Here is a 72,089-nt window from a genome sequence, read left to right as displayed (position 1 = left end):
ATGAACCACGTCTGCATGGCTCGCCTCTTCAAGTAGCTCCACCCTTAACAGCGGCACAGCGGGGGATGTGAGACAGTGAATCCCTTTCACTGTATGCGGGCGGGCGCAGCGGCATCCTCCTCAGCGTGGCTGGCACTCCATTCAGCAGCAGCAGCAGCATCCCTGAGCCTGCCCCTTCCTGCTTAGGGCCGGCCAGCCCCGTCCTCAACTCCACCTCCTCCTCCCCTAGTTTAGTAGCAGCCGGGCCTCTGACGTGCTGCTACTACACTGCCAGTATGTGTGTCCTGTCTCTCGGCTGGTGCTAGTAGCAGCATGTCATAAACAGCGCTGCAGGTTCTCCCCAGGGACAGTTTTTGGGGGGCCCGGCCTGGTCACTGCCGGGCCCTAGGCGGCCGCTTAGGTTTGCCGGGCCCGGCAAATCCGGCCCTGCCTCCTGGAGTGGGCTGGCAGAATGTCGGCAAGCATGAGTAAGATGTAGGCTTTTCTAAGTGGCAACTGTGCAAAAGTGCCTCTGCTGAAGAATGTACAGCAGTGCAGTTGCATGTGAATTTAAGAAGACTGTATCAGTACTGCACATTTGCTCTGTAGTAAATACTGCTCTCTTTGCACGCATCTTCGAGGGCACCAGCACTCGATATCCATCTCTCCCCGCTCGATATTGCGGCCCTCCGAACGTCCTTGGCTTCATGCAATGGTGCCGGTCATCATAGTATAGGAAGAATACAGAAAGAATACAGGCATTTTTTCTTGGTTTATTAAAATTTCCATACTAGTGTAGCACAGATTTATATGTATAGCAGATAAAATAAATCTTTTGATTCAAGTATTCTTGCATTGTTATTAAAGGGTTTCCCTCCTAAAATGTGTTATGCTAGTACAAAATGGGAGGGATCTGTAAGAGTTGCACTTTGAGTGGTATACCAGCAGACTGGTGAAAATATACTAATTACTTAGCTACCTGGGTCTCACATCCGCTGCTTAACTAAACATTGGAAACATCAGTTTCACATCGAACATCAGTGCAACGCTATGCTGTCTCAGAATGTCCATCTAATCTAAGATGCCGGGGCCTCTCCAGCTGCGTACAAATTCACAGTGTCTCACTAGAGCATGCCCAGAAAACTGTACTGACACTCAAACACTGACTACCTGTCACTCACTTTGCAAATCCTCACTGCGTCCATTGCGCGCATTTGCAGTTTACATCTGACATTGACATTGCGTCCACCTCAATCAGGACCGTAGAGAGGCCCATCTTCTAAAGCTATCAGAATCTAAAGGTGTCCAACCACTAGACGATTAAATTGAACGATAACTAAATCGTTCATTAATCGTTTGCAAATCGTTTAGAAAAATGTCTAAAACGACCAGCGCTGCACGCTCCTGCTGGTCATTTAGACATCTATCATCGGGCAAACATGCTGTACAACCTGACAATAACGTCAGTTTCAACATGTTTGCAGATGATTGATGTGCCTACACTGAATGACTGCTCGTTCAGTGTAGGCTCATCACAGACTGACAAACTACTGCATGATTACAATGTCATAATCGTGCAGTCTTTTTGATGTCTTTTAGTGGATGGGCACTTTTAGGAGTAAATTTACTAAAGAGAGAGTTTTCAAAAGTAGAGATGTTGCCCATAGCAACCAATCAGATTCTAGCTATTATCTTCTAGAAGTTGAATGTTAAGTAGATTCTGATTGGTTGCTATGGGCAACATCTCCACTTCTAAAAACTCTCACTTTAGTAAATATACCCCTAAGGGGAATATTCAATTAGGTGCAAAAAGTCGAGATCTTTTCGCCTGGTGAGGTTTTCGCCATCATAGCTGGTTTTCTATGCGGAAAAGTATAGCGCACATTCCCGCTTATCCCCATATTCAATTAGAAAGCAGCAAAAACGGCACCCGGCGAATTCGGACCTGGCGAAAAGTAGTCAAAAAAGAGGAAAACACTCTGTACCCCCCTGAAAAGCTGCACTAACATATGGGCTTACTATAGGGGTGTTCTATTACAGAGCCATAACTAGACTTGTTTGTGCCAGAGAGAGCATTTTTTAAATAGGAACTTAAGATAGTGCACCTGAAAAAGGGCCATGGCCTCATGGGGAAGGGTCAGGGAAGAGATAGAGGAGGCCAGGAGATGCTGGGGATTAAAGAAGAGGAAGCTACAAGTGAGAATAATGATAAACCGGAAAATTGACACGCCCAAACAGCGCCCCCTGCCCTGCAGTGCCCTGTGCCACGGCACTGGTCGCACTACCCTAGTTACGGCCTGTTCTAGTACCCCTAGTAAAGCCAATCTGGGGTTTTTTTTCTGCCAAAAAGCTTGCTATTAGCGTCTTTCAATAAGTGGTGAAGAATGGCATTAAGCAATATTTTTTTTTATCAAATTAATTAGTCCCAGCAAATTTGGGGTACATGAAAAGGGGTGCTAGCATATTTTGAAGTTGCTAATGTGAAGTTTTAAAAATGTAAAAAAATCCATCCGCAAGCACCTGCAATCTTAATCACACCTGGGGCATACTTGGGGAACCCCCAGGAGTCTATTTTGCAAGTTTTTAAGTTTGTCCACCAACTTTGATTTTTTTTTTCACACCCAAATTGAAAGTACTTTTTTGGGGTGTTCATTTTTTTTAAAACTTTTGTTTTACACAGTTTACCTTTGGGGGGCTGTCCCAAGGGTGCAGGATGGTTCCCACAAGTTTGCACCCCAAAACCCCAATTCTGCACTTTTTTTCACCTGCTTTCATAGGTGAATCTTTTTCGCCTATTCCAATGCATTGACTTGTCGCACAGGCGAAAAGTCTTTGGAATTGAATACGAGGATAAGTTTTCGCCTGGCCAAATGACGTCACTGGGGAAACTTTTTCGCCGAAAACGGCTTTTCGCGCCTAATTGATTATGCCCCATAGTGTTTAAACTCGTGATCTCCTGAATGTTGTATAAGATCTATTGGCAGGACCTATAATGTTAATAGGTGTCAGCAGTGTGTACGGAGGTTAGTCCGCACAGTAGATAACTTAAACAGATTGATTGGTTGATTAACCGATAGAAAACAGGTGCAAGGTAACACAGGGTTAATTGGTATGCAGCAGGTGCACAGTGCAGTATGTCAGGTGCAGCCATGAATGTATTGGGTCAAAGCGATTTGTGTGCCTGTGGTGTAACACACACCTGTATATACAACCAGCAGTGGTGATACAGTGGATCTGGTAGAGTCTCACAATATAATACAGTCTCCGTGACAGAGGCACTCAGGGGCATGTCCTCTGTTATAGAGGATGGAGGAGAGAAGACACAAAAAAAAGCCGCACATGCAAAGGTTGTGTCCATGATGAACATCGGTCTCCAGGATCCGGAGAGCCAGAGGGCCTGGTGACTGTGGACATAGGGAGATGCAGCGCAGAACGCACTCCCCTCTCAACATTACCCTTCTGCTACAATATTTACTAGTGGCCAAATTTAATATTTGTCAGAGAACAGCATAAACGTTGGGAACATCGACACAGATTGGGCAGTCACGCAGCTCCTGAGTCAAGCTCAATAAGTGATCATGCCCGCGTTCTGCTGGTGTACACGTGATTATATGGTATGGGTGCCTGTAGACTAAGATCTTGCGGGTACATATAGCAACAAGATCTTAGCCTACAGACACACAGAGGGGGGGCAGCGGGTACTAATTACCCAGGCCCGGGCTTCCTGGAGGGGGCCGGCGCCGCTTCATCGTGCCCCCTCATGGCTTCGCACCGGGCTGAGGGACTCCCAGCGCCCCCCTCCCCGACACGCAGCGCTGCATAAGGTATTTTTTAAATTATTCCTATGGGGGGTGACCACGCCTCCTGCAATTAGGTCACGCCCCTTTCACCCAGGCCCGCTACGGCTGTCAGCACCCCTGCAGACACCCAGACCATATAATCACATTTACACCAGCAGAACAAGGGCTAAACATTACAGAGATAATGGTCCATCCCTGCTTAAGTCCACTGCTAACTACTACCCATTAGAAGAGAGCGCTATCTCATATACCGTCACAGCTTCTGAGTCAAGTCTGTCCTGCCTCAAACACAGAGAACTCTCATGTTGTGAAGGATATCGCAATGGCTAATTTATGCACACCCATTAAATGGCGTTTGAATGGTCAGACAAGCATGCATTTCCTTTGACACGCCCACCCATTTCCTCCCCCAAACACTGAATACCTTTCACTCACTTTGCAAGTGAATCCTCTGTGCGAGTGTAATCACAAGCCAATTGCTGCGCATGCACAGTGCGGCTTACATGCATGCGCAATTGCTAGCAATCGCTCAATCAGTGTAAATATCACACTGGTAGGAGTTGCTACAACTTTTCATGTTCATCGAAGAAAACAAAAAGCATTTAAACATACTTGCCTAGCCTCCCAAAAATCGTGTGCCGCTCCCAGCCCCCCAGAGAGGCAGGTAAGCCTCCCGGAACTCGAGGCGACCCGTCCGCCCCCCTCCCCCCCGCGGTTACAATATAAATCCTGGCAGCAGAGGGGTGGTGACATGATTTGTGCTGAATCGTGTCATCGTGGCCACGCCAACTGCTTGCATTGCAATGCCGTTACATTATGAAGATTGGGCAGGGCCACGATGACGCCCATCCTCTGCCCCCAATGATGCATAATTGCCGCATCACACCCCCTTTTGCCACAACCCCATACGCCGTGGAAGTATGCTATCACAAGGATGGCACCAAAAGAGGATGCAATGGAGGAAACTTCAGGATGAGTTTAAGGTTCCAAGGCAAGTTAATAATGCATATCCCTTCCAGCTTGATGTTCTCTGTGAGTTAAGGCATCAGAGAAACCTGACAACCAGAAATACCCATAACGATACTGCCTTTGAACCTCTATATACCCCTGCCTATATCTTCTAATATCCTGCCTATAAACCTCTAAGGATGACGCTAATTTGCGTAAGCAGTCATACAGTAAATAAAGACTCCAGACCTAGAACCTGTGGTTCCAAAGCACAAAGTATTATTCAAGTAAAAGTACAGCAGTTACACGCTATGATCCTCATATAATCTAAGCGCAAAGAGATTATACAGACCCAAGTACAATTATACATACGCAGTGCTCTCTGGTCCAGATGTAGGCATCAGCAAGAAACCCCTCATCAATCAGCATTCAGCACAAAGACTAGGAACCCAGGGTCAGAGCACACATATTTATACCCCCCAGGAATAAACAACACAATAGAGAAGTTTGTTGCTAATACCATTGGTCCTAAAGGAGAGGGCATATTTTACAAGGCATTTAACAGGTTGGTTCAAATAGACACAATCCAGCCTCTAACAACTGGTGGTCTCTGGTTTCCCGCCTCATATAAAACCTTAGTTACGAAATAACCTTTATTTCCTAGCTGTGATACCTATGATAATAAATGTGCATACTCGAATCTTATACCTTAAAGCTTATGGAACCTTATATGTGAATATGTAATGTGTGAGTATGTGGGGTTTGATGTAAAGACGCTAGTTAACTTGGGGCAGATGCGTGTGCATGGAGCTAATATTCAGTGTTTTCATACAGGGTCTTATGCATTCGCTAATATGCGACTAGTTAACAGTGCAATTGTGCGTATTAATGTGTGTATGAGAAATGGTGCACTTAAATCTCACTTAAACTCACAGTGATTACGCAATTATAGAATGAGCAGGCACGTGAATTCATTAGAGCACAGAGATAACACTGATCTGAAGTCTTAGAGAATCTGTGTGGAGGGAGACCACCATAGACCGACATGGGGAGCACTTCTTCGCTCTCAGCTATCCCTAGAAGTGAACACCTAGCAGTGTGGAATGCTGAGCATTATAGTTCCATGACTTGCTCATGCCCCAGCAGCCCCCACCCTTTTCAGGCTCCAAAATACTGGTCTTTGTTCTCCCAGGGCCTGTGTAGATGCAAATTAGCACAGCTACAAGACCCAAACCTCAGATAACACTCTTGGCTTTGAAGGTATTTTATTGTAGGAAGCCTGCTAATGTAAGGTGCTACAAATGACCCTCTTGCTGTATTCGAGCAGGGCCACCTGGAGTGAGAGCAGACGTTATGTCCATGAAGCTTGTCTTCACAGGCTAGTTGTCACATGGCCATTTGCTCTGTTTAGCTAATGCAATCGAATTTTGACATACTGTACAGCCATTTCTGAAATATATCCTTTAGGGGAATTATAATAATACACACACTTTATCCAGAGCACCCAAACTACGTAAAGTCATGAAATAGGCTTTTGATGAATCGCCGTAACTTATGGCAATGGTCACAGATGCAATCGCATGATGCTAATAGTGTGAGTTTATCTAAAATGGCGCTTAGGCGGCCATTCGCAAAATGGCGTCTTGCGATCTCATTTCCAAGATGGCGTCACTGCGATCCAATTTTAAACTAATCTTGTCTCAGCCAATAATCCAGCTTCGACACCCGGGACCACAAGCTCATCAGATATACCTCCTCCCACTAAGTCCTAGAGCCTGGTGCTTCAAAGAGACTGATACCACGTTGCGCTGGCATATTTACATGATCACAAAAGATTACCACTCGCTGAAGTCTGCCTCCCTGTTATGTAGGCCTGGAATATAAACTGCTTGTATGGTGAATGTATAAAAATTTTGGGAAAAAACTCCATCATGCCCTTAGTGGTGCAGGTATGTCTCTGCAGATGACCATGTATGTGTTGGTACTGAATGGAGTAATGTGAAGGAGATTGGCTCTTGTTCAGTTGAAGAAATGCTAGTTGGAGTGCAGTGTCACAGATTAGCCCCAGGATATGATACATCTTGATAGCCTGATTCATTATGGATCGCTATTGTGATTACGCTCGCAGACCCACTGTGAAAATATGCTAATGTTTGCAACGCAATGCCGTCACAGCCTAACATAAGGACTCCCACTTCCCCTTACATCCGTAATTCTTAGCAAAACAGCTAAACCATCGATAACATCGAGTACTATCGAAGCCTCATGCACAATTGCTCAAGGTCAGACGTTTCTCAGAAATTGCTAACCTCGTTGCACACAGAGGGAGCTCAAGCTGTGTATGCCATCGCAGTGACTAATTTATGCACGGCCCTGTAACAGCGTTCAAAGGCACTGACACGCCTGCATTTCTCCAACCACTTTTAATGGTCCCTTCCTGTCAATCACTCTGCGATGGGTCTGCGTTGTGTCTGCGATCGCAGTGTGATCGCAGTGAGACTTTCGCCCACGTGCACTGCAATGCATGGGCAGAACGCAACAATTAGCCGTCTGCGTGCATAATCTCAGTTGTGATCGGTAATGAATCAGACCCAGTTCTGAAAGTGTGTCACGCTGGGAGGCGGGTTTTTGAAAGCCGAGGTCTGAGGCTGCGGGAGGAGGCGAAGGCGAGGGGCCTGGACGTATGATCTCCGCATCCACAAGTCTTGGTCATTGGCTAGACCTAGTCAATGGTGCGGAGTCTACCTCACAAGGAGATGTTCGCCAGTGACCCCTCCAAGCAGGATATGGGCTTGTGCGGCTCCCTGTAAGCAGGCCGCGGTCCTTTGACTTGGTGACCAAGGCCTGCAGGGAAAAGAGAATAAAAAAAACCCGTGGCCCAAGGGTAATGCCTGGAATAGGCACGTGGGGAGTGGGATAGAACTCCTGGCTGGAGAAAGGCACTTGAGGTGCTGGCTAGAGAGGTGTGGAGATATATTGGTAGGCTGAGGTAACAGCTGGATATCCCACGAAGTATATACCGGATTGCCGACCAGAGATCATGCACTAGGGTGCAATGAGATGAAGGGTTAACCTGCACACAGGCTGTGATGGTGAAAGCACTGTGATGAGATGAAGGGTTAACTTGCAAACAGGCTGTGATGGTAAAAGCTCTGCGATGAGACGAAGGGTTAACCTGCACACAGGCTGTGATGGTGAAAGCACTGCGATGAGATGAAGGGTTAACTTGCAAACAGGCTGTGATGGTAAAGGCTCTGCGATGAGATGAAGGGTTAACTTGCACACAGGCTGCGATGGTAAAGGCACTGCGGTGAGATGAAGGGTTAACTTGCACACAGGCTGTGATGGTAAAAGCACTGTGGTGAGATGGAGGGTTAACTTGCACACAGGCTGTTGATTAGTAAAGGCACTGTGGTGAGATGGAGGTTAAACTTGCACACAAGCTGTTGATTAGTAAAGGCACTGTGGTGAGATGGCGGTTAAACTTGCACACAGGCTGTTGATTAGTAAAGGCACTGTGGAGAGATGGAGGTTAGCTTACACACAGGCTGCTGATAGTAAAGGCACTGTAAAGGCAGTGTGTTTCTTCCAGAAGCTCTGGAAGAAACACACTGGAAGCACGGGAACCTGGAACGAGACTCCTCTAGTTACACTAGCGGCGACAATGATTGTTCAGGCAACTATCTGGAGCACAGGAGCCGGATATATACCCCTGGAAGCCTGCTGATAGGCCCACAGTGTCAGCTGACCAGCCGGGCCACTCAGGGAAGGAAGTACTGACATAGGGAAAGTGTCATGGCGGCGCCCATGATGGAAACTGCGATCCCCGCTCACCGGGTCACCTGACACCACAGCTACAGGGTGAATGCTCAGCTCCTCCCAAGTCGCCGCGCCAGCCGCCTGACTGCGCGGGAAGTCAGAGGAAGCCGGCGGGACAGAAAGGGATGGCTGATCCCCGGCTGAACTCTGACAGTACCCCCCCCTTTCAGGGTGGACACCGGACACCCACCAGGCTTACCAGGAAATTTGATGTGGAAGGCTCAAATTAATTGAGGTGCATGAACATCTGTGACTCTGATCCAGGCCCTCTCCTCAGGACCATAACCCTTCCAATCAATGAGGTATTGGAGAATGTTGGATCTGAACCGAGAATCCAGAATCTTCCCAACTTCGAATTCTGTACCTTGAGAAGTTTGTACTTGAGGTAATTTAGGAGAGGTGGTTTGGAACCGATTTAACACCAAAGGTCGCAATAGAGAAATATGAAAGGTATTAGATACCTTCAATTGAGGTGGGAGTTCCAATTTATACGCAACAGGGTTGATCACTCTGTGAATGCGGTACGGACCAATGAAGCGTGGGGCCAGCTTCATACTGGGAACTTTCAGTCGGATGTTCCTAGTAGATACCCAGACTTTATCTCCAACTCTCAGCAGAGGAACCGCGATCCGTCGTCTGTCAGCGAATCTTTTATAATTCTTGGATGATTGTTTCAATGAGGCATGTATCTTCTTCCAAATGGCTGAAAAAGATTCTACAATGTCAGTAACTGCAGGGACCTCCACCGAAGGTAAATGTTGGAAATCTGGAATCCGGGGATGTTTACCAAACACAGTATAAAAAGGTGTGGAATTGGAGGAAGTGTGGTACTTGAAGTTATGTGAAAACTCGGCCCAAGGTAGTAAGTCCACCCAATCATCCTGTGAAGAGGACACAAAAAGTCTTATAAAGGTCTCCAGTTCCTGATTAACCCTCTCAGTTTGCCCGTTAGTTTGTGGGTGGTAAGATGATGAGAATTTTAATTTGGTTCCACAAGCGCTGCATAAGGCCCTCCAAAACTTGGCTACGAATTGGACTCCTCGGTCGGAAACAATCTCTCTAGGAAGACCATGTAACCTAAAAATCTCTTTAACAAAAATTTTTGCCAAATGGGGAGCAGATGGCAGGCCTACTAATGGTATAAAATGCACCATTTTTGAAAAACGATCCACCACTACCCATATGGTGTTATGTCCTTTGGAGTGTGGAAGCTCAGAGATAAAATCCATGGATATATGGGTCCAAGGAATAGTAGGAACGGGTAATGGGTGTAGAAGACCTGCACTTTTTTTGCGAGAAACTTTATGCTGTGAGCATTTTACACATGACAAAATAAATTCTTGAACATCTTTTCTCATCGAGGGCCACCAATAAGAACACTGAAGAAACTTGTATGTTTTGAAAATACCAGAATGCCCAGCAAATAGAGAACTATGAGCCCAGGTTAACAACTTTTTCCATAATTCGGGAGTCACAAAAATTTTCCCCGGAGGCGGAGTCAATATTTGAGTTGAAGCGAAGACCATAGGATCCAGGATTGGGCGAGATCTTAGATGATCTTCTTCCTGTATGTCGAGTAGAAAAGACCGGGAGAGAACATCTGCTTTTTTGTTCAAATTACCTGGGCGAAATTGAAGCTTAATGTTAAACCTTGAGAAGAACAAGGACCAGCCGGCCTGCCTGGCGTATAAGCGATGAGCCGTCTGAAGATAAATTAAGTTTTTATGGTCAGTAATAATGGTAACTGGAAACTTGGCCCCTTCCAGAAGATGACGCCACTCCATTAACGCCAGACGCATAGCCAGGAGTTTTTGATCTCCAATCGCATAGTTTTTCTCTGCAGAGGAAAATTTACGAGAGAAGTATCCACATGGATGATTCTTCCCATCACTGGAAATTTGGGATAATACCGCCCCTACACCCACCGAAGAGGCATCCACTTCCACAAAAAATGGTTTATCCAGTTGGGGTTGGCAAAGGATAGGGGCAGTAGAGAATGCCTCTTTTAATCTCTGGAAGGCCTGTATGGCTGAGTGTGGCCAGTGGGCTGGGTTAGCGCCCTTCCGTGTGAGACTAGTAATGGGAGACACCACAGTGGAAAAATTTGGTATGAATCGCCTATAATAGTTTGAAAATACCAAAAACTTTGTTTAGCTTTTAAAGATTTTGGTAATGGCCATTCAGAGATCGCTTTCAGTTTCTCTGGATCCATCTGAATGGTTTCCCCAGAAATTATATGTCCTAGGAAAGGAACTGTGGTTTGTTCAAAGAGGCACTTGGATAACTTTCCATAAAGGTGGTGTTTTCGAACGCGAGCTAGAACTTCTTGAACATGTTGGCGGTGAGTTTGGAGATCCTTAGAAAAGATTAGAATATCATCTAAATAGACGATGACAAAGCTGTAGAGAATGTCGCGAAAGATCTCATTTACATAGCCTTGGAATATAGCCGGCGCATTGCAGAGTCCAAAAGGCATCACTAGATATTCGAAATGACCATCTCTGGTATTGAAGGCGGTCTTCCACTCATCCCCAGCTTTGATTCGTATCAAATTGTATGCCCCACGAAGATCTAGTTTAGAGAACACTTTAGCTCCACGGACATTGTCGAAAAGCTCAGGAATTAAAGGTAAAAGATACCGATTTTTTACAGTAATTTGGTTGAGGCCACGGTAGTCTATACAGGGCCAGATGCCTCCATCCTTCTTGCTCACAAAAAAGAACCCTGCCCCTGCAGGGGAGGTGGAAGACCGTATGAATCCTTTGGCTAGATTTTCCTTAATGTAAGTTGCCATGGCGGCTGTTTCTGGAACTGACAAAGGATAGGTCCGGCCCTGAGGGGGAATCTTCCCCGGGAGAAGTTCTATTCCACAATCCCACGACCGATGAGGAGGGAGTTGATCAGCAGCCTGCTTGCAGAAGACATCGGCAAAATCTTGATATGCTTGTGGTAGACTGGAGACAGAAGGAGCTGTTGGCTTGTCGGTCGGGGGGAACTTTGCACCTGTACTGGGGTGCACAGAGTGGGTACGTACAGGAAGTACTTGGGTTAGGCACCGATGGAAACAGTTTGGTCCCCATGATACAATTTGCATATTGGACCAATCAAAGGTAGGATTATGCTTCCTTAACCAAGGTAAACCCAGAACTAGCTCGTAAGCAGAGTTAGGAAGTATGAGGAATTCAATGGTCTCTTGGTGCAGGCAACCAACCCTGAGAGTCACGGGCTGGGATTTCAAGGATATGGATTCACCTAGCACGGTTTTACCATCTACACTGGAGAGTAGTAGTTTGTCAGGTAAAGGTACCACCGAAATACCAAGGGACTGGATTAAAGATTTGGAAATAAAATTTCCAGCAGCACCGGAATCTATAAGGGCTTTAACATCCCTTGTCCTGAACTGGTGGGAAAGAGATACAGGCAATAAACTGTCAGTTAATTGGGAGTGCTTAAAAATGACCCCTAATTGAATACTCCCAACATCAACTAGGGTCTCGCATTTCCCGCAAGCAGGGGACAATTCTTTAACATGTGCTCAGGGGCAGCGCAATAAAGACACAATTGCGTTCGGCCGTGGTTAGCCTGGTTCTGTTGATCTGCATAGGTTCCTCACCCCTGGAGGTGGGGGAATAGGATTGACTTCCTGAGGCCGGACGATCTCGAGGGCGATCCCCATGACCTCTATTACCCCACCGCTCCCTATGGCGTAAATCAATCCTTATGCAGAGGGAAATAGTCTCAGAAAAAGACGTAGGTAAATCTCTGGATGCTAATTCGTCTTTCATCCTTTCGGACAACCCATGGAGGAAGGCTGCTTTGAGTGCTTCTTCGTTCCATCTAAGTTCCGATGCAAGGGTCTGAAAATGCACCACGTACTGTCCCACCGAGCGAGTACTTTGGCGGACACGGAGTAAGTCGGAGGAAGCAGAAACCGATCTGCCGGGCTCATCAAAAATCCGTTTGAAGGCTGTCACAAAGTCTTCGTATCTAGAAACTAACGGATCAGCCCATTCCCAAAGAGGGGAAACCCAGTCCAATGCAGCCCCAGTCAGTAATGAAATTACATAGGTGACCTTGGACCGGGAGGTAGGGAAATTCTGGGGGAGGCATTCAAACTGGATTTCACATTGGTTTATGAAACCACGACAATGTTGTGGAGTACCGTCAAACCTTTCAGGGGTGGCCAAGTGGAGACGAGACTTCTGTGGCGTAGCCCCTTGAGGTAACCCTGGAGAACTAGCAGGAACGACAGGTGGAGAGGCCGTGGACATAGATGCCAGTGTATTTTGTATGGTCATTAACTGTCCGGACAATTCTTGTAGGTACTGAGCCACATGTCGCTTTGCCATCTCTTGGTTATCCATACGGCTTGTTAACTCTTGAAGAGTCCCAGTACCTTGGGCACCTGCGGCTTCCATTGGGCCTGAACAAACTGTCACGCTGGGAGGCGGGTTTTTGAAAGCCGAGGTCTGAGGCTGTGGGAGGAGGCGAAGGCGAGGGGCCTGGACGTATGATCTCCGCATCCACAAGTCTTGGTCGTTGGCTAGACCTAGTCAATGGTGCGGAGTCTAACTCACAAGGAGGTGTTCACCAGTGACCCCTCCAAGTGGGATATGGGCTTGTGCGGCTCCCTGTAAGCAGGTCGCGGTCCTTTGACTTGGTGACCAAGGCCTGCAGGGAAAAGAGCATCAAAAACACCCGTGGCCCAAGGGTAATGCCTGGAATAGGCACGTGGGGAGTGGGATAGAACTCCTGGCTGGAGAAAGGCACTTGAGGTGCTGGCTAGAGAGGTGTGGAGATATATTGGTAGGCTGAGGTAACAGCTGGATATCCCACAAAGTATATACCGGATTGCCGGCCGGAGATCATGCACTAGGGTGCAATGAGACGAAGGGTTAACCTGCACACAGGCTGTGATGGTGAAAGCACTGTGATGAGATGAAGGGTTAACTTGCAAACAGGCTGTGATGGTAAAAGCACTGCGGTGAGATGGAGGTTAAACTTGCACACAGGCTGTTGATTAGTAAAGGCACTGTGGTGAGATGGAGGTTAAACTTGCACACAGGCTGTTGATTAGTAAAGGCACTGTGGAGAGATGGAGGTTAGCTTACACACAGGCTGCTGATAGTAAAGGCACTGTGATGAGATAGCTCAGAAGCTCTGGAAGAAACACACTGGAAGCACGGGAACCTGGAACGAGACTCCTCTAGTTACACTAGCGGCGACAATGATTGTTCAGGCAACTACCTGGAGCACAGGAGCCAGATATATACCCCTGGAAGCCTGCTGATAGGCCCACAGTGTCAGCTGACCAGCCGGGCCACTCAGGGAAGGAAGTACTGACATAGGGAAAGTGTCATGGCGGCGCCCATCATGGAAACTGCGATCCCCGCTCACCGGATCGCCTGACATCACAGCTACAGGGTGAATGCTCAGCTCCTCCCATGTCGCCGCGCCAGCCGCCCGACTGCGTGGGAAGTCAGAGGAAGCCGGCGGGACGGTAAGGGACGGCCGATCCCCGGCTGAACTCTGACAAAGTGTAGATAAGTGTTTCAGGATGTTGAAAAGCCAAATTGCTGATGTTAGTCTTCCAGATAATTGCCCATTATGATCCCTGCTGATGGAGAAGTGCTGTGTGGATGTAAACACTCATGACAGGACCAAGGGCTGTGGCCCAAATGTAAAAGTGTATTAGAAGGTAAAACGGAGGAGCATATACCATTTGAGGATGTGTCTGTGATGCCTAGTGGTCCCCATCCTTCTGACCAAAGTGATTCTCTTGCATAGCTCCAACAGAATTTATTTGGTAAGGGCTCTTATATCCAAGGCATGACCCTGGGTTCTAGTCACATTGTCGACAGTCAGAATGGTGATAATCATAATGTCGACACTAAAATGTCACCATGGCTCAATATGCTGTCAGGCGCAAGTTCACAATGTTGACATCTAAAATGTTGCCATGTAGGATAGGCACCGCAGGAAGGGGATAGAGGGGGAATGCCCACCCTAACCGCAACTCTATCACATGTCTCCCCCAGAAGTAACTGTCACATGACCAGCGGGAGCTGCTGCAGCCATCGGAACCAGGTAAGTGACCGCTGGACCACTAGGGATGTTAGGTTGACATTCTATCATGTCATCTGTGTAGCCTTGGATATGCTGACATGGTCTCTGCCAGAATAAGAATAGAAGCTTTCTCCAGCACTTGTCACTCGGGAGAAACAGGGGAGCATCTAACCTTAATGAGCCGCTAGGGCTCAGCAGATTGGCAATTAGACCTAGCCAAAAATATCACAATATTTAGCCCCTCCCCGGAAACTCACACCTGGGACTCTGCCTTGGCCTGATATTGTTTGGGACCTCAGGAACAAAAGGAGCTATTGCACCAAATAACAGATTAAACTTGCTCTGCAAAAGGGCTTTCCTTATGTGGTGTCCTATTCAGGCTCAAAGAGAGACTTCCTTGAAAGACTAAGGGCAAATATAAAACAAAAACATTCTTTACGACTGCTGACCAAGACTTTAGCCATAGGACTCTTTGTCCTGTGTTTGCTTTGCAAATGCTCGCACCCATAGTCCAACAGCATCTAATGTTGCAGCCACTATGCAGGATTATGGGTCTAGGACAGGGGTAGCCAACCTCGGTCCTTGTGAGCTACCAAGAGTTCACATTTTCCAGACCACCTAGCAGGTGCACAGGTGTATTCATTACTAACTAACACATTTGAAAAGATCCACAGATGGAGCTAATTATATCACTTGTGATTCTGTGAGGAGACCTGCAAAACATGCACCGTTGGTAGCTCTTGAGGACCAGGGTTGGCTACCACTGGTCTAGGATGTAGGATAGTAACTACATCAGCTCAGTTATAGCCATGGTCCTCTTAAACCTGTCCAGTAGTTGTTTTGTAAAGTTTTAGGTAACCCTTGCCACATATGCAATGGAGAGGAAGTGTCCTACAATAGGAACGGCAGACAGAGAGGATATTGAACCTATGGCAGAAAGGAACTGATTGGGACAGCTGAGAATGTTACTGAATAGAGATGCTTCGCCCAAAGTAAAGTTACAAATTATGAAAGGCTCTGTATTTCTATAAATGTCTTGTGTTCTGGAGGTTGGACATCAAACAGTGACTATGGGCCTGATTCAGAGTTGCACACAAATCTGGTGCAGTGGTTTGGGTAAAACTCCAATATTAGAAGATCTGTCCTGCGCATGTGCAGATCTCCTTCTGCAAGAGAGCTCGCAATGCCCAAATGCTGCAGCCTGATTAACAGGTTGCGGACATTTTGGGCGGCGTTAGACAGCGTCCCAGAAAATGGGGGTGTCAGCCCCATTTTCTGGATGGGCTGAAGCCAGTAGCTGTATCCTTCTTCGCAGCTTCACTGGATTCAGCTGCATAAAACCACTGGCCATCCTAAGTAACCTGTAGGTTACCTAGATGGCCGATGGTCACACAGAGTGATCAGACACAGCTACAGATCACAGAAGCCGGCAGGGTGCGTCAGTGCTGGTTCTATACCATGTGTAGCCCAGGGCAAAATTTCCTTTGCCACAACCCACACTGTGCCACCCCCTGCCTTACCAAAAATGAACATCAGACCAGCCACAGGTCTTCCATAGCAGATAACAGATCCTATGTGCAATACTGTGCTATAAAGAGCCTGGCACATTGTGATTGTGCTTGGATAGCAGAGATTGGTTGGCCAGAAAGCATTGGAAATCCCTGTAACCAGGGAGCTAGAGGGGAAATGGCATTCACCTTATATACTACACAGCCAGCAGAGCCCAGGGATAGTTGCACATGTCATCATGCCCAACATTCTGGGAGGAGAGAGAAGAAGTCCAGACTGGACTTTTATATCCCAGCTGGCGAGCATGACCTTAGCAGTTAATGCTCACACGGCTATGCCGCCAGTCTAGACGGTATTGGCAGACATTACTACAGTGGTAGTAATGTCCAAACTTACTGCAGAAACTGCAAGTCTTGTTAAACGCAGTGAGTAATCAAGCTGTGTATACCGTCTCAGTGGCTAATTTATGCACGCCCTAGAAATGGCGTTCAAACGAACAGACACACCTGTTTCTCCAACCACTCCCCAGTTACCATCCCCAAATGCTCACAGCCTGTCACTCACTCTGCGATGGCTCTCCGTGGTCTGCAGTGATGCCTTCGCCCACTGAAATCTGTACACATGCGCATTACGCAACAATTGTCCGTCTGCATACGCGTTAGCATTTGCGATCCATGGACAATCAGGCCCTGTATATCTTAAATCTTATTTTCATATACAGCATAAAGAGCTATATAAAAAGTATAAGAAAAACAGGTTGAAAAAGAGAGAGAAACAAAAAATAGTGAAGTAAATCAAAGTAGAATGGAAAACTCCCCAAAATGAAGGCATTTTTCTAGGAGTGAACGTTTCGCTGATGTGAGTATTTTGTACACAATTATTAACCATCAACAGGGTCTAGATGCCATTAAAACGATAATGTTGAAATCTGCACTTCAGACAGATACCCAAGAATTTTTGTTGGAAGGTATCTATTTTATTCTACACAATAGTTATTTCATTTTTAAAGTTCAATTTTTTTATTCAAAAACATGGAACTGCAACGGGCACTAGGTTTGCCCCTAGTTATGCAAACATTTTCATAGGTGTATGGGAGGACCTTACAGTATGGAATAATAACCCATATGGGGCGAACCTAGTGTCCTGGAAAAGGTATATTGATAAAAATGTATTTATCTGGAAAGGAGAACGCAGTGTTTTAAATTATTTTTGTACTTACCTAAACATGAATGATAATCACATTGTTTTATCTTTTGAAATTAGCCAATTATCTGTCAATTTCCTGGACCTTACAATTTATATAGAAGGTGGCAAAATAAAGACTAGAACGTTTGTGAAACCAACAGATTCCAGGACATATATTAATCGGAAAAGCTGCCATCACTCGAAATGGCTAGATAGAATTCCATCAGGACATTTTAAAAGACTCAAGAGAAACTGTTCAGAACAGACTGTCTTTTCATGGCAGGCATTAGAGATGAAGGATAGCTTTAGTAACTGTGGCTATGATAAACAATTAGTACAAAAATCATTGGATAAGGTTGTGGAAAGTAATAGGGAAGATTTAATGAAAATGAAAAAACAACGATAAATTTAAATGGGCTTTCATGAGCAATTTTTCTTCCCAACATCATCAAGTTCAAAAGATAACAACCAAACATTGGGGTATGTTAGAAAAACACCCGATTATTGAAGAGGATTTACCTGAAAAACCTACTTGTATTTTCCTATTTTCCGAAAAGTACCTAATCTAAAAACTAAATTAGTTCAAAGTCTCCATCCACCTTCACCACATTTGAATCAAGTTTTATCAAAAGCCTTTTATAGATGCGGTGCATGTATAGGCTGTAAAAATATTTCAAACACTTTTGGTAATAAGAAAACAGAAGTGATCATTAATGGTAAAAAACATGTGATTAAGTATTTTATTACTTGTCATGTTGAAAATATAATTTATGGAATTGAGTGTGCCTGTCACAAATTTTACATTGGAAGAACTATGAGATAATTAAAAATTAGATTGGGTGAACATCTTAGAAACATCAAAAAAGGCTTTGAAACCCATGCACTATCGAAGCACTTTAAAGATGTTCATAATTGTGACAGCAAATTTATTATTAATTTTTATGGGCTGAAAAAAATTAACAAGGGGTGTATATTTACTGATATAACTGAAGCTTTAGCAAAAGCAGAAATTCATTTTAGTTTTAATTCTAAAACTTTAATTCCTAATGGTCTTAATAAGGACTTTGAAATAAAATGGTTCTTAAAATAATCCAGTTTTATGATTATGAGTTTTTATATGTTTTAACGTGTGATTAAGGTTTTTAGTAAGTTTTTTAATCTTTATTGTATTAAATTTTAATGTATCTAATTTTACTGTTTTTATTCTGTATTTCTTCTGAGGTTATCCCCTTTGTTATAATGGAGACATATATGTACAATTACACGAAAGAATAGTGGCTGATAGATGGTTTACCCTGGTAACCAGTATACGATGTGTGTGGATGAAATGACGCATTTTACTGTGATGAAGTTCCTGTCTCGAGCATGCACGTGGCGATATGGAAGAAGGATGGCCGTAACTGTGAGGACAGCAACCTTTCGGCTGCCAAGAGACGTCACTTCCGGACCAAATTACAACATCCGGTTCCCGTCATCACAAACACCAAATGGCGGGAACACTACGGAGGAAAGTCTGGGAGGGAACTCCCGGCAAACACACATGAATCACGGACTGACTCCTTTTTTAGTGGATACCATGTTTTATTATATAGAATTTTAGATAATTAGTTTATCCATGTCTGGTAATAGGTTGATCATTTAGAGTGAGAGAGGGAGTATATATACTCCCCCTTATGTTATTTCCATCATGCCTTGAAAAAGATTAAATTGGAATCGAAACGCGTTGGTACATCAGGATCCAGGTTGTTGGGATATCTTTCTCAATTGGGACTTTCAGGCCATACACTTTGGGGACGCCTGAGGAATTTAGTACCAATGCCCATTTGTCTACATTTGTGGACAACACCATCTGGTGAGAGACATATCCATAACCTGTATCACTCTTTATGGGAATATTATTTATGTATTCATGTTATGTGTCAACTTGATGTAGACTGTGCCACTTGGTGAGAGACCATTTGTTACTTGTGATTTGTCCATTTATTAAAGCTATATTACACTATATAGTTTTATTTTTCATTTTCATGTACAAACCGATGATACTTAGTGGAACAGTAAAATAAGTTGCCGAGGGAATTGTGTTAACAAGCGACTGCAGTCTACTTTTGGTAGATCACAACTTCTGGAAGGAGTACCTCATTCATTTTGGGGAGTTTTCCATTCTACTTTGATTTACTTCACTAATTTTTGTCCCTCTCTCTTTTTTGAGTATAATGTGAGGAAACAACAAGAAGTTTTTTACCTTGACACAGAATTGTTGTATTGTTCAGCGCCGGTAGAAATTATATGGTGATATTTTTGTTTTTATATTGTATAAAAAGTATGTATGGGACAACAGTATATAAATACATGTTAACACAAGCAATAGTAATCAAACATATAGCTTATAAATAAGGTATAATATTCCCCAAATTTATATTAGAATTGATAAATAAAAAATTATATTAAAATTAAAAAATCATGAAATCATATTGTCATAATTTCATATTTTCACCAATTTTATATATACTCAAGTTCATCTGTTTCAACACATTTATAAGTGGTATTATTGTTATTATCCTTTATTTATATGGCGCCACAAGGGGTCTGTGGCACCTTACAAAGTACAGAGAGTATAAACAAAACAAGAAGAAAATTACTCTCTGGCAGTACAGAACTTTGAAGGACAAGGTTTATATGCAGTCATATGGCCTGATTCACTACCGATCGCAACTGCAATAGCGATTATGAACACAGTCTCACTGCGATAGTATGCTAATTCATTGCCGGCACAGCATAACATAAGAACACCCACTTTACCTTACATCCGTAATGTTTAGCAAGACTGCAAAATCATCGGTACAATCGAGTACCATCACAGCTCCACGCACACTTGCACAAGCTCTGACCTTACTCAGGAATTGCTTACTTCATCACATGCTATAAGAGCTTAGGCTGTGTACGGCATCGCAGTGGATAATTTATGCACGCCCATGCAACATCGTTCAAACACACTGGCATGCTTGCGTTTCGCCGACCACCCCCTCGTCACCACCCACAAACAGTACTTCCTGTCAATCACTCTGCGATGGGTCTGCGTAGTCACTGTTATCGTGTCACAATCAGGCTAGGGTATTTCTCTGTCACGGAGTTGGAAGATGTGGATCCAGCTTGAGGAGGGAATAGGAGGCGAGGGGCCTGGATCAGTGTCTTCCTCATCCACTAGTCCCGGAAGTTGGCAAGACCTGAACAAAGGCGCAGAGTCTAACTTACTGGAGGTGTTCAAAGGTGACCCCTCCAAGCTGGGCTTGGGCTTAGCTGCACCCAGTAAGAAGCAGGTCGCGGCCCTTTGGTTAGGTATCCAGCACAAGTGGGAACAAATGAACGAACACTATCACAAGTTTATATATATATATATATATATATATATATATATATATATATATATATATATGTGTCCAACACAAACAAGCTGCGGCACTCGGAGATTTAGTGAAAAAAGTCTTTTAGTTTAAGTTACATTGTATCCACATACCACCAACGTTTCGGGACTCTCCCGTCCCTTTGTCAAGGCAAAAGCATGCTTTTGCCTTGACAAAGGGACGGGAGAGTCCCGAAACGTTGGTGGTATGTGGATACAATGTAACTTAAACTAAAAGACTTTTTTCACTAAATCTCCGAGTGCCGCAGCTTGTTTGTGTTGGACACATGGATGGTATTTTTTCCTGAAGGCACCGGAGTTGTCATTTATATTGAGGAACAGAGTGCCGGTCCGTGTTTGGTATATATATATATATATATATATTGGAAGTTTTGAATAAAGTGATGTATAGAATACACACTAAATAATTTTCAGACACCGAGCTGGCACTGAAGGATGATGTAGTGAAATTGTACTTGAATACGTCCACTGCGGCTTCAGATGCAGAACTGGCACAGGAGATTGGTATCACAAGATGGTTCTTTATGAATGTACTAAGGCCCTGATTCAGAGGCGCACGCCATTTGCGAGCACTCGCTCTGAATCAGGGCCTTAGTACATTCATAAAGAACCATCTTGTGATACATTTGCGAGCGCTCGCTCTGCAACAGGGCAGACCATTTTTCTTTTTAACCGGCCTCCAGGCCGCTCGCTGTGGGTGACCACCCACAGCTTTAACGGGCGGCCTGGCGATGGTCGACTGGCAATGGTCGACTATACAACAACTATAGATAGGAGAGTGCCGGTCCGTATATATATATATATATATATATATATATACACACACGCAGTACATATATATATATATATAAATATATATATATATATACATACACACATATAATAAAACTCCCCACTTATGCACATATTGATCATATTTAGCTGGAGGCTGAACCTATATGTAATTATATATATATATATATATATATATATAGGTCCAGCCTCCAGCTAAGTATGTTCAATATGTGCATTAGTGGTGAGTTATATATATATATATATATATATATATATGTGTGTGTGAAAACAGTGTGGTCTCCCTTGAAGAAGTCTGCTGTTGACGAAACGCGTTGGAGCCTGCACCCCACCTGACTTTATACTCCATATATATGAAGTAAGATAAGCTCTTCATTTTTTACAAAGCTCTGTATTTATCTCTACCTTTTATTTATTATTTTTATAGTATATATTTTTTAAATAGTGTCATTCCTGTCTTTCCATTCATGTTTTTTATGTTGGTTGTTTCTATTAAATTTGTATTTTTATAATTACATTTTTATGGTCTAGATCTATTTGTTAGACATATTTTTCACTTTAGCTATTTAATCAGCGATTTTTGCACATTCTCTGCACTACAAAGCACTTTAAGGCACTCTGACCTAACCACACTGTTTTCACATTATTTTAAAAGTCACTGACCACGACTTATACCGATTAGGTTGAGCTGACACCCCGTTTGTGTGGGGGATAGGCTTTGATTCAATTGTATCATTCATTTATTGTAATTTAAGGTACATCACATACCTATATGTAATATATATCAAAAAATGATAAATATATATTGTAGCAAGGTCAGGGAACTTATACCATCTCCTGGGTCAGATGGCACTGCGCAGCAGCTGAGAAATCACACAAAGTCCACTGGTCTGGTGCAACTGGCCTCCGCCAGTTTTATTAGGCAATACAAACAAAAATAAACACGGCGTCTGATCGGAGATGAAGTAACGGCCTGAATTGTAAGTATATAAACATGCTTTTTTGACACTGTATTCACTTAAGTATGTCCCTATGATGGAGTAGCAGCCCCCGAAACGTTGATGAAATAAAAAACATCATTTTGTTCACTTTTGAAAGTCTTGGAGTGCCGCCTTCTTGTTTGGGGTATATATATATATATATATATATATATATATATTATATAGATAGAATATATATTATATAGATAGAAGAGCTACATCCAATATCAATTCTAAATAAAGTGAAAACACCCTGTCATGGATGTTACACTTACCCTCACAAGTAGCCATTAGGACACTGGAGGTGCAGTGAGCTCACAGCACAGCTTGAAGTAGTGTGTGCTGTCTTTGTGCCCGGCGTTGGTGGCTGCTGCTCCTCGGTGCATGGATCTCACGCAGCCACAGTCCAGGGACAGAGGGAAGGGGAGGCGCAGCATCACGCGCTAGCTATAGACTCTGTGATGGGGCCGCCGGATTTAACTTTGGGGGTGGGGCTTACATGCAAAACATGCCAGGCGCGGCCGACAGGGGAGGAGCGGTCAATTTATTTTTACTTATAGCCGGGGACCAGTGACAGATACCGTTTGTGCCCCTGAGCCCTCTCAATCATGGGGCCCCTCGGGAACTCAGGGCCCGGTACTGGTGCCCCCCCCTGTTGCTGGGCCTGCCCCCAGGAGCCGACTGCCCCACTGCTAATATCTCCTCCCTCACTGCTCTCCCTGTCACTTCACCCCACCTCCATCCACGTCTCCTTAATCTCCCTCCCTGCCCACCTCATACTGGTTCCCCTCCTAGCTCACGAGCCCGCATGATCTATACACTCTATTCATCTCAGTCTCCTAAAGTAATCTCATCTCCATGCTATAGCAACCCTGATAATCTCATTCACATTTCTCCTATCAACTCTGTCACTCTATCCTGTGCCCTCTGGAATGCCAGATCAGTCTGTAACAAACTGGTCCCCACCCATGACCTTTTCATCTCCAACTCCCTGAGTCTCCTTGCCATTTCTGAAACCTGGATTTACCCTCTGACACCACTTCTCCTGCAGCTCTCTCCTATGGGGGTCTCACCTTCTTCCACACACCCCGGCCTGGGGGTCACCATGGGGTGGTATTAGGGTCTTTTTATTCCCTGGTTACCCATACCAATTCATACCCTCAGAACCACCATCCCTTACATGCTCTACATTTGAAGTTCATGCTACACACCTCCGAGTAGCTGTCCTCCCTCCATGTTCCTTGACAACTTTGCTTCCTGGCTCCCTCACTTTCTCTCCTCAGACCTTCCCTCTGTTATCCTAGGTGACTTCAATACTCCAATTGATATCCCCACAGAATCCTCCGCCTCCAAACTTCTCACCCTCACTTCTTCATGTGGCCTCTCCCAATGGACCTCCTCACCCTCCCATGCGAGTGGGCATTTGCTTGATCTGGTATTCACTCACCGTTGTGATATTTCTGCCTACTCTAATTCCCCATACCTCCTCTCTGACCATTACCTTCTCTCTTTTAACCTATCCCTCTCACCTTCTCCTCCTCTACCTCCGAAAGCCACCATCACTAAGCATAACATTGAAGCTATCGACACTGCCCTTTTCTTCACTACTTGACTCACTTCTCTCCCCTATCTTCTCTTTCTCCTGTCCTGAACAAGCTACTTCCCTATACAATGCCTCCCTTACTGCTGCTCTTGACTCTGTTGCTCCGGCGATCATTACTCACCCTCGCAGATCCACACCTCAACCCTGGCATTTAAAATGCATCAGATACTGTACCTGCAAAAATGTTCACAAACCGCCGAGTGACAGTGGAGAAGATCACGCTCTCAGGCTGAATTTCTCCATTTCAAATTTCTGCTGTTATCCTACACTGCTGCCCTTTCTCTCTCAACAGTCATATTTCAAGAATCTCATCTCCTCCCTGTCCTCAAATCCCCAGCGTCTCTTTTCCACCTTCAACTCCCTCCTGTGGCCACCCCTCCTCGTCTCCACACCCTGCTCTCTTCCATTTACTTTGCTAACTATTTTACATCTAGAATTGATTCCATACAGGACATCATATCCAATCAGTCCCCCAGCTGTCCAACTCCTCATTTTGCCGGATCACTGACATCCTTCTCCCCTGTATCTGGAAAGGAAGTAATGGCCCTCATTCAGTCCTCCCCCCTTCCACCTCCCCCCCTTGACCCCATCTCATCCCGCCTCCTCCACTACCTCTATCCTTCTGCTTGCTCCCATCTTGCCCACCTCTTTAATCTCTCCCTTTTTTCTGGCACTGTCCCTTCTGCATTCAAGCATGCACTTGTCTCCCCCATTCTTAAAAAAACCTATGTAACCCTGGTTAAGGGTTAAATTAAACCCTTATTAGTATTAATAGACATACATATTCTGAGGTAAAACATGCTTAATTTTTTAATTCTTTAAGAGATAGGTTTTAGTAAATGATATGTATGTACAATTTATGAGCAAATTTATGCTGTCGATGCTTCATGTATTCATATGACAGTTTATGTGGTACTTTTTTCTCTGTAGTAGGGGCGGAGTGATATGACTGGGAGTGGTTGGCACAGAGACAGGTATAAAAACGTGCTGCCAGAGATTACCTTCATTCCTTCAGCCCTCCCTCCCCCGTGTCCTGACCAGCAGCCAGGCGGTCAGGCACAGGGGGGTGGAGTTAGAGAGGGAACAGGGAAGCTGTTACAGCAGGAGATCTTGAACAGCAGCACTCACTCTGCTAGAGAGTTGGTTATCTGTGGCATCAGCAGCAGCAGTGTTCACTGGAGGCCAATGGTGGAAGTGAGACAGCGGGTGTCATGGAGCAGGCGGCAGCTACAGTCTGACAGGAGGCGGGGCCTGCAGTAGCCGTAAGCAGCAGAGAGGTGCCAGTCATGTTCAGGAGGCGGAGCGGTGTCTGGGATCCAAATCGGACAGGGCAGCAGCTGCGCTGTGCTGGAGTGAGTAGCTGCCACTCTTACACTCAATAGGAAGCCCAAGCCTTTATCTAAGTCTCCAGGCACAAGCAGGCTAAACAGCTCATGTAGACAAGGGTGTGATGGACATAGGAGGTAAAATGCAATATACTACAGTAACACTCAAAGACTAACCAGGTGGCTTATTGTTGCAGTAAAGGAGAGACACTAGTACTATATAAAGCCTTGCTGCATTTAAGGCTTACAATTTATAGCGCCTAGAGAGAGAGATGTGGGGGAGCATCTATTCTACAGAGTCAGAGGAGACTATTTGTCAAAAGCAGCAGAATGAATCTATACTCTTATGGCTTCATACAAATAAATCCGGTGACAGACATGTTAGACTACATGCCTTATGGAGCGTACACACGGTCAGATTTGTCAGACTTGTCAGATTTGTCAGATGAACGATTAAACGATCTGAACGATTTGAACGATTTTAACAAAGTTTTGAACGATTTGAACGATTTGAACGATTGAACGATTTTTGACTGCATTAAAATGAATGGAATCGTCCAAGTCTGACTGCAAACCCATCAGATGTCAGAAATCGTTTTCTGACCATCGGGAACGCGCATCGTTGATCGTCCATCGTTCAGGCATGTCAGATATGAACGATTTTCCTTCAGATATGAACGACTGAACGATTTTTAAATCGTTATCGTTCATATCTGAAGGAAAAATCTGATCGTGTGTATGCACCATTAAAGTGCCTGAAAAATCATAACTAGGATTATTATAGTGTGAGCAAATAACACAAGAAGAATTGCAACAATTACCACTCTTTTTGCAAATGGATATTAAATATCAGTCAGAAGTGGAATCGATTGGATTACCATTAATTCAGGTCATCAGCAGTTTAGCTACAAAGTAATATCTTGCTGCGACCTTCAGGAACAAATATACCTGGACTATGGTTGGCTTATGTATGCAGAGACTGATGAACTTAGGGGGTCATTCAGACCCGCTCGCAAGCGCAGGACGCTCGCAAGCGGGTCGATGTTGCCCCACTGCGTATGCGCATGATGGAGGGAGCACCGTCGTGCACATGCGCGAGACCCGGATAGCGATGGGCTCTCCGTCGCTCTGGGTCTCGCACCAAAGGGGGTGTGCTGTCGATGTTGATTGACAGCACGCCCCCTTTGGTGGGCGTGGCTGCTAGACGGAGGCGTTCCCATGGGAACGCCTACCATCTGAAGTCGGCCCCACTGACATCACTAGTGATGTCAGTGGGGGTGATTTTGGCTCTGATAGAGCCAAAATCACTCCAGGGCTTGCGGCAGCGAGATCCTACCGCAGGGTCTCCGTCGCAAGCCCGATGGTCGCGATGGTCTTGACCATCGCGACCATCATCATGGATGCTCGCATAAGCTGTGGGTGGTCACCCACAGCTATGCGAGCGTCCAGGAGGACGCTCCATTTACATTGGAGGAGGGCCCTGATTCAGAGCGAGCGCTCTGGTCAGAGCGTTCGGCTCTGAATCAGGCCCTTATACCCAACTAAGGTTATATATATGGTATTCTGTGTTGCTCTCAAAGTTGTAACAAGTTAAAATATGTACTGGAGTATGTATTCTGTAATGTAATGTTAGTTATGTAATGTAAACCGAAGCCGTTAACTAAAGAAAATGTATGTTTAAATCATTTTAACATAACAGACAATATATTTTGTCTAATTTCTAGTAATTTAAACAACATCAATTTGACACGTCATATAAACATGATTGAAAAATGCATAACCTTTTGTGTTTATTCACATGAAGACAATATTTTGACTTAATAGCTTACAGTTCCATATTACATAACTGGGTTTTCCCAAGTAGGCCCACATAATATAAGTATACTTTGGTGGAGGCACTGATAACACTATATGTACCACTTATTGGGAGGATATAGGTGGGTACATTAGACTAGTGAAAAGGGGGTTAGTAACCTGGTGAGCCTTTAATGGTAAAAAGAGGGTTACACCTACCCTTGATCCTAACATTCTAACTGCCGACCCATCTCTCTCCTCCCTTTTGCCTCCAAACTCCTTGAACGTATTGTTTACAACCGCCTCACCACATGTCTTTCCTCCCACTCCCTCTTTGACCCTTTTTAGTCTGGCTTCTCTTCTCCCCACTCCACTGAAACTGCCCTCATAAAAGTCAGCAATGACCTACTTGCTGCCAAATCCAAGAGCCGCTACTCCCTGCTCATTCTCTTTGACCTCTCTGCTGCTTTTAACACTGTGGACCACCCTGCTACATATCCTTCCCTCCCTTGGTCTACGTGACACTGCTCTCTCCTGGCTGTCCTCCTACTTCTCTCATCATTCTTTCTCTGTTTCCTCTCACGACGACTCCTCCCCCCCACAGCCTCTTACAGTAGGTGTTCCCCAAGGTTCTGTTCTTGGACCTCTCCTATTCTCTCTCTATACGTCCTCTCTAGGTAAACTCATCCGCTCTTTTGACCATTATCATCTCTATGCTGATGATACTCAGATCTACCTTTCCTCATCTGATCTTTCCCCCTCTCTACTGACTTGTATCTCCAACTGTCTCTCTGCCATCTTTTCCTGCATGTCCCAGCGATTTTTCTCAAACTTAATATGTCTAAGACTGAGCTGATCATCTTCCCATCCTCCCATATAACCCACTATTTCTTTAACAATAGATGGCATAACTATCTCATCTAGTCCCAAAGTGTGTTGTCTTGGAGTCATCCTGGACTCTTCCCTCTCCTTCAAACCACATATTCAGAACCTCTCACAGTCCTGTCGTTTCCATCTCAAGAATATCTCACAAGATCAGACCCTATCTCACCCAGGATGCCAACAAAACCCTCATACATTTACTGGTCATCTCCAGATTGGACTACTGTAACATCCTCCTATCTGGCCTCCCCAAATCCCATCTCCCTCCTCTCCAGTCTGTCCTTAGTGCTGCTGCTCGGCTCATCTTCCTCTCCAAATGCTCTACATCTGCCTCCCCTCTCCTACAAGCCCTCCACTGGCTCCCAATCTCTTTCAGAATCCAATTCAAGCTTCTCACACTCACTTACAAAGCCCTCACCCATTCCTCTCCCATTTACATCTCTGATCTCATGTCCCTTCACTCTTCTGTCTGCCCTCTTTGTTCATATAATACACGCCGCCTTTCATGCCAATTGATTACTTCCTCCCACTCCCGCCTCCAAGATTTTGCCCGTGCTGCTCCCCACCTTTGGAACTATCTCCCTCTCCCCATCAGACTCTCCACCTCTCTACAATCATTCAAACAAGCTCTTAAAACCCACTACTTAATTAAAGCCTTCCAGCTCTGATCCTAACTTGCTGCTACATCTTCCTTCCTCCCCGTCTACCCCATCTGTGTCACTCCTATTTGTCTGCCCCTCCCTTTTAGAATGTAAGCTCTTTCGAGCAGGGCCCTCTACCCTCTTGTGCTCAGTGGCAAATGCAGGATTTCTAGAGGGGGGTGTGGCCTGTCCATAAGTAGGGTAGAATTAGCACTTAACCAGCTTTAATATGCATCTTACAAAGTATATTGTGTGTCATAATTCCAGCATATAGAGAACCAGGAATCACCTTAAGCCATTAGATGTGCCAGTAGGCCATCCTGCCTGAGCTGAATGTTTTTAAGATGTGGGCACCATTCCAGAGTATTAGAGCAAGTCCGGGAGCAGCAGAATAACCTAGCACTGCCCTGGACATATATAGCAGCACATCCCTAACAGTGAATGTTTTCCAGATCTCCTAGTTGGTGCACAGGTTATTTATTACTGGCTGATACATGTTAAAAGATCCACAGGTGGTGCTAATTATTTCATATGTGATACTGAGAAGAACATGCAGCACTAGTAAAAATATATTATATTACTATTTCTATTGTTGTCATGGTGTGGGCTGGGGAGGGGGGTTTCCAGGCAGACGGAACCCCCCCTTGCGTTTGCCTATGTGTGCTCTACCCTCTTGTGCTTCTCTGTACTGTATTTTCATTTATTTCTTAAGCTGGCCACACATCTAAAGATTATCTGTCCAACCAGCCAACTAGTTGATTGGTTGGAATGAAAATCTGGCAAGGAATGAAAGCAAATGACAATCAGCAATTTGCTCCCAAATGCCGGAAAATGGACAAAACTGTTGTTTGAACAAATTGTTTAGATCAAACATGTAACAAACTTGTCTGATGACTATTTTCATCTGTTTTCTGGAATTTAGAAGCAAATTGCTGATCATCAGTTACTCCCTTTCCTTACCAGATTTTCATTCCAACCAATCAACAAGTTGGCTGGTTGGATGTAAGTTGGTCTAGTGTGTGGCCAGCTTTACTCCCCACTAGGGAAACTAAACACTTGGCTGCTTATGTGGGTGTAAAGGTCGCTAATATAGCTATGTTTATTATCCATGTCTGTGTCCTGCTTTGTATTGTATTGTATGTCGCTAGTTACGTATTTATATTTTGTAAGGCGTTGCAGAACACTTGTGGCGCCATATAAATACATGATAATAATAATATAGTAATATATTTTTCCAAAATGTAATGTTTATTTTATACAAAAGCATCAACATACTACATTGGACGCCTATAGTGTAAAGTAATTCGTTTACCATACCTTTTCAATGGAAAGCAATTCCCACAATATATATTTAAGATCATATATGGCTCAGCACAGTTAGGATATAAAATAGGAGTTTTGTCGTTGGATACTACTATAGTTATATATATTTTTGTATTTACATAACAAAAACATAAGCGAAGACCGGTCTGCCCTCCGTGCAGCGAGGGACTGATGACGTCACGTGAGGTGACGGAGCGGCTCAGTGCTGCTGCTGCTGCAGCTGCCGCCGGACAAGAAGATAGCGCTCTTTTCCAGCAGGGGGCCTCCTCCTCTTCCTCCGCCTGAGCCACCGCTGAGCATGCGCAGATCTCCCCATGTCACATGCCAACGGCAGGAGCCGGGAATGTAACGCAGCTGCGCGGTGACGTAAGCACTGCGGAAAGGAGCGGTGGGAGGAGGATCGGCCATCTTGGGCTCCCGGCTGAGGAGGCGGTTCTAGGATCGGGAGTAGGCACACCGGCGGCTGTCAGCCACAACATCTGATGGGTTCGTCCATATGAATAATGCATCTCCGTGTATAGTTATTATGCAGTGTTGTAGTGAGCCGAGTAACCTATACCCAGCCACCCGTGTGTCGCTGCTCCGGGCACTGTGGGATACACCCGTCAGCCTGTGCCCACCTGTACCTGACCCAGCGTGTGGCATCTGTGCTGTGGCTGCCGGGAGCAGCGCTGCTACGGCCGGTTACGTTTCTGTTAGAATGATGAGTCCGTGGTTAGGCCCCGTCACCCGCTGCGGGTGTGGCTGTAGATACGGGTCTGTGCGGGAAATGTATGAGAGGGACGATATGGGGAAGACGTGGTGTCCGCACACATTAAATTAACTGATACCGCTTCTCCCCCATGTATTATTGTGGGGTTTTGTGTTAAATGACAGGGGCGCTGCTATCTATAAGCTAGCAGTGCTGATGTGCAGGGCAATGTATGATTGGTCAGTGGCACTGACAGCTGCAGTTATCAATATCAACAGCTGTCCTTACCACCACCACAGCAGGGGCAGCACTGTCCTTGATGCGGCGGCTGCCGGCTCTGGGCTGCACATGAGATCCCGCGCATGCATGTTGGAGCTGGCCGGGAAGGGAGAGAGAGCGCATCATCACTAATGCTGGCCATACACGCTACAATTATCGGGATGATCCGCCCGATATCGGCGGATCGCCGCGATAATTGTAGCGTGGGGGGGGCGACCGAGGGTTAAATATTGCTCAGTCGGGCATGCTGGATAGTCCAGCATGCCCGTCCGATACGATATTACCCGGTAAACTGTCGGCCGCATCGGGCAGTGTATGCCCAGCGCAGCCGACAGACATTTCCTGTGTTCCTTCCAGGGAAATGTCTCCTCCCCCGGGGGCGGAGCGCAGATGTCGGGCTATACATTGTGAGATTTCTCTCAAGTGTATGCTGCAGACATCTGCGGCTGGCAGCCGGCCAGATAAAATGTCTGTCGGTCTGAGAGACATTTTATCTGGCAGTGTATGCCCAGCATAAGCTGGAGCGCTGTGTGCTCAGACAGGGATCGCCGGAGGGGGGAGTTTTCACTTCCTAACTCTGGCAGATGAGATGTTCATAAATCTTATCGATAGTGCTTCTGGCTTCGGCTCTGAAATAGGGGCGAAGCAGGAAGAGTTATAGAGTCACAATGCGTGCCTCTAGAAATACATCTACCCTTCTGTTCTACTGCACACAATCATTTATTACTGCTGGTGTTTTTTTTTTTCTGCCAGCCACATCCCCATAGTGCCCACCTAATTGGGGCACTATAGGGATGTGGCTGGATTGGATGCATGCCTGGTTCAACATCCTGGTTCCTCTGTCCTATAATGCTGCTTATTCTGCCTGCTAGGGGCAAGTGCGCTGCCCACACTCATTGGTTCAAATGTGGAGTGGCTTCTATAATTATTATAAACTAGTATCATACTGTGCAAAAATGCTGCAGCAAATTAATCTTCAGATGTTATTCTAATTCACTTGTTTATAGCCATTTAATTTCATGGTTGTCTGTGATTTGATCAGTCCTTGGGTCTCTCTGCTGTATTTGACATTGACCACTCTTTCCATACAAACACTGCAATGCCTAGGTCTTCAGGACTGTTCTCTTACTATTAATCAAATCTCCCTTGCCGTGTTCATTTCTCCGGATCCATATCCTCTGCTTCAGTTGGGTAACCACAAAGCTAATATTTAGGTAATCTGCTTTCCTCTATCCAATACCACATCTCTTTGAAAACTACTCAGCTCTATCATATTTCAGTATCATCTGTATGTGAATGATTACTTAGCCTCACCATCTGTGTTGGCCTGCTGTTTCATCTCTGATGTCATCTCGCCATCTCATAATTGATTATCACTGGCCAATAGTTATTGCTGGCCTGACATCTCTTTCTGTTGCCAACAAAACAATAAACCCTATCCCTCAAGTTGGCTGCATTTGTCATCCTTGAGTCTGAATTTGCTCCTCACATTCAATCTGTATTCAGATCATATTACATACATCTAAAGCTGGGCATACATGTCCAGATAAAATGCCTGTCAGACCGACAGACATTTTATCTGGCAGCCTGCCAGCCGCAGATGTCAGCGGCATATACTGTGAGATTACTCAGTGTATTCGCCCGACTGTCCGACATCTAGACGCCTGTCATTTTACTGACGCCGGGAGACCGGCGCCCGGCATCCCGATTGAAGTGATGCCGGGCGCCGCTGCGGACAGCCATGGGGTGGGGGGAGGATTAGGTTTAGGGCTCCCGGGGGGACAGGGTTAAGCACCCCCCGGGAGGTTAGGGGAAGGGAGAGGTTAGGGTTAGGCACCCCCCCAGGGGACTTAGGTTTAGGCGGCTTTAGGTGTAGGCACTTAGAGGGGGGGTTAGGGTTAGGCACCCTAAAGGACGGTTAGGGTGGGGGAATAGGTTAGTGAATACTTACCTGGGGACGATCAGGATTTTCATCCTGTTCGGGCAGCCGCTGTCGGGATTTGAACCGCCGGCCAGGGTTCCGGTGGTAAATCATACCGATCCCCGGGCGAGGAGACATTTCCCTGTTACTTCCATGGGAAGGAACACAGGAAACGTCTGACTGTCGGCCGCGGCTGGGCATACACTGCCTGATGCGGCCGACAGTTTACCTGTTAAATCTTGCATCGGACGGGCTTGCTGGACAATCCGGCATGCCCGACCGAGCAATATTTAAGCCTAAGTTGCCCACATACACGCAACAATTATCTGGGCGATCCGCACATATCGGGCGGATCACCCCGATAATTGTAGCATGTATGACCAGCTTAAGATGCATATAAAGAATACGCCCACATCTCCCACAAGACGCTGCAAAAACTTTTTCATGCACTCCTTCCAACAAAACTACACCAACATATCTCTTCACTTTCCTCAATATCTCTCGGCTCAACACCTTTGCTTTGTGAAGTTCTACATCTCGCTTCATAGTTACAGGACTTTTTTCAGGCTGCACCTACTATGTGAAATACCCTCCCACGCACAACAAGACTGTATTCTACTCTTCAAGCGTCCCCTGAAAATTCATCTCTTCAGGCAAGCAATCCAATTCCAGAGCCACCCACCTAACCTCCATACACTATTTTACCCAATAACCTCCCCTTTACACAGTCCACACAAGACCTCCATATATTCTCCTTCTATACTCGCGCAACTTACTGACCCTAGGCCAACATTGCTGTCTGACTGTATCATAGCTTACCAAGAACCTTTGCAATCTGGCTGGACCAATTTGACCGTGGAACACTTAAGCTAGGTACACACCTAAATGATGTGTCAATGTAACAATATATCAGAACGCAGTATGATGACTTTATGTATTAATGTAACAACATGTTCCGGCGTACAACGACGCAATATATTATTACAAGCTTAATGTAACAACACCGCATACTCCATGGCATGGTCCCGTTTGATGTGCAGCTCATTAGATTAGAAGATGTGAACACCAAATTCGTCAAACAATGAATTGGGTGGATTTGGGTGTCTAGTTTGTCTGGAAAAACAGTTGATTGGGGTCCAGGGGCAGAGAGCACAAGGAGAATGTGTAGCAGGTGTGCAAGGGAAGTAGGAGATGGAGATAAGCAGGGATTCCCAACCACGGTCCTCAAGGCACACTAACAGTCCAGGTTTTAGGGATAGCCATAGTTGAGCACAAGTGACTTAATTAGTACCTCAGTTATATTTATTTAACCATCTGTGCACAATCATGGATATCACTAAAACCAAGGACTGTTAGTGTGCCTTGAGGACAGAGGTTGGGAATCACTGGTCTAAAGGGAAGAGGGAAACAAATGGAAAACATATTGGGCGGAATTAAATTGTTTTCGTGGCCCGGATCTCCCGTCTAAAGTGACGGGAGATCGCGGGCCGCTATTCAATTGTTCCAGCTTTTTGCACTGATCGTGCCCAAAGTGGTAGGGTTTAGCCGCATAAATCGGCTAATCCCGACCAAAGTGCTGGGCGCGATTGCGAAAAGTGCTGTTTGGGCGCCCTCTGGGGCTGTGAGCTGAAATGGATGGAGCGCTGGCAGCTGATCGCGCCTGACAGGAGCAACAATTGAATAGCTCCGTTGGGCGCGATTGGCGCTGGAAGCAATTGAATTCCGCCCAAGGAGTGAGCCAGTGTTAGGGGAGTTAAGAGGTAGACTACGTTGTGACATGGTTAGATGGTGGATGGATATACTTTTATGAACAGGTTGGTTTTCAGCGCCCGCTCAGATAATGTTTGTTTTTTAGTACTGATTGCAAAATGAATGTGCATATTAATTGGTTGCGATTGGTGCATGTAGCATTGTGTTTCTAACTAGGCTCATATATGTCTATAATAAGTAAGTCTTTGTTAATTGAGGCCTAGTGTTTCAACAGGCTGCCGCACCCTGCCCGATTTGAAGTAGCTGAAATGCGCCCTGGTCTTATGGCAGTGCCCTGCTGAAACAACTTTCCCAACCCGCGTTGTGCCCTTCTGTGATAGCCGCCCTGCCCACCCTAGAATGAACACTTGAGGCCACTGTATATTATTTGGAAGTTAATTTACTAAATATAGTAGACAAAAATAAGAGGGGTTATACTGCACAGGTTGATACCAAATAGGTTTACTAACCAACATATTTGTAGGTTATCTTGTGTAAACTATTTTTTGTTCCTTTTAATCATATATAGATTGTTGGTGGTACTCTCCTGGACTTATGTAATTAATACATATTTCAAGGGATCTTTTCTGCTAGCAGAAGAGAAAAAAAAACAAAACTCCTTTTTGGGGGGCACTTGTCAATTGTTAAAATATAACACTTAATTTAGTATTAAATAGTGTAACATTCAAAGATATTACGAGGATACTGGTATCTCAAGTTCATGACAGAAGATTTACAACTGTAGTTCGTCTGCATAATATGTATAAATTAGTACAATACTAAGAACCAGATATTAACCTTTTCCTTTTTAAAGATAGGCATTGGCTGTTAAGAGCAATGATTGCATAGATGTGTATGCAGGTGCGTTGCAGGAGCTTTAGCTGATAAATGGCTTAAAATGCTCCTGCAACTGTCGGATCGAGAGGTCACATCTTATGTGCAGTATAATATTTAAACTGCCGACCTCCTGATCTCATAGAAGAACTTACACATTGAGCTATTTCTAGCTCACTGTGGGCCTGTTTCAGAGCCGGACGCTCTGACAGAGCGCTCGCTCTGAATCAGGGCCTTCCTTCTTGTTTTTCAGAGCGGCCTCCTGGCCGCTCGCATAGCTGTGGGTGACCACCCACAGCTATAGCAAGCGGCCATCGCGACCATCGGGCTTGCGACAAGACCCTTGTGGTAGGGTCTCGTTGCCGCAAGCCCTAGAGTGCTTTCGGCTCTAACGGAGCCGAAAGCACTGTCAGTGGGGCCGGCCCCAGACGGTAGGCATTCCCATGGGAACACCTCCGTCTGGGCAGCCACGCCCCCGGCCCGCCTACCAAAGGGGGCCTGCTGTCACTCAACATCGACAGCACGCCCCCTTTGGTACGAGACCCGGAGCGACGAATTGCCCGTCGCTATTCGGGTCTCGCGCACGACGGAGCCGGCTCCGTCGTGCGCATGAGCACTGGGCCACCATCGACCCGCTTGCGAGCGGGTCTGAATCAGGCCCTGAGTACGGAGGGCACAGGGGGGAATCTAGGTACATACTACTTGGCTATTTGGAAGCGTTTAATCCAAGTGATCGGCATAGTGTGTACTCTGCTTAACACAGACAATATGAGATCGGAAACAATTCTCTTGGACCTCCAAAACAACAACACTTCTACAGTGGTCTCTTGCCTGTAAGTATACCAGCGTTTTAACAGATGCAATTTTTAGTCAGTAGTGGCATTTCCATCACTCACATGTGCAGCCAAGTTGGACAGTGATACTGCTGTTTGTCTGTTGAACTGAATATCAACATTGTGATGTTGGTTTAGTGACAAATATCACAATATTTTCCCTCTGGTCTTTTCCATGGGAATTATTTTTGGAAGGGGCAGCCATTCATATCCTTATAGTCTAGATTCCATAAATTTGTGTGTTCTGTTGTGCCATGCTAACAGGCACTAGATCAGGCTACCAGTTGGACTTGGGTGCAGCTCTAAAGCAGCCCTTTAGAGTATAGCAATTACTATTTTGGAAAGTGTTCTGTTCTTTTATCTAAGTATACACACAGGTTTTATATTCATTGTAAGCCATCACCAATGTGGAGAGAGACTAAATTATTTTTCATTGTGCTTATAATTCACTTTTCTCTGACGTCTGTTTAGAAATGTAATTATCGGCTAAATGTCTCGTTAGCAGTTATTTTCAGTTAATATTTTGTGTGAGGTTTATACCTCTTGTAGCACAGGGAAATGAATGCTTGTTGTAGTATAGCTGTGACTTTACTTTGCAAGAGATCATAGAGTTTAGCAGTCTGAAAAAGTCTATTAGAAAGGAATCTCCCTGGTATTATTCCACATTCTTGTTGCTTGTGGTTTTCATTTGAGTGAGCTGAACCAATACAGTAAATTCACACACATAATGGAGAAATAAGGAGGGTGAACCAGGCCAGAGAGGTATTAAAACTGCCTAGCATCAGCTGAGACTCCACAAACTCCTGCCTTAATAATCCTATAGGAGAAAACCACAACTAGCATTCTCATTCTTAAACGGTAAACAACTCGAATGCACATGCAAAAAAACAAATAAAACTGTTTAAAAAATTTTTTTTTTTTTTTAAAGATTTTTTTCCAACCCTGGTGTCCAGACAGTTTTATTTGGTTGGACAATTAGTTCAGTGAACGTTTTGCTAGCATGTAGTTGAAATGCACAGAACTGGTCAATGCCGTTATGCCGATTGTCCTGTCACTGCTTTGTTCACATCAGCTTTTCATACTTCCATAATGTTTGAATGACAATGTAGCCCAGGCCTATATTGTGGTTCGGGCACAGGAAAACCTAATCTAAAGCAATTTGTCTATACACATTCATTTAATATTTTGTGATCGTTAAACATATTGATGCTCTTTTCCCTCTGATGGTGAGGTTTCCCTCTGTTCTAAGGCAGGAGAGGGAGAGTGGGTGTAACAGTGTCTGGGAGTGATCTGCAGAGCCATGAGTCAGCATGCTGCAGCAGAGATGGTTTCCTGCAGCTTGCACATGAGCCTCACTCTATGCAATTTTCTCGTTAGAATGAGCAATAAATAATTGCTTTTAAACTATGTTCGGGGCTTGACAAATTTTTCTAAAATCTAGGAGCCAGGATGAAAGTGTAGGAGCCAGACCACCGTCCCCCACCAAAAAGAAATACAGAAGTTAGTGAGGAGCACAGCTCTGTGTGTTATGCAACTGTTATACACACTATACTAGTCCACAAAATGGTTACAGTTTAATGGATACAGTAACATGGAGGCCCCCTCACTGCTCTGCACAGCTCCCCTGCTCCACTCCCCCCACCCTCCAGTGATAACGGACCACATTTCACATAAAATAATGGTGCCAAAAAGTACAATAAACCCTCCCCTCGTGGTCACACCATAGACCCTACTACCGGAGAGCTCTAAGCAGCCGGAGATTGGAGACAGTAGACAGCCGGGACGTACAGGAGGATCAGAGTAGACTGGGACATCCTCCGGGGATGCGAGCAGAAATCCAACAAAAGAGGCTGTTTTCTGCCCATCGCGCCGGGAAGTTAGGTCGGGGAATGCCCATTCTCGCGCCTTAAACAGGGTGTTTAGTCGCGAGAATGGGCATTCTCCGACTAAACACCGCGCACAATTGAATAGCTCCGGGAGCTATCTCCCGCCGCTATTTACATCGCGGGCAATTGAATCGAGCCCTATATGTTTAAATGTGGCACTCTTAGTACTGCTCTGTATGATGACTTTTATTAGAGGCTTATGTCCTCATTTAGAATAAAGATTAAATCCACCTAGAAGATGCAATCTTCCATTGTGGCATGTGACACTGCATGTAGTTGGGAGCACATGTAAATGGTAGGACATATTTTGAGTTGGGAGTGGGCACCTGCTCTGTATTTGTATGCTGCTTATAATCGTATTAATAATTGGCTTTGCGTCACTTGTATCACAACTTGATCCTTACTTGGGGCTCCAACAGGTCATGGAGAGATTAAGAAAGCATCAAACCATGCAGATATCTCACTAAAAACAATGTTTGTGCAATTTATAATCCTCTGTATTCACAGCCGTTAGCTAGCACAACTGGTGCAGGCCACACCCCCTCCAGATGACATCATGCAGAGGGGCGTGGCCTGCACTTGGCACCGGAAACAGGTGATTACAGCAATGCCCGGAGCATCCTCAGGATGTAGTGGCAGCGTTGTGACCGTCTGGAGCATCCTAAGGACTGTCCAGGCGCCACTGCTGCAGAGATTCTGGCAGCACGGTGCCATTACAGGCACCCTGCTAGCCAGATGCAGGAGCTGTGTTTGTGTGGCGGTGCGCCCACAGAGCGCTGCACTCTGTGCGGCCGCACCGCTCGCACACCCCTAGTCACGGCCCCGTCTGTATGTATAGGTCATTTGAATCAGCTTTTATCTATAGCAGACCATAAGGGAAAATCAATTGTTTGCCCCAACAGCTGTCATTGATGGGCGCCTGATGGAGCAATAAAATTGTTGCTCCTTTCTGGCGCGATAGTCAAAAGCACTAATATTTCTGCTCAGCGCCTGCCATGGAGGCGAGCAGAAATGCGCAATAAATCTTGGTTTTGGTAGCCCAAACTGCTCTAACCAGGACTTTAGATAAGTTTAGCCAATTTATGCAGAACCCAGTCTACAAGTTGGACAATTAATGGGCTCCCAAAAACAATTGAGTTGCAACATTGGGAGCCCATTAATTAGCACGCCTTCAAAAAAAAACGTATTATCGCCCGCAATATATTCAACCATTTTTTTTCAAAGAAGGTATATTTTGTTTCCTCTTATTTAAAAAGGTAAATGGCTGCGTTTTAGTGATGTAGCTCTACACCCATTGGGTTTAAGTACATAGTAACTTATTTGAGAAGCAAATGTCACTAATCTCATTGCCACTCGGTGCATATTCAATTTGGAGTGAAGAGTCCGTTGCCGTACTTTTTCACCGTAATCTGAGGTTTTCCCTTCAAAGTTATCACGCTCGTCCCCGCTTATCCCCGTATTAAATTCCAAATCGGCGAAAGCAGGACCCGGTGAAAATTAAATTGGCGATAAGTCCCTGTCATTTTTGGGGAAATCAGCCTGACACCCCCCTAAAGATGCTCTGACATGGGGGTTCACTATGGGTACCCCCGAATAGCCCTGCTGAAGGTATTTTTGAGGTCTTTAAATGGTCTCAATAGCTGCTTTTAGCATCTTTGAGAAAGTGGTGAAGAATAGCATTTACCTCTGTGTTTTTTGGGAAAATAAGTAGTCGCATCAAATTTGGGGTATATGAAAATGGGTGCAAGCATATTTAAAAATCGCTAAAGTCAAGCATTAAAAAGCGTAAAAAAACGCAACTTCAGCAAACACCTGCAATCAAAAAACACCTCCCTCCATACTTGCAGACCCCCCAAAGGCTATTTAGCTAGTTTTTGAATTTGTACCCCAGTTTGAACTTTTTCGCCAACATTTTCAAAGTGCTTTTTTGGGGTGTCCTTTGTTTTTGTTTTTTTCAAGATTTTTTGGACGCAGTTTGTGTCAAGAGGGGTGTACAAAGGGTGCAGAGTGGTTTCCGCACCTCTGCACCCCAAAACCGCAATTCTGCACTTTTTTCCACCGGGTATTCATAGGCTAAACGTTTTAGCCTATTACATTGCATTGCGTTTTCGCACTGGGAAAAAGACGCTACAATTGAATACGGGGATAAGTGTCATCGGCGAAAGAGAACGGCTTTTAGCTCCAAATTGAATATGGCCCTAATGGTACCTACACACTTGGCGACGTGCTCACGATCTGACATTGTGTCCGACCTGCAGGGACGTGCATCGTGATCGTGAGTGGACACTTACGATTTGGGCATATTTTACACGATTTGTCGTCACGATGCGTTGGAATCAGGCAAATCGTGTAAAGTATTGCTTAAGGTGCATACACACGTAACAATTTTTTTAACGATTTTGGCTGAGATGTAAACCCATGAATAGAATTCTGCTCGCACCCTTCTGGTGTGCGAGCAAAAATCCAACTTAACTAGTGCCATTCTAGTTGCTGGCTAACGGCATCACACCCGGTACTTAAGTTGGAAAATGCATTTTACTGTGACTAAGACCCGGGCATTAGTCACGGTAAACTGTATTTCCTGACTTAAGTGCCGAGAGTGATGTGGAGAATCACTCCAGGCACTCTTCTACAGCGCTAAACAAAATCTCATTCAATTGATTTCCACATTAGGTGATTCTTAAGCCGGGTACACAATAGGCGTTATATTGGACGTTATATAATTCTGATGTGAATCGGAACAATGTTTTGTCCATATCGATCAGTGGGTACCATCGTTTGCACGTTCATGGCATGCAGGTGAATGCAGAGTGGAAGGATATGTTGTCTGGTCGTACAACGGATCGTGCCGTGTGTACAGCTGCCCGATATAGCCTTCTATTGCCCATTGAGTGTTTGGGATACACGTCGTTGTAAAGTGTACCTGGCCTTCATGCCTGATGCTGTACTTGATGCCTTATCACACATGAGCAGTGGTTGCTATGGAACAGTTCCATTTGTCTGTTTTCTTCTTACATCTGTTAACTAAGATAATGGTGTTCCTTGTGTGTTTCATGGTAAAATTATGTAGTCTAATCTATAACCAGCCAGTTACTGAGGAATATACTGGTTTTATGCTTCAACCATTCAATAGATCTGTATAAGATAGGGTGGATTTATGTACATAAAACAAATGCCTTAACATCTAACAAAGTCTGCCTCTTTATCCAGAATTGTTTTCTCCTAACTGCAATTAAACCAGAGTGGCCTCAAATATTTCAGTATTGTAAATATCTAACCTAGGGAGCAGTGCTTTTAATGCAATTGTAATTCTATGTGACCCCCTATGGCTGTGCATCTACAATTCTATCCGTCATAATTTCCTGCTTCTGGAAAGGTTTCATGCTTTGCTGAATACTTGCCTGACGATGTACAGTACAATAGAGTTTAATCTGTAGTAATATATGTATTTGTATTATCAGAAACCACTATTTCATTAACTCAGCAGTTTCCATAGAAAGCTATTTCCTCTTGATTCAGCCGTTTCCCTTGAATCTCATTTATGTGAATTCCTGCCTCTTCCTTCCTCATTAGGACCAGTGGGGGTGCTGACTGTGTTTTATTTTTGTGCTACCCCTTGATGACACTGGTTAACACAGATTATAGGAAGAATCCCTGAGTATGAATTAGTCTGTCCCCCTCCTTATGCTTGTTATTGCTCCTTGTGCTAAATTGTTGCCCTAGTCTAGGGGAAAGCCAGGCCTTTGTTAGATGTTACATTGGAGAGAAGTGCAGAGAAAGCCGGTAGCTATCCCCTTGTATGCCAATTGTGTTTTCACATGACCATTTCTCATTTGGAGAAAACCTCGTTAGAAATGATCTGCGCTGAAAAGCTTATGTTGCACATATGGTTAGGACATTTCAAGTTACCAGAAGGGGAATGGGTTGGCCTCTCTCCTGCTGGGATATTCGAAGGAATGTGTTTAGATTACTGAATACTCTCCTCAGCTGGAAATTTGTAGGGGCGACGTTGTGTGTTTTTGTTTTTTTTCTTGTAAATGTTATGGTTACTTTCTCCTAACGATTTTTATGCGATGTATCTTTGTCTCTTTCATTGATAATGGTTTGCATGGTTTATAGATTGTGTTCCTATTTCAGTATTTTTATTACAGTATCAGTGGTCAAACAAAAATAACATTTATCAAGCTATCCTGAGTTGTGTTGCTAATGTTAAGCTTTTCAACAGGTTGGGCATAATCACCATGGGAAGAGAAGATTAAATCCATTCCATCATGATCGGCGGACTGTTCATTTATAATCACAAGGGAGAGGTCCTCATCTCCCGGGTGTACAGAGATGACATTGGGTAAGTGGCAGTTTTGTTTTTTCACCCATCTGCCTGTGACCCAGACCTTTTTGTCCTCTTTCCTCTTACCACCAGTTAGTGGTTAGAAGTGAGGTTTTGCACACTTAGGGGTATAGTTACTAAAGTGTGGATGTTTGTGTGGAGTTGTTGTCTAGCAACCAATTAGAGTCTACTTATTTATCTAGCAAAGTCTAGAAGATAATAGCTAGAATTTGGTTGCTATGGGCAACAACTCCGCTTCTAAAAACCCGCTGTTTAGCAAATATACTCCTTAGACTCAAGGATGGACAAATTGCAGTAACCAGGTTACCACAGTGCCACAAACTACTGTTAACTCTTTTTAGAGTGTTTTAAGGAGCCTTACTGGTTGCACTTTCCATGGCTCCTGACCTTTGCATTGTTTTGTCCAGCCTGCCTGAATGCATGTGAGGGACTGCTGGCATGTCATATGTTTGCATTCATCTTTGCTCATGGAGTGAATCAAATGTTTAAGAACATGGCTGAAGTTATTGCATGACAAGGTTGTTGTCCACTGTAGCCTGGGAATTCTTTTCAGATTCTTACAATGAGTATAGTGTCCCTTTTAACACTGCTGTATTTAATTTTGGCACATTCCATAAACAAAATAATTATTTTACAGCTATTAGAGTGAAGGTCAATCCTTTTTCTAACGTTTACAAGTTTTTATTTATACACACAATATCAGCACATTAAATAAGGGATTGAACCTAAACTTCTGTAAGTAGCAAATTATTTTAGTTAACTTTTTGTTTTGTTATTTGGTAGTGGGGTTGTTTGTAATATAGGTAGAAAATATCTGAAAACTATTAGTAAACATGTGGGTGGAATAAATATTTTTCAATATTTTAAGTTGGCAATGTAACTTTTTTTTTTTTTTTTATTATCTTGGCCATCTTTAGTACAGACTTGGACAATTGGCAGACTTTTTTTTTTTTTTTTTTTAAATCTAAAGCCATCTCATCTGGGGATCACTAGAAAGACATGCTCTGACCACAACTAAATAGCAATTTCCCTTTACGCCTCTGAATCCTGGTCTCCTGTCTCTCGTACATACCAGCCCTGTGACAATTCCAGTTTGCCTCTGACACCACTAATTCCTTGGATCATTTAGCAGCTTGGGCTAGTCGTTTTGCAGGTGCTGTTTAACAGGCTAAAGCATTTTTGGAGGGTTTCATCAACTATGACTTGACAGCACACTGCCTTCCTTTATAAGTTTTTCTTTCTTTTACCCTGCAAGAATAATTTTTTTTATCCTCTGTACCCTGTAAGATGGAATGCGGCACATCCTCTGTTTATCTTCTGTAGAATTCAGTGTCTCTATTGGGTGGCTTAAGGAACAGTCTACTCCTCCACTCGTAATGGTTACTTCCAGGTGGTGCGTGTAGCTCAGCAAGGTTAACACTGCGGCCTTTAAGAAAACAAAAGGTTGATTAGGATGGGGGTTTTTTAATACAGGAAACAGGACATGAAAACAATATTGCATGATCAACATTGGGTGAAAATTAGAAATGTAAAGACCATATATGGTAATAATTAATTATTTTAAATGTAACCACATTTATCTGGTAAAGATTTAATTTTGCAAGTATGGACATTAGTGAATAAAAGGTTAGGGGTTTTAGAATGGCTGTGGAATGCTGTCGTGTTTGACACCCCCCAAACATTGAGTAGCTAGTCATTTGTTTTTCAGATTTTGTCATTGTACAAGGGCAACACCTTGCATCTAGTAGCATGGAAGCTTAAGGCATTTTGAATGAAATATAGTATAAAGCGTATATTAAAAATGACTACAATAGTTGGCACTGTGGCTGCCATCCATATATAGTTTATTTTCTCATTTCCAGCTTCTGATTGTGTGTGTGTTAGAACACCCCCATTTTTCCAGTTTTTATTATAATGCAAGTCCAGTGAATAACCTGAAATGGTAACGAGGTAAGCCGTAAACTGCTGGAAGTTTAAAAAGAAGGGTTTAGGTGGCAAAACAGAAACTGGCCTCTTTTTCAGGAAGTAATGGGTTAAGAGCTTACAGCTGTTCTGCAGCAATGGAAAATAAGCTTACTTTGGCCATGAAGCACTGGCAATAGATTACTGGAGACTGGAATGTGGTCTTATGGACCAATGAATTAAAAGTTTAAACCTTGGTTCATTACGTAGGGTTTTTGTATGCCGTTGGGTAGCGAATGGATGGTTGCTCATCTTGTGGGGTTATTTTTCTAAGTGGAAGCTTATAAAATCTGCTGCTTCCAAGCATTTTTAAGCCCAAAATATAAAAGGGCATTGCTTTTAATGGCAAAAAGCATTGCCTTTTTTAAATTTCTGACTAAAGCTGGGTACACACTTGGTACTAACGACAAGTGATATATCAAAACTGCTTTGGCAGGTGTGTACACCCCTTATATCTGTGAATGACGTTGATCGGACATATCCGGTCAGCTCTGCAGCACAGGAGATGCCAATATATCTGAAGATGTATTGGTGCATCTGGCTGTGTGTATGGACGACCTGCCGACCGCCCATACCATTGCTGCAGGGACCACCGACACGAACATCTCAACTGGGCAGGAGCCATGTTGTGATGTCAGCCCAGATACATCAAGCGGCTCACTGGTAAGTGTGTATAACTAGTGCTGGGCATACACTATACATTTATCCTGCCAATCCGTCCTGATATCAGCGGATCACCCGAATAATTGCACTGTGTGTTTGGCTTACCAATGCTAAAATATTGATCAGTTGGGCATGCAGGATCGTCCAGCATGTTCTTCCTATGCGATATTTGGAAAGTTAAATGTCGGCCGCATCTGTCAGTATATGCCCAGCCGCTGCCGACCAACAACATCTCCCCTGTTCCTTCACAGGGAAGGAACTGGAAAATGGCTCCTCCCCAGGGGAGGAGTGCAGATATTGGGTCGTATGCTTGTGATAGCTGCAGGGTGTCAGGCTGCCAGATAGAATGCCTGTCAGACCGACAAGACATTTTATCTGGCAGAGTTTGCACAGTATTATCAATTGTTTGCTCTGATGGCGAATTGGTCTGCTGACCAATCTGTCATCAAAGTATGTACCCAGCTTAAGACACGCAGCTGGGAAGAGGAGGATGCTTTTACAAGCCACTGCTTTGTAAATATACCCCAGTTACACCGACTGTCAAACATGGAGGAAGAAGCGAGATAGTTTAGGGCTCTCTTGCTGGATTCCAAGTTGGCAACTCGCACAGTTACTGGCCACCTAAACTACCGTATCATTTTGCAGCACCATGCATTACCCTTTGATCTATGCCTAGTTGGACGAAGGTTCATCCTACAGAAATGTTCCAAAACATACCTCTGGGACTACTTCTAGGAAAAGAAGACTCTTTAATAGTGTATAATGTTATTTTTTCTTAGTGCAGTCTTAATTCATGCTAGTCTTTTGTATTGTAGGTTTTAGGGCTCCCCGGGAGACTTGAGGTTAGGTTGTGGGGAAGGGGGGGGGGTTAGGTTTAGGCACTTGGGGGGGGGGGGGGGGGGGGTTAGGTTTAGGCACCCCTAAGGGAGGGTTAGGGGGGGTAAAAAGGGTTAGCGATACTTACTTTTTTAACGATCGGGATCTTCACCCTTGCCGGACTGCTTCTGTCGGGAATAGAACCGTTGGCCATGCGGCCGGCGGTAATACCTACTACACCCGCGCCTTTCCATAGATCTGTCTGTGGCTTCCAGTTTGCCTCCATCATGATTTAGGTAGCCCTATCCTTATTAATGTAATTGCATAGGTAGGCATGTCACTGTCTTCTGCATAGTGTTCTGATACTGTCTGTGAAATGGTCGGGATACTAATCTCATTAGCTACAGGCTATTCTGTACTCGTACGCTTTGCAACTATGTGTATGAGCAGGAAATGAAGATCCATAGCAAAAAATTACTTTATTTTATTCTAAGCACAACTTAGACCTCCTAATTAATGGAAGCTCTACATTAGAGACTATTTTCTCATCAGATAATAGTATTAAGACCCTTTTTTATTGCTTCATACAATCAACACACAACTTTCATGATTTCCACCTAAATAATGAGTTGATACTCCATATAATAATAATAGTAGTAGTAATAATGGTTTCCTATGTAGTGTCATACTTGTGGGCAGCTCTATGTTGCATGTTTGATATTTGTCATGCTCCCTTCTGTTTAAGTTCTGGCTGTCTTCATCCTTTGAAACCTATGAGTACAATAGCTTAAGGGCGGTAGCCTATTAGCCACAGCTAATTACCGCTGATGGGACTATCCAATTAGCCCCGATGCCGGCTCTTAACGGTGGTTTTGTTTTGCCTGCCATAGACAGGCGAAGCCAAACCCCCCCCCCCCCCCATCCCGATAAGGTGTTTTTTTTTGGGCTATCACTGCCGCAATATTACATAGGATCAGCGAAAAAGACGCGGACCTATGTAGTTTCAGGTAAGAAACAGTAATTTTCCGCACACAAAGAAACGACTGTAATTGGATAGCCCAATAATGAGCATCTGGCTTTTATTGCGATTAATAAGCCTGTTTTTTTCCGTGTTACAAATTACCGCAGGTAATAGGGTGCCCCCTAAGCCTTTTTGACAAACTTTCTGGCATGCACGTGAGTACTGTGTGTATCATAAGGATTTCCCTTTCCAGTATGTGGCGTACTCTCCTCCTGGATCTTTGCTGCTGTGTTCTTTTAGTATTTTATTTCTAATCCTTTCTTTCATTGCTGTCACTGTCCTTTCCTCGCTGGTGCCATCTCTTTTCATCTCATCACCTCATTGGCTGCTGTAGCAATAGGTAAGATCACTCTTCCTGCTGCGACTTGCCCTGTAGCGCCGGCTGTCTGCCTCTGTGTGTGCTGTGTGCCAAAGTCGCTGGATTCTTAACTTTTTGCTGTTTTAACTCAGTAACCTCAATATTCTAACACATGCTTAAATAAATTAAAAAAATCTGTTTACTCGTTTGAGTTAGGAGTTGTTGCTGAAGTATGGGAAGTACAATACTAACTAGTAAAATGTTGGCTTCTCTCTGCTGGAGACCCATGAATATGTAGCTACATACACTCTGCTAATGTCCATAAACCAGTTACAGATAAATAAGTGGAAATGGCTAGTCTGATTTTACAGCTTTGTTTCTTCCTCACACTAATGGAATTCAAAGTATGCGTACACTCTAATCCACTATGGCTGAATGATATTGATGGTAGGATTTACATGTGAACAGTACAGAGATTTCTGTGAGATCATGTTCTGGGTCTCCGGTAGGGAAATGATTGATAATAGAATCATTTTGAAGGTGGTAAGAAGATCTGCACAATGTTTTTTACCTCTGTTTAATGCATGTAACGTATCTTAAAACTGTTGCCTAACACTAAATGTATGTTTGTTTTTGAACGGTTGGTACTGATGTGTTTTTTTTCTCCTAACACTAATGTAGTAGTAATTGTGTTATAATACATTGATTCTTATACATTGTGCCAATAGTTTTTAAAGTTTTTAAACTCCTTATTAGTATTTAAAACAGCAGCTTGTATGGAGATAAATGTATTTTTTCTTTTTGTATGTCTTTCTTTCATGCAGAAGGAATGCAGTGGATGCTTTCCGAGTCAATGTCATCCATGCCCGGCAGCAGGTGCGCTCTCCCGTCACCAACATTGCTCGTACCAGCTTCTTTCATGTGAAGCGCTCAAACATCTGGCTGGCAGCAGTCACCAAGCAAAATGTCAATGCCGCCATGGTGTTCGAGTTCCTCTACAAGATGTGTGATGTCATGACTGCTTACTTTGGGAAGATCAGTGAGGAAAACATAAAAAACAACTTTGTGCTGATCTATGAGCTGCTTGATGGTGAGAAGTAAGGGTGGTGCTTGGGTACATGCTGTTACTGTATATAGAGAACTGTGTATAATAAGTTCTCTGGGTAATTTTTCTTTACCATCAAATTTCCATCCTATACCTAGCGGCCATGGAATTTGTATATTGTATCCTGCTATTTTCCAACTGAATTAATGCACGTCCTAGAAGTCGTTATTTGAATTGCTAATGATTTTCTTTGTGGCACAGAAATCCTGGACTTCGGCTACCCTCAGAACTCTGAAACTGGAGCACTGAAAACCTTCATTACGCAGCAAGGGATAAAAAGCCAGGTAAAGATGATGATGATTGCAGCATAATTGGTATACTTTCGGGAGCAGAACATGTTTGCTAAGCTAGTATAATATTACATATAGGCATCTGTTGCAAAGCACAACTCAAAATTTGACAACTTAAAACTGGTTTCTGAAGTTGAACCTTGCATTGCCAGCAGAGTTATTGACAACTGAACATGGAGACAGTCCATGCAAAAATGTATTGGTTTCAAGATTGATATCCTGTTTTATCCTACAATGATTTGTGCATAAACATCTTACTCAATATAAAAGCTGTTCTTCATTGTGACACGTTTCGACTGTATTTGCCATTGTTCATTGTGTGCAGCATAATTGAAGTTTGGTTTCTATGTAAACTGTGACCACAGGTTTTCTTGTCTTTGTCCTTTCTCTAGTCTGCCACACCATTTTCTCTCTGAGCCTTTTCTTTCTCTTGTTCCCCCCTACTATCCATACAATTGGTCACTGTATTGTAATCTGTATTTTGCTCACCATTGACTGAGTTAAACTTTTGATTATTATGTTGTATCTCTAAGTCGATGTTACCTGTGACCTTACAATAAATTCTGTTTAATAAAAAAATAATGGTACCTGGAATATGGGATTGGCTATGAAACTGAGCCTAATAAACTAAATCCATTTCTCACAGCCAGTACTCTGCATAGATATCGTCACCCATTCCTGTGTTGGAGCCACACAAGTGAAACAATGAGTGGCTGATAGACAAGCAGTGTCCATCTTTTCAGCATTGTTTGCATATGTACATAAAGATTAGGCTTTTCCGCAACATAGAGCTCACTATATCTAGGAGGCTCCATACTGTTTCCGATCTCAGAATGACCGTGTACATCACTGATTTGGTAATATTGGCCCTCTTCATTCGTTCTATTGTCTAATTAAGAAGCAAGAGAAAAAGGGACTTCATTTTGTCACCACTACAAAACCCTCAAAAACAATCTTTGTGGCAGCCATGCTCATCACCTGAATCTGGTTTCTCTTATTACCTCCCCAGTTTTCATTTTAGTTAGTTTGCAGTGACATATGGGACAGGTAGGATTGTGCTGGAGTTACAGCTTCCCAAACTAATGAATAATTGAGAAACTAAGAGGAGTCGTCATTGTTGAAAATGCACAAGACTGTTAATGAAAGGAACAAGATATTGTTTGCTCCATTTCCAAATGTCTTGAAACTGTGATCAGGAAATAAAGGAAAAAATAACTTGTGACCAATGAAAATATAAATATCTCCCCATTAGAGCTGTACTGGTGTCCATGGCTTTTAGGGGGTTACTAACTGCCTTCCCCTACCTGCAGCTGCAGCCCTTGACTCTAACTGTACTTCTCTTCTTTTTATTCCTGTGTTTCCTGACCCACTTGCCCGCTCTTCCCACGTATGCCTCCCGTGTTGCTTCTCTGCTTCGTGTGGCTGGACATGTAGCACCAGGTAGGAGTGAATGATATGAGGAATGTCGGTGCTTTCCTGGTGGGGGTCCTCTGCTATCCCTCTGTTGTGTAGACTTTTTTTTTTTTTTTTTAAATCAAGTGTTTTTATTGAGATTTTTCAATAACAAAGTAAAGAAAATAATCAAAACAAATAGAACCATAAAAATAAAAATAGACCGAGCAATATATACTGAAGAACATCAAAAATTGATGTGTAAGAAAAAATAAGCGTATTATAGGAGAAGTTTGGGGAATACACCATTTTTCAAGCAAACAGACAGAAACATATAACTTGTTTAACCAATACTGAATATCCATAAAATGTATAAAAAGAAACGAGTCAATTACGAAGGCTGACAAGAAAATCACAGAGCAGAACCAGGGGCATTCCTAAAGGAGAGACCAGGGCTGGTGGAGGTATAGCAGACAGTCAAAATCATATTAGGAGTGGACCAAAGAAGAGGGGATAAGAGCATACGTAGATTCTTGCTACATATTCCAAATCCTATCAAACTTCAGAGGGCATTTTCTTTTGTGATACATGAAGCGCTCGTGGAATACAGTAGCATTAATCAGGGCTACTTATTGGGGGAATAGAAAGAGGAGCATGTGTCTAAGTCCTAGCAATACAAACCCGTGCGAGAGTTAGGAGAATGTTTAAATACAGTTGTAAAGAGGAGTCTGTTGCATAGAGTTTAACGGTGTACATATACTAAAATTCTGTTGGCTGCTTGTACGGTCTCTTAATTCTGCTAAATTGATACTTAAAAGGTAATCTAGTTAAGTGTCAAATCATTTGCTCTCTAAAAGGATTCCTTAAGGTGTGTGTACACAACGATTTTTGTAACCCAACGATTTTTGTTCAGATTTTCCCTTGAAAAATACAGCGATTTTTTTTGTAGTGTAATGAACGATTTTAACAACGATGAACGAAGGACTCCTTTCCTTAATGAAAATCGTCATGTAGGACAGTCAGAAGGGGCGATGAACGAAAACTACCAACTGAAGCCTGCATTGGTATATTTCGTTCATCGTTCTAACTCTTAAACTGGACGATTTTTTTAACGACTTAACGATAATGGCGTTAACGACAAATCATTAAAAAAATCGTTACGTGTTACGGGGAGGGGCGAGGGTAAGTTTAGGGCTCCTGAGGGGGACTTAGGGTTAGGCACCCCCCAGGAGGTTAGGGTTAGCCTAGGGGGAGGGAGGGTTAGGATTAGGCACCCCTGGGGGGGAGGTTAGGGTTAGGCACCCCCAAGGGGGACTTAGGTTTAGGCAGCAGCGAAGGGGGGATTAGGGTTAGGCACTTGGGGGGGGGGGGGGGGCAGGTTAGGTTAGTTAATACTTACCTAGGGACGATCGGGATTTCCAGCGCTGTCGGGCTGCCGCTGCCGGGATCTGTTCCAGAAAAATCCGCATTTTTATAATTTTTCTTTTTTTCTTTCTTTTTTTTTTAGTATTTCTTTGTGGGAAACATTACTTTTCTGTCCGGGGTTCAAATACATTATTTGTACCATTAGCAGTTTATTAAATTAATATTTGTGAATTATCCAATGAAACTTTTGCTTTCCCTGTTTTTACCTGCTGTCATTCTGTTACTCTTAGACCAAGGAGGAGCAGTCTCAGATCACTAGCCAGGTCACTGGACAGATTGGTTGGAGGCGTGAAGGGATCAAGTATCGCCGGAACGAGCTGTTCCTCGATGTATTGGAGAGTGTTAACTTACTGATGTCCCCCCAAGGTGAGTAGAGGGCAAGATGTGAAGTGAAGATATAAAAAACTACTAGGTGGTTGTTCCATAAATGATTTATGATGGTAGCTGTGAACACAAGCATGTAGCAGATAGATAGGAGTGTATGGTCCTTATTTCAATTCCTGACTTAGTCTTGTCCTTCCCATTCTCAGGACAGGTACTTAGTGCTCATGTGTCTGGCCGTGTAGTTATGAAGAGCTATCTGAGTGGCATGCCAGAATGCAAGTTTGGCATGAATGACAAAATTGTAATTGAGAAACAAGGCAAAGGAACTGCTGATGAAACGGGCAAAACGTAAGTGATAAACAGCTGGTATTTAAGTCTGTACATGAGCCAGATGCTTAATTGGGCGTACACACGGTACAACTTTTGTGAGCGAATTGAATGATATCGTTCATATCGTTCACTTTTTTGCAGTCGCCAACCTGACAGCGACGAACGATGCGCGTTCCCGCATGAACATTAGCCATATCTATGGTCTTTCATGCATGCAGGCCAACTTGGACGATTTTGTAAAGATTTGCCTGTAAAAAGTTAGATATCGATGATAGATATTTCAGTGAAGCTATCAGTGTGTACAACCAAAATAGATTTGACCTGCACTACAGAAAGTTGGAGGGAAATCTATCAAAGATATTAATGATACTGCCTTTGAACCTTATAAATACCCCTGCCTATACCTTCTAATATCCTTCCTATAAACTTCTAAGGATGACGCTATTTTGCGTACGCAGTCATACAGTAAATAAAGACTCCAGACCTAGAACCTGTGGTTCCAAAGCACAAAGTATTATTCAAGTAAAAGTACAGCAGTTACACGCTATGATCCTCATATAATCTTAGCGCAAAGAAATTATTCAGACCCAAGTACAGTTATACATACGAAGCGCTCTCTGGTCCAGATGTTAGGCATCAGCAAGAAACCCCTCGTCAATCAGCTTTCAGCACGAAGACTAGGAACCTAGGGTCAGAGCACACACATTTGTACCCACCAGAAATAAACACAATAGTGAAGTTTGTTGCTAATACCATTGGTCCTAAAGGAGAGGGCATATGTTACAAGGCATTTAACAGGTTGGTTCAAATAGACACAATCCAGCCTCTAACAACTGGGGGTCTCTGGTTTCACGCCTCATGCAAATCCTAACAGTTCATATAATGTACATTTTGTTGCTTGAAGTCTTTGCGGTCCATAAGTTGAGAATGCATGTTGCGATCTCTCCATCGATATTACCGGAATACTGTTGAGAGTGTACGCATCAGTACAATACCAAACATGGCTTACTTATCACGTATAAAACCTTAGTTACGAAATAATCTTTATTTCATATCAATTATATTAAGTGTGCATACTTCAATATTATACCTTAAAGCTTATGGAACCTTGTATGTGAGTATGTGGGGTTTGATGTAAAGACGCTAGTTAACTTGGGGCAGATGCGTGTGTGCATGAAGATAATATTTGGCATTTTCATACAGAATCTTATGCATTCGCTAATATGCGACTAGTTAACAGCACAATTGTGCATATTAATGTGTGTATGAGAAATGGAGTAAGATGCAATCGCATGATGCTAATAGTAATATCGCCACATGTACTAAAGTGTGAGTTTATCTAAAATGGCGCTTAGGCGGCCATTCGCAAAATGGCGTCGCTGCGATCCAATTTTAAACTGATCTTGTCTCGGCCAATTATCCAGCTTCGACAATATCAATGGTTGTTCAAGTTGTTCCGTGTGTATGCAGCATAAGTTCCAAATCTGCAACGTAAAGCTGAATTTAATTTGTGATTCATAATAGCACATTGTCAGATGTCGTTCTCGCTCTCCAAATGGTAATTGGTTTAAGAGATCCTTGATTAATCCTTTTGGCTGCGGTTTGGGAGAGTGGTTACTGATTTACATGTTTATGTTTTTTTAACTGACGGACTTGGAAATGTAGCTTTATGGGATCCCTTAGATAACCAGTACTTGCGCTGTCTGATCGATTATGATAACTTGTCTTTGTTTTTCCAGAGGAAAGCAATCAATTGCTATAGATGACTGTACATTCCATCAGTGTGTCCGGCTGAGCAAGTTTGACTCTGAGCGCAGCATCAGTTTTATTCCTCCCGATGGCGAATTTGAACTGATGAGGTAGGATTTTGAAATTTCTATTGCTTTCAGTTGGGTCATCCTTTTTGTTTTGCATGAAGTCTATTGAAAATGTCATTAAGTTTATTGAAGTGTTTCTTGAGGCTAGTTTCTTCTTCAGGGTCCATAGGGCTCCACAGGAGAGACAGTGGGGGTGTAGATGGGACCTGGAGGACCGGCACCAACCGCAAAGCTTTTCAATCCCAGGATGCTCCGGTCCTTCCCTGCCCCCAGCCAGAGGTCAACTCTGTTTCGTTGCTGTCCGGCAGGAGCTGGATCACCATTTTTAACAGTGGGGCTGCTTTACGCAACCCAAGCTTATTTTATGATTTATATTTATTTCTAGTATTTTTACTATTGAGCAGCAGCACAAGACTGTCCCTTAGACATCTGCACTGCTGCTCCATCACTCCTCCTCGGCGCTGTGACACCAGCCCTCGGCTAGGTACTCCCGGCGGGGCTCTGAGGGGCACTAGCTAGCAGGCTCCCCAGACTGCAGCCCAGAATCCAGGGGACAGTTAAGGCGGATCCCCCGCGTCTTTATGCAGTCTTTCCTCCTGTCTCAGGAGACAGGCCAGGTTATACAGAGCTATATCCTACCAGCCACTGCGGTCTGTGTAGTTGATTTAGTGCCCATTGCAAATATATATAGTGTTTTTCTGCGTTTATATGTGACTTGTGCTAGCGCTGATCTCTACTTTCTATACTGTACAGCTTATACCTTTCCCTTTATTCTACTATACCCTGACATACTAAGGTATAGGGGGTTTATTGCACCTCACATCTCCCATAGATTTGGGAGTGCTATCACATACTATATAGCGCGGTTGCTCCCTCAATTGTGCCATATTTCACACTGCACTGAGTCAGTCTCTATATTCCATTATCCCAGTGACTATGGCTGGCAGATGAAAAACTAATGAGCAGGCTTATGCTGCTGCTCCTACTCTGGTGTCTTGTAAGTCCTGCTCAGCAGTCTTGGCTCCAGAGGACCTCATTCAGGATAGTAACTGTACTAATTGCTTTACCACCCCGGGCTCCTCAGGAACCACCTTGGGCTGCCTTTTCAAAGGTACTGGCAAAAATTGCAGACCACCTAGAGGCTCCTGTGGTAGCTCCCCCTATGGGATGGCCACAATCGGTGCTCCCTGCAAATCCTTTGCCTCCCCCATGGGTAGATGTACTGTCCACATCAGTACAAAGTTTGGTGACTCGCTACAGTTTTTGTGCAAATGCTGCAAAAAGAGAAGCCTTTACCTAGTAAACATACTAAGCGTGCTGTGTTATCTTCCCAGTCTACCCTGTTACCTGATTCTGATATATCCTCTGGGGAGGCAGAAGACGCAGACCTCTCTCACTCTGACTCCTTTTCCGGAGACGAGGAGTCACCCTCTAAATTAAATATACCTGCATTGGTGAGAGCTGTTAAGTCTATTCTACAAATAGAAGAGGCGGAACCCGCTCCTAATACAAAACAACCACTCGTAGTTTTACCAGTTTCCTCACTCTGACCAGCTATCTGATCACATGAGCGAGGCATGGAATATTCCAGGTAAAAGGTTTCAGGTACCAAAACATTTAAGTTCCTTTTAACCTCTCCTCGCCACTGATTGCACTAAATGGGAAGTTCCCCCAGCAGTGGATTCTCATGTAACTCATCTGGTTAAGAATGATACCTTATCCATACATACTGCAACCTCCTTGAAGGAAACTACAGATAGACTGAATAAATGCTTGTCATAAATTTATATACACTTTTACAGGAGCTTGGGCTGCTAGGGCTATGGCCTAAGATGCTGAAACCATTGAGAGTTGGGCAGAGGCCCTGGAAGAGATTTCCCTCTGATGCTTCAAGGAGCAGTTGTCCTACATATCTCGCATTTAGAGATGCCTATTTAGGTGAAGCAGCTCTGGATACGGCTCTTCTAGCCTAAAGGATATCTGCCACTTCGGTAGTTGCCCGCCATATTGTCTGGCTCCGTTCCTGGAAAGCAGATTCTGATTCTAAGAAGGCTCAGGAATCTGTCTTTTTCTGGAGATAGCCTGTTTAGCCCGGAATTGGATAAAATGTGACTACCTTGGCAGCTTCCAAGACTGCATTCCTGCCCTCTGCATATAACACACAGCCTCGGACATCCTTTCGACCTCGGGAAAACCAAAGGCCAGTCCTTTTCAAGGCATTAGGCATCAACTAATGCTGGCCATACACCAGCGCGTTTTTGGGCCGATTGCACTATTTTAGACGCATCGTACGATGCATTGTGTGGAAATCGTGTAGTATTTAGGTAGGAATACGATCCGATGTGCGTTCCAGCCGCCGTTCTATCATATCTTATGATCAGACGTGCAGCCCATATTCGATGTAAATATAGAGTAGTGATCACTGACGCCTAGCACCCTTTTGCTGCAAATCAGTGGCCATAGCAGTACCACCCTTCGATACTATAATATATACACAACAAAATATTATGACAACTTGATGTGCGCACGGTGCTCCTTATAGAATTATAAAGTTATACTTCCCAAACAAACTGATGCGTAGGTCACATGGACAGTTGTCCAATCTCATTGGATGGTATTTTCAAAAATATGCAAGATAAGAAAATAACAGCATATAGTGTAATAAAGTCTAGTAACAAATATATTCCAACTTTTAGATAAAAATAAGATCCCAAAAAAATATTAAAACATGGAATTCAGTGTATCCATCAGGGGACACACTGCATTTAAAACAATAGCTGATGTTCACAATTACAGAACATTAAAACTAACATACACAGATATCCTCTATTAAGTTATGCAGAGGATTACCAGAAGTCCTTTAAATAAGGGCCTGTAGAGTTTAAGATGGCAGATGGGAATAGGTGTACCCTCACGGACACACCTCGCATCCAAAATAATTATATCCACAATCACGAAGCATGTAAACTGATATATGCGAATGTCCTCTATTGGGTTTAAGCAATCGCCAGACCTCTCGGCAGGTGAGGCCGCTTTGGATGTGGTCCGTGCTTTAAAGATCTACATGGACTGTACTACACTCCCATCAGAAAATCGGACATCCTCTTTGTAAGCTGGCTATCCCTTCTTGTGGAATCCATATAGGACAAACAGACTTTGGCCAGATGGAATTGCATGATTATCTCACAGGATTACACGCAGGCTGGCCTTCCTCTGCCGGCTACAGTATCTGCTCATTCTACTCGCTCTGTGGGTCCCTCGTGGGCAGCCTGGTGTGGCGCCTCAGCTGAACAGCTATGCAAGGCGGCCACGTGGTCTTCTGTCCACACCTTTCTTAGATTTTATGCCTTTGATACATTTGCTTTCTTCGGGCGTAGGGTTCTCCTCTCAGCTCAGGAGCGTTCCCACCCGTGAACAACTGCTTTGGTACATCCCCTTTGTCTCCCCTGTGGAGCCCTATGGACCCTAAAGAAGAAGAAAAGGAGAGTTTTATGGTAAAACTTACCCTTGTTACCTCTCTCTCTTCGAAGTCCACAGGGCACCCGTCTTGATGCACTTGGCTTCTAGGGGTTTCTTCTCTTGGTCACTTGTTTCCTTCTCTGTGTGAGAGTGTGATTCTTCAGTGTACCAGTCTTCCTTCTTTCCTATCCTGGTCCTGCATTGGGCTTGTTCACAAAACTGAGTTGCCCTCAGGCTGTAAGCCGGGTATAGGGGGAAGGACCGGAGCATCCTAGGATTGAAAAGCTTTGCTGTTGGTGTCCAGTCCTCCAGGTCCCACCTACACCCGTTTGTCTCCCCTGTGGACTTCGAAGAAAGAGAGTTAACAAGCGTAAGTTTTACCATATCTCTCCTTTTTTTCAATTTATACTAGATATGATAAGAGCTGTACTTTATCTTCTCTATTACTTTTGTGAATTTCCCTCACCACCTATGTACAAGATATGTAGAATTTCATATTAATCATTAATCATATATTTGCAAATGTATGCAACTAATACCTCTGCAATAATATCAGCAAGAATACCTGAATCCTGCATAATAGAAATTCAGTGTGCTGGAGGGAATATCCTTTTTTTATATGGTTCAGAGTAAACCCCGCCCTTTACAAGCACCTGTGCAGTATCATTAAGCTGATATGAGCGACCACTATACTTTTATTTATACTTTTTATTTGAATTTCATATTAAGCCAGAATTCTGTTCATATCTAGTGTTTTTTTTTTTACATTGGAATATAATAAGTGCACTGAGTTTCTGTCAGGTCTAATGAGGCAGCTTTTGTCCTCCTTCATTTTCTAGGTACCGAACAACAAAGGACATAATCCTTCCGTTCCGTGTCATCCCCCTTGTGCGTGAGGTGGGGCGTACCAAGCTGGAGGTTAAGGTGGTCATAAAATCCAACTTCAAACCTTCCCTGCTTGCTCAAAAAATTGAGGTGAGGTGATTTTTTTATGTTGCTATGCTTTGTGTTTTTTATTATTTGTTATATCTCTCTTATTTACCATTTCCTGTATCGTAGCCGTTGCTGTTTCAAAATGTTAAAAAACAAACAAAAAAATAAACAATTCAGGTGAGAGATTCTGAAACTGGTTCACTGTCAAGGAAGGCTCTGTGTCAATCTTTTACAAGTAGTTGGGCAGCAATTTGACTAGAAATGTTACTCTATTTACTTTATCCTTTTTTCTGGCTGCATCTTTCTTTTTCTATATTCTTCAGTTATTCTACTATAGTTTCCTGTAAAGTAGCTTATAATGCTAACTTGCATACGCTTTAATTCTATTCAACATCTGACTAGTTTGTTTTCAATTCAGGTTCGTATCCCTACTCCCCTCAACACAAGTGGAGTGCAAGTAATTTGTATGAAGGGAAAAGCCAAGTACAAGGCCAGTGAAAACGCCATAGTCTGGAAGTGAGTGGCTTTCTTGATGATCTGTGTATCACTGGTTCATATGGAGCACTATCTTTTCACTGTATATATAATTTTTTTTTTTTTTTGTTCTTTACAATCGTAAAATGGATTACTAAACTTGCTGTTTAAGTGAATAGTTAGTAAGAGAAAGATGTTCATTACACCGGAAATTTTTTAATATCTTACAACTTACTTTTACCCCTGTATATAAAGTACAGGGGTCACTCAATTGCTTTTTTGATGTAGAGGGAGCTCCAACAGACTGGTTAAGGGTAACTGAAAAGATGCAGAAGAGTCTGTATTTGGTGCACTACAATGGGGCGGTTCAATTCAACGTGAATTGAATAGCACCGGGAGCAAGCTCCCAGAGCTATTCAATTCTTTGCGCTATGTGATCGGAGAATGCCGGTTATAGCGCCTTAACAAGGGTGTTTAGGCGCGTTAACCGACATTCTCTGACCAAAGTGCCGGGCGCATGGCTGTAAGCGCTGTGCTAAGCTGTAAAACAGCTGCTCGCCCGGCACTTTGGTCGAACTTCTCCTCGCATCCCCAGGGGGGTGCGAAAAGAAATCCGTAGCGCGCCCAAACAGCACGGTGTATTGAATAGCTGCGGGAGCTCCCTCCCGCGGCTATTCCAACATCGCGTTGAATTGAATTCCCCCCAATGACAGAAAAACTTTTACTTTTATTAGGTAATTAAAATAGATTTATTTTAGTTAATAAAAGTAGTCTTTTACTGTCATAGTAGTCACCAAATACAGACTTTCTCTTCTGTACCTTTTCAGTTGTTTTTAAGTGAGCAGATAAATTATTACTCTGAAGACCTGGAGTACTGACTTTCTTTAAGGTATGGCTGTATGAGACAGTCATGCGGAATTGGGCACCGAGGAGCGTGTGTGTGTCTCCTCTGCTCATGTATACATGTCAGTCTGTATTCAGTTTTCTTTTTTGCGCTACTTGATGGAAATAATTACACACATTGCGGAGAGCGCAAAAAAATTTCCTTTTCAGGTTTACAGTTAAATGTTAATGTAATACAAATCTTGTCCTGCTATTCTGATCTATGTTAACAGGATAAAACGCATGGCTGGGATGAAGGAATCTCAGATCAGTGCTGAGATTGAGCTCTTGCCAACCAATGACAAGAAGAAGTGGGCCCGCCCTCCTATTTCCATGAACTTTGAAGTGAGTATAGCCTAACACCATGTCCTAAACAAGTCCCGAACTGTTAAGCTGGGTACAGACTAGACAATATGTTTAACAATTTGTCATTTTGAGGCGGATGGTACGAGAAATCGTCCAGTGTGTATGCACAATCATTCGTTCCCGCACGTTGTTCATTGCATCTTCAGATCTGCCTGCAGTACAGGCAGATCGGATGATATAGTTAACGATTTTGTTCAAATAGTCTAGTGTGTACGCCCTACCGGATGACTAGGAGATATATTAACGTTCTGTATCTTAACAACTGAACAACGCATGATATATTGTTCGGTCATTTGAAAGATTGCACGGTGTTTACGCACAATATCGTTCTGGGGTTTAAGGAAAATCGGGTTGATCATAGCAACATTTGCACATCTTCTTCTAGTGTGTACCCAGCATTAGTGTAACGGCCATAAACACCACTGAACCATGCAAGGAGGTGAGTGGGCTATGGAATAGGCTGTGGTAAAGACTGCTTTGTGTACAATTTTGAGGCCTGAGTTGAAAAGCTTATCCATTTTAAATCTGGTTTATATTATGTGGTTACTTTTTTGGGTCATTTCTGTTGCAAATATTTAGTGACCAACCGAAAAGAGCTGGTAAGGCTTTTTGGCTAGGATGATATAATGTACATCTTGCTCTACAGTAGATGGCACAACTGGCAAAGAGATTGGCAAGCACTAGTTACAGCTGCAGAAGCCACCACCTGGTTGCATTCAATGAGTAACAACAACTGGGTTATGTCTGTGTGGAGTTGTGTTGTACTTGGGAGGGGGTGTTTGGGGAGTTTGAGCATAATAAACACACAATGCTTGCCTTCTTTCCTAGGTCCCCTTTGCTCCGTCCGGTCTCAAAGTTCGATACCTGAAAGTGTTTGAACCCAAGTTGAACTACAGCGACCACGATGTGATAAAATGGGTGCGCTACATTGGGCGCAGTGGAATCTATGAAACACGTTGTTAATGCTTCATTACTTAGAGAGGAGGGAAATACTTCCATTACTAAACCTACCCGTCACGCTACACTTTGATGGGGTAACAGAGAATCCAAGCAAAAATAGGGAGACACCTCGCTTAGGCTCTGTGGGGTGGGAAGTACTCCTTTCCTTTCCTCCTTCCGCCCAACCATTACAACAGTTTGGCTCCATGGCCCCATTCAGTGTGTAGGCTCTGTAAAGAAATCCAGCATTGGAAAGCTGACCACAATTACAGGGATCTCGAAATGATGATGTGGGATCTCTTCAGCCACCTTGCTGCAATGTGGTTTTTAACACCCTTCTCGCATAGCTGCAGCTTACTTTACATAACCACACCAGTCTGTGAATATTGCTGGCAGATAGTATTTCTAAATCGTGTAGTGCTTCCTGCAGGCTTCCCATCACATCCCTCTTTACATTAGGTAGCTGTGTCTTGTTTACTATGTCCTCAGTATTTGTTTATCATTAGAGCTCTTAGCACTGTCACAGGCCAGATAAAATACAGGAAAGAGCGGTGTCTGAGCCCTAGCATCAATGCGTGGGTTAGGTAATGCAGCAGTGTTCCTTTGCCTGCAGGGTTGAATCAAATCTGTATTACAAGGAGTTTGTCTGCAGATGTTTTATGACCAAACTAAGGAGAAGTAGGTTGTGTAGTCTTCAGGCGATCTCTCTGTAAAAGAGGAGGAGAAGACCAAGATATAAACAAATCATTCATTGTCATGGAGTGCAAGGAATAAAACCTATCACTGCCAGAGAACAGTCACTACAACTGAAGCAGCAAGGATGGGATCCTATACCTACCACTGGCGTGACTTGTGTGGTCCTGTGACTTCTCTCTCATGTCCCTGTACTCCTTGTGCTGTGATTTGCTCTGTTTTTCTTTTGTGATGGTCGACTTATAAACCTAATAAACAATGTAGAAAATGTAAACTTCTTTAAGGCTGCAGATGCATTGACACCATGAGTACCTGGTATGCTGGCAAGACCTAGAACGTTAAAAACATGAAATGACTTCTAAGATTTTAGCTGACAGAGCTGTCCTTCAAAGTACCATATAGGGTGTAGTTCTCATTTTAAAATCCCTACCTACTGGAGTGCTGGGGGCAATTTACGAAATGGTGGGTTTTAGAATCTGGTGGGATTGTGGCTATTTTGCATCCTGCCATTTCTACTCCCATAGTGCCAACAAACACTAGGAAGGTCAGCACAGGGTTTTTTTTTTTTTTTTTTTTGTATTAAAGAAGTTTACAATATATACATAAGAACAGTACCGAGAAAGGAGCAGTGTGTTTTGATAATGAATAGTCAACTACAGAGTTTTGATTTACAATCAAGATAACAAAACAGTAAAACTTAAATAGACTGTTGAAAGAGCTAGTCTATTAGTGACCAGTATAATGTATTTAGTTTGAAGCACGTAAAGTGTTGTCTACATCCGAACAGAAAAACAAGAAAATATGAGGCGAGATAGAGGGAGGGAGGGGAACAGTCGGTGTGTCATCAGCTTCAGAGAGGTGTTGAGTAAAAAATATTATATAGTTAAAAAATGCTATATAGTTGGGAGGGGCTGTGGTTCTTCTTCATTAAGTTGTCCATGGTGTCCAGACCTTTACAAATAGGCTAGGTGTATCATGTATAATCAGGTGATTCTTTGCATCCTATAAGTGGACCAGACAGCATTAATTGTAACGGGTATAGATGGGGGTTCGAATGATTTCCATCGTAAAGAGATTTGGCATTTAGCTGTGCTTAGTATATGTTTGACTAGTTTTGTGTTAGATGTGAGTGAATAATAGGGAATACAGAGGGGAGTTTGGTATTTGTATACCTACTATTAATCTGATTAAGTCATGAATATTTGCACAGTAATGGTGGATTTGAGGACTTGACCACCACACGTGCAGTAGGGTTCCCTGTTGATCACACATATGCCAGCACAATTCAGAAGCAGTAGGGAAAATTAAGTGGAGGCGAGTAGGTACCATCGTAAATAAAGCTTATAGGATTTTATTTTCTTTGATGTGCATGGAAAGCGCTTTTGGCTATTTACATTCTGATTTTGGACTGCTCCTTGGGGTAAGAACCTCACCCACATCATGCTCCCAGGCCAATTCATGTATTTCTTTTTGGAGGTGGTTATGGGATAATAGAAGATGGTAAATAGTGTTAGCACAAGCTTCTCTTCACTAGAACAGTGGTTCTCCAATACTAGTCCTCAAGAACCCCTAACAGGTAATGTGTTGTGGATTTCTTTAAACATGCAGAGGTGAGTTAATCTAGTTTGCTGGGTCAGTAATTATCCAGATTTCAAAGTAATAGTGCTTATGAGAATATGTTATTGAATTTCCATAAACCTATAATAATGTGATCAATAAAATTGTGATGATAACCATTAAAAACTTAATAGCTTATTGTGCTGGGAAGCCCACCTGATGCGTTTTGCTGGCCTGCTGCTTTATCAAAGGTGACACCTTGGGAGCACTAGTACCATGTAACCTTGTAACGGAGGGAACAACAAATGGACTTTTCCTGCTAAAAGACCTCTCACCTCTCCTTCATCAACTAGGGGAATTGGGGATCAAGTCACTGGAGTATATAGACGGGGGGCATGAGTGGAGCTGGCACTTTAAATGTAGAAGTGTGACTCCTCCCCCTCTATCCCCAGAAGCCCCAGTTTTATAAGTGCCCGAGGGAGCCGGTCACTTGGGGCTGAGCACAGCCCACACTTAGTATATTTTATTTTAACAAGCATTTGAGGACAGGCTGACAGAGCTGCATTTGTCAGCCTGCTAGAAGGATGCAACAGGAGGGACCCGCCGCCACTGTGCCCGGGTCCCTGGCATTAGTTAAGAGAGACAGCTTAATATAGAAGCTTTGTCCGTGCAGCCACTTGCCGACCGTAGACCTGATAGCCAACAGCAGTGAGTATAAACTCTTCCCCTGACTAGCTGGGGACTAAGATACTGATCTGCGCCCCCCTCCCCCTTCCCCGCTGTGACCCCTCTTTAGGCAGCGCTGCTGGTTATAGAAACCGCTTAGCAGCGCTGCTTTCACTGTGGATCCTGGTGCAAGCGGGAAGGTGAGGGGCGGTGCTAAAGCGCTGTGCTCAGCGCACCTCTGCAGCTCTCCTGACTGCAGGGAAGCGCTCTCTCAGTGGCCTTTCTCCCTGGGAAGGAGAGGTTCAGGCCAGCCCATAGTCCCTCACATCGGCGCCATTTTGATCACAGGCACAAGCATCCTCAGCCAGCGCTGATCTACAGTACCCTGCTCGGCTGCAGACTCTCCAGCACTACTGCTGTCCTGAAGGTCGAGAGTGCACTGGGGAGTTTTTGGGCTGCTGAGGGGATCGCATTAGGGATATTTTTCTCTCTCTCGAACTGCTCTGTGTTTAGACAGACACCATGACGGGGAAAGGGGCAGCTGCAAATGTATCTCAAAAGGTGTTTGTTCCAAATGTAACAAGGCTGCCTCAGGTGCTTTCTGATGGAGCGGCACTATGTGACTCCTGTGTCTTGGGGGGCCCGCTGTGTTCGGAACCATCTTCAGATGCAGCCCCTACGCCGCCTTGGGTATCTACCTTCGCAGGCGTTATGTCCGATCTCACCTCTGAATTTGCCGCTTCCCACAGGGATAGGATATCAGCTAGGAGTCAAGACTCCATTGGGCTCCCATGGATACAATGCCAGCTTGGGGCGAAAGGCTTAGCCCGCTCTGTAGAGGGCTTAGCACAGCTCTTGTGCTCCTCTGCTGCCTCTTCTCGGGTCAGTGCTCGACCATTAAAGAAGAGGCTTCTGCCAGCTGTCCTCTAGTTAGATTACTCTGACACTGAGCTTTCACAAAAAGAGGAGGAGGGTGAGTTGGAGACAACTTTCTGACAGTAATGATACTCACCAACTGACCTCTTGATTCGGGTGTCCAAGGGGTGGAGGCCCGTATCCTGGCAGTTTGCCCGGTATTGAAGATCCAGGACACTGAGTCCACTGCTTCCCCAGATTCATCCTTGTTTCGGTCTAAACAGAGGTAAACAATCTTTTGTCAATTGTCTTCAGCTTTGCAGCATCCTGACGTTTTTGGCCATATACTCTTCCTACGTCTATCACAGAGGAGTGGGAAATTCGTCCTCCAGTCGATCTCACGGCTCTCCAAGAAGACCACGCTGCCTGTTCCTGGAGCTACAGCCCTTAAGGACAGTTCTGACCGTGAGTTGGAGACCACTTACCACCATTTATTCAGCAGCGGGAGTGTTGCTCAGGCTGGCTTTGGTTGGCTCTTGGGTCAACAAGGAGAAGAGCTGAGGAGTTGGTCAGAGGCCAGGAATCGGGAGTGCCTAGGTCCGACTTAATCGTCCTAGCGGAACACATTTGTGAGTATAATTAGGAGAAGCTTCCCAAGAGATCTGTCATGTCTGTTCCAAAATTTCACCTTCGGCAATAGTGGCTTGCAGAGCCCTATGGCTAAGGTCCTGGCAGGCAGATGCGAAATACAAGAGGACAGTGGAAGTTCTTCCGTCTACGGGGATATCCTTTTTGGGGCGGATTTGGACAAATGGATTTCCCAGGCAACAGGAGGCAAGTCTACCTTCTAGCCCTCTTCTGCACCTGTTTCACGTTGCATCCAGGCTGGTCCTTTTTGCACCTTTCGGGCCCCCCATTTCTTTCGGGGACATCCGAGCGGAGCCCCCTCGGCAGGCCGTAGGGGTAAAGGGCGCCAACCTCTTTCTGCCCACCGACAGGAACCCAAACCTACAGGTAAACCAACTGCATGATGTGCTCCAGTTCCACCTCGGGGACCCCAAGGTGGAGATGCGCCCTTTTGCTGTTTCGGGATGCTTGGGTTCACACCAGTTCTTCGGTTTGGATCCACAATCTGGTATTTCTGTGCTACAAGATAGAATTTGCAGCTTCACCACCATATCTCTTTCACCACAGGTCTCCCAACCGAGACACAAGATGCTTCTACAGGCAATCCAAAGACTTGTGGATTTCAAGGTTTCTATCCCTGTTCCAGCCCATTAAAGATGTCAGGGTTTCTACTCAAATCTTTTGTGGTCCCGAAACCAGACTGCTTTGTCAGACCTATTTTGAATCTGAAATAGTTAAATCTTTACTTGCCATTTTTACCGGTTCAAAATAGTCACTTCACTCAGTGATGGCGGGTCTGCAACAGGGGGAGTTCCTGGTGTCTTAGGACTTTAATTCGTGCCCTAGTGGATGAAGGAGAAAATAGAATTTTGGCACTTACCGATTAATTAGTCTCTCCGATACCACGCTGCTTTACATGCCATTGTGTTCTGTTTTTGCATATGTTGCGTGCACTGTTATGTTTGTTACATTCGGCCTTGGCCGTTGTTGCTGTTGATTCCGCTTCAGTAACTGTCTTTTTTGATTCTGTGTTCCGTCTCCTCGGGCTCAGTTTCTCGAACCTGGAGATAGGGGGGGAGGAGTCGCTTACACTTCTACATTTAAAGTGCCAGCTCCACTCATCCACCAGTCTATACCTCAGTGTCTTGATCGCGTGTCCCCTGTAGAATCGGAGAAACTGATTTATCGGTAAGTACCAAAATCCTATTTCTTCTTCAGGGTCCATAGGGCTCCACAGAAAGACAATTGGGTGTAGGTGGGACTATGGAGGACCAGACAAGTTTCTCAATCCCAGGATGCTCTGGTCCTTCCCCCTATACCCCGCCCACAGCTTAAGGGCAACTCCGTTTTGTTGGTGTCCGGCAGGAGCTGGGTTACCATTTTTGACAGTGAGGCTGCTTCAAGCAGTCCAAGCTTATTTTTATGGTTTGAATTTTACTATTTTACACTGAGCAGCAGCAAAAGACTGTCCCTTGGACGTTGGCGCTACTACTGCATCACCCCTCCACTGCGCAGTGACACCAAGCTGCTCACACGGTGGGGCACTGAGGGGGACTAGCTAGCAGGCTACCTCAGACTGCAGCCCAGGGGACAGGTGAGACGGACCCCCGTATCTTTATGCAGTCTAGCAGTTTTCTACTTCACAAGTCTCCAGGAATGCTAGGTTCAATCTCTCTGTATACCTCTCCCATGGGCCAGGTTATACAGTGATGATCAGCTATCTGATCACATGAGTGAAGCATGGAATATGCCAGGTAAAAGGTTTAAAATTCCAAAACTTTAAATTCCTTTTACTGTCTTCCAGCTACGGATTGCACTAAATGGGAGCTCCCCCCTGCAGTGGATTCTCATGTAACACGTCTGGTTAAGAATGCTACCTTATCCATACATACAGCCACCTCCTTGACGGAGACTACAGATAGGTATATAGAAGCTTGCCACAAATTCATATACTCTTACAGGAGCTATTACTCGTCCTGCTGGGGCTACGGCCTGGGTGGCAAAAGCCATTGAGAGTTGAACCTAGGCCCTAGAAGAGCCATTTCCACTGATGCTTCAAGGGAACAATTCCCCTACATATCTCACATTAGAGATGCAGCCTACCTGGGAAAAGCAGCTATGGATTCGGCTCTCCTGGCCTCCAGGATATCTGCCACTTCGGTAGTGGCTCACCTTATTCTTTGGCTCCATTCCTGGAAAGCAGACACCGGCTCAAAAAGGGCTCTGGAGTCTCTTCCTTATTCTGGAGATATACTATTTGGTCCAGAATTATATAATATTGTGACTACTATGGCATCTTCCAAGACTGTGTTCCTGCCTCATACTGTATACTACAAAGCCTCGGAAGTCATCCTTTCAGTCCTTTCGCCCTCAAGGAAAAGCTATGGGTCAGTCCTTTCCACGACAGCAGGCATCAGCTAGGGCCATACAAGCTTAGGCTACTAGACATCCACCTGCCAAGTCTGAAGACAAGCATACAGCCTGACTGGGCAGGCCTCTCCCAGGGTGAGAGGCTGACTTCAATTCGCCCAGTTGTGGCATCAAACCACGTCAGATGCCTGGGTAAGAGAAGTGGTCTCCCGTGGATATGCCCACTCATTCCTGAGGTGACCCCCCCCCCAACAGTTTTTGCACAGGACCTTTATCAGACCCAACAAATGGCTTTTGCTGCTCCAAAAAGCCATTCAGTCCTTACTGAATACAGGAGTATTAATTTGGGTCTCCTCACAACGGGGCAAGGACTATTTTACGGAGTGTGCAGACTGCTTCACAGTCTTAGTGTCAGTTCACACTGCAATGCAGACATTGTGATCGATGGTGTTCACCTTTTGACATGGTGGAGTTCGCTCAGTTTCACTCCAGGCCCCTTCAACACATGATCCTCTCCAGGTGGAACTGGCTACCCGTTCTACTTCGATCCCAGACGATGGGCCATCCCCTGGAGGTTCGCCTATCCCTAGCCTGGTGGCTACAGACTTATCATTTGGACAAGGGTCGCCACTTTTGGATCCTGGATTGGGCTCTCCTCACAACGGACGCAAGCCTCCAAGGGTGGGGTGCAGTGACTGGCCAACACTCCTTCCAGGGCCGCTGGACCCCAGTTGAGGCAGAGTTGGCAATCATCTTGGAACTTCAAGCCATCTACAGAGCTCTCACTCTGGCTCAGAATATTCTTCAGGGCAGGCCAGTACAAGTACAGTCCGACAATGCCACAGCAGTGGCCTACCTCAATCACCAAGGAGGCACTCTGAGTCGGGCAGCAATGGCAGAAGTGTCCCACATTCTCACATGGACCGAATGCCATCTCTGTGGTATTAATTCCAGGAGTTCTCATTTGGGAAGCAGATTTCCTCAGCCGTCACAACGTGCAGGCAGGAGAGTGGTCTCTACATCCAGAAGTCTTTCAGCTCCTGGTGGACAAATGGAGTCTGCCGGATGTGGATCTCATGGCCTCAAGACAAAACAACAAACTTCCAGTATATGGAACCAGGGCAAGGGACCCTGATGCAGCCTTTTTGGATGCCTTGTCAGTGAAATGGACCTACCATTTGGCATACCTCTTTCCCCCAATATCCCTGCTTCCTCAAGCAGGAAGGGGGCAAAGGCCTATTGATAGCTCCAGCTTGGCCCAGACACCATTGGTACTCCTGATCTTCACAGTCTCTCCTTAGACGTTCCTCTTCAACTTCCTCTACGAGTAGACCTGTTGTCTCCGGGTCCATGTCTATATATCCGGACCTAGCCCATCTGTATTGGCTCTTGAGACATCCCTCCTAAGGGCTAAGGGATTTTCCAGCTCTGTGGTCCAGACCATGCTCAGAGCACGTAAACCGGCCTCAGCCAAAATTTATCACCAGATATGGCATACATATTTCCAATGGTGTGCTCCTAGAAACTATGACCCTCAAGTTTTTAAGGTTTCTAGAATACTTTCCTTTCTGCAGGCTCGATTTTAGATCTAGACCTCCTCCGCCTAACATCTCTGGAAGAACACGTCTCTGTTTTGTCCATCTGGTTCCAGCGCAGAATTGCTCCTCTACCAGATGTTCACACCTCACTGCAAGGTGTCCTACGTATACAACCTCCCTTTGTCCCTCCATAGGATTTGTCAGTGGTGCTTCACGCACTTCAGGAACCTCCATTCGAACCCCTGGAATCAGCGGATGTCAAGTGGCTCACTGTGAAGACTGTTTCTTCTGGCTATCGCATCTGCTTGTAGGGTATCTGATTTAGGGGAGCTTTCACGTCGCTCCCCCTATCTAATTTTTCATCGGGACAGGGCTGTTCTTAAAACACACCTGGGCTTCCTTTCCAGGGTGGTCTCATTTCCACCTAAATGAGGAAATTGTGGTTCCGGCCTTTCAATCACCAGACCTCTCGCCAGGTTAGGCCTCTTTGGATGTGGTAAAAAAAAAAAAAGCCTCTGGTGTTAATAAATTATGTGAAAGAAATAAAATAAAAGCAATTATACTATACTTTGTATAAGTGGAAGTCATTCTGATTAACCAGCAATGGCATATGAAAATGAAAGAAAAACAATAGTGCAATTCTGCTTGAAGTAAAGAAATGTCTTAATTTATTAACATAATTCGGCTAAAAAGCCATAAAGTGCAACAATTAGCTTAGAAGCCATAAAATAAAACAATGGTGACAAACAAATAAGCTCTATGAATAGCGCAATATAAAAACAAATAAGCTCTATGAAGAGCACAATGTATAAAAAATATATATGAAGTGTCTGTGTATAAGGGCCCATACCAGCAGTTGATGGTTAAAAAGAAAAAAAAAAAAAATGTTTTTGCAAACGGGATTCCGGAAATGCCCTGTGTGACTCACTGTTTCTCCAAAGGTCTCCTGGATTGGGTCTGGTTCCACAGCATGTAGTCATCTGACACGTTTTGAGCGGTAAGCTCTTTAGCAAAAGATGATGCATGCTTGTGAGGCTGTGGCCATATTTATACTGAAGAGATGGTCCCAATTAGCACCATTCCGGTTTCCTACGGAACCGGAAATAGTGTCAAGGGGCGGAAGTGGATGAAAAAAATAGCGTTGTGTATAGTAGAAGCATTGGTTAGTAAGGTGGTGATGTATCCAAGTGGAGGTTGGTGATAAAAAAAGTCCAGATAATCACTATCCTGGTCATCTTGGAGGCCATGTGGTTATGCATAACAGAAGTGGATACTACATCTGTTTGTGGCTTGTGGAGGGAAACACATGGCAATGCAGGCATCATTGGGCTCCATGCTAAAGACCATAAGTTTAAATTTTGATAGAAGACATCAATATAATAGAAAGAGACAAGGAATTTATAAATAATACTTATAGAATGCATAAAATGTATAGACCACTTTTTAAAATTAAAGCTAAAATGAGCTGTGAGAATATATAAGAATAAAAGTGATTCTAAAAAAATATATATAAAAAAAATATGTATAGAAATGTAAATATATATATATGTGTGTAAAAAGGGGCAAGTTTTTAGAGAAACTATTTGAGCTCAAAGTCTTTATTTTGGCCATCTGGATGGATCGTTTGAACGATGTGTATCCATCTCATTCCACTTTTTGCCAATATAGATTCCTGGTCTCTATTTTACCAGGTGGCATTGACATTTTTAATGCCTATAAAGTTTTTATTTATATATATATATATATATATATATATATATATGTATGTGTGAAAGGAGTGTGAGGGTAGCGCACAGTAAAAGATGATTCCCTTATTAATGCAAAAGAATTGTGTAACTAGTGCAATATGTGAACGGTAAAAAAGTTGATTCAGAGTCACTGATCCTTAATTAAAAGGTGGCTGCAGTCCTCTTGGGGTCCGTTTTGGCTAGCGGGTGAAGTGGTTCTGGAAAAGAGGTTTAAGAAGACATGCGCCTGATAGTGTAGTGTTTAAAAGCATAGTACCGAGTGCTCGTAAGAATAAGTGTGCGTACCAAAAATAAACACTTTTAAGCTTATCTGTGTTCCAGGGATGAGTAGTCCACACTGGATAAGTTTAGATGGGATGTCATCAACTTGATCACCTTAGGGGGAGCTTATATAAGCTCATGGGAGAGAGAGTATATATAGTGTAGTATATTTTTGCAAATGATGTAATAATTTATAAGTAGAGGCTGCATACCGGATAATGCTGAGTAAGTAGCCCGTAGTATGTTCTCCTCCAGGGACCGCCTAATACCCTCTAGGAATCCCTCTTAGGTGCTTGGATGTTCAGTGTATGAGAGCTGAATACATATGCAATCTCTCGTCAGTATATTCCAAACGGGATTTATTAGGTTTACAGGGTATGGGGGAACATAAAACAAGATATAAAAGAATAAAAAATGGCTTATATAAGGGTACCCAGTCCTCTTTACATAACCAAGGATACAGAGAGCCTGGGTCTGCTGGCCTCAACGCGTTTCGTCCCTTCAGGACTTCCTCAGGAGTAGTATATATATATATATAATGGAGAAAGTGAAGCTGATAAAAAAAGCGACCAATGTGCTAATAAATACTTTGATAAGGTGCTACATGAATCATTAGAATAAATAAATAATGTGCAAGACTGAGATAGTAAAAGAATGGCGTGCTTATCTG

General features: G+C 44.0%; 1 protein-coding gene across 1 annotated transcript; it reads left to right on the top strand.

Annotated features, from left to right (window-relative positions):
* Window positions 1-30,358: 30,358 nt before the first annotated feature.
* Window positions 30,359-62,071, top strand: AP2M1 (adaptor related protein complex 2 subunit mu 1). Its single transcript, XM_088479725.1, has 11 exons — window positions 30,359-30,553; window positions 42,486-42,605; window positions 48,193-48,458; window positions 48,675-48,757; window positions 51,811-51,946; window positions 52,111-52,252; window positions 53,974-54,093; window positions 58,350-58,485; window positions 58,862-58,959; window positions 60,033-60,144; window positions 60,994-62,071. Exons 2-11 carry the CDS (start codon window positions 42,532-42,534, stop codon window positions 61,126-61,128), a joined length of 1,302 nt encoding a protein of 433 aa, XP_088335851.1. The 5' UTR covers window positions 30,359-30,553; window positions 42,486-42,531; the 3' UTR covers window positions 61,129-62,071.
* The last annotated feature ends 10,018 nt before the right edge of the window (window positions 62,072-72,089 follow it).

The sequence above is a fragment of the Taudactylus pleione genome, unplaced genomic scaffold, assembly GCF_031769625.1.
Source record: "Taudactylus pleione unplaced genomic scaffold, aTauple2 ptg000244l, whole genome shotgun sequence".
Classification (NCBI taxonomy): domain Eukaryota; kingdom Metazoa; phylum Chordata; class Amphibia; order Anura; family Myobatrachidae; genus Taudactylus; species Taudactylus pleione.
The sequence above is the reverse complement of the archived record's forward strand: the minus strand, read 5'-3'. Positions and strand labels throughout refer to the sequence as shown.

Coding starts and splice junctions, on each gene's coding strand:
- AP2M1 (XM_088479725.1), top strand. CDS start 42,532: ATGATCGGCGGACTGTTCATTTATAATCACAAGGGAGAGGTCCTCATC. Junction 52,253..53,973: donor GCTGATGAAACGGGCAAAAC/GTAAGTGATAAA, acceptor TTGTTTTTCCAG/AGGAAAGCAATCAATTGCTA. Junction 54,094..58,349: donor GGCGAATTTGAACTGATGAG/GTAGGATTTTGA, acceptor TTCATTTTCTAG/GTACCGAACAACAAAGGACA.